Source organism: Oncorhynchus kisutch, linkage group LG12 (genome assembly GCF_002021735.2).
Source record: "Oncorhynchus kisutch isolate 150728-3 linkage group LG12, Okis_V2, whole genome shotgun sequence".
Lineage (NCBI taxonomy): Eukaryota > Metazoa > Chordata > Actinopteri > Salmoniformes > Salmonidae > Oncorhynchus > Oncorhynchus kisutch.
In genome coordinates, this window is record NC_034185.2 from 30,944,342 (window position 1) to 31,016,430 (window position 72,089).

The 72,089-nt window shown below is 42.9% G+C and overlaps 2 protein-coding genes and 1 non-coding gene across 3 annotated transcripts; 1 reads left to right on the forward strand and 2 right to left on the reverse strand.

Moving 5' to 3' along the window:
• Positions 1–9,799: 9,799 nt before the first annotated feature.
• On the forward strand, positions 9,800–9,871 carry trnat-ugu (transfer RNA threonine (anticodon UGU)). The gene has a single exon. It is a non-coding gene; the product is annotated as a tRNA-Thr (tRNA).
• Positions 9,872–19,506: 9,635 nt separating this feature from the next.
• Positions 19,507–34,995, reverse strand: LOC109901391 (isthmin-2). Its single transcript, XM_020497409.2, has 6 exons — positions 33,879–34,995; positions 30,376–30,630; positions 26,534–26,855; positions 23,845–23,982; positions 23,565–23,633; positions 19,507–22,388 (listed from the first exon to the last, which is right to left on the reverse strand). Exons 1-6 carry the CDS (start codon positions 34,227–34,229, stop codon positions 21,871–21,873), a joined length of 1,653 nt encoding a protein of 550 aa, XP_020352998.2. The 5' UTR covers positions 34,230–34,995; the 3' UTR covers positions 19,507–21,870.
• A 289-nt stretch (positions 34,996–35,284) lies between these two features.
• Positions 35,285–59,897, reverse strand: sptlc2b (serine palmitoyltransferase, long chain base subunit 2b). The gene is made up of 12 exons (XM_020496744.2): positions 59,627–59,897; positions 56,948–57,142; positions 55,962–56,116; positions 55,056–55,204; positions 53,689–53,813; positions 48,252–48,345; positions 47,702–47,807; positions 46,036–46,255; positions 45,373–45,499; positions 40,463–40,598; positions 40,048–40,177; positions 35,285–38,599 (listed from the first exon to the last, which is right to left on the reverse strand). The coding sequence occupies exons 1-12, from the start codon at positions 59,789–59,791 to the stop codon at positions 38,447–38,449; spliced, it is 1,755 nt and encodes a 584-aa protein (XP_020352333.1). The 5' UTR covers positions 59,792–59,897; the 3' UTR covers positions 35,285–38,446.
• Between the last annotated feature and the right edge of the window lie 12,192 nt (positions 59,898–72,089).

Below are 72,089 nucleotides of genomic sequence, written 5' to 3' on the forward strand. Positions count from 1 at the left end.
TGTTGTTTTGTTAATTCTTTCCAATGTGTCAAGTAATTATCTTTTTGTTTTCTCATGATTTGGTTGGGTCTAATTGTCCTGTTTGTGAACAGAGCCCCAGGACCAGCTTGCTTAGGGGACTCTTCTCCAGGTTCATCTCTCTGTAGGTGATGGCTTTGTTATGGAAGGTTTGGGAATTGCTTCCTTTTAGGTGGTTGTAGTTGGTTATAGTTTTTTGTGTGCTCTATGGCAGTGGTTCTCAATCCTGGTCCTACACAGCTGATTCAAATCATCAAATCCTGATGAGTTAATCATTTAAATCAGCTGTGTAGTGTTAGGGCAAAACCAAAAATGTGCACCCCTTTGGGTCCCCAGGACCAGGATTTAGAACCACTGCTCTCGGGCAATGGTGTCTAGATGGAATTTGTATTTGTGGTCCTGGCGACTGCACCTTTTTTGGAACACCATTATTTTGATTTACAGTCAGGGCCCAGGTCTGCCAAAATCTGTGCAGAAGATCTAGGTGCTGCTGTAGGCCCTCCTTGGTTGGTGACAGAAGCACCAGATCATCAGCAAACAGTAGACATTTGACTTCAGATTCTAGTACGGTGAGACCGGGTGCTGCAGACTGTTCTAGCGCTCTCGCTAATCCGTTTATACATAAGTTGAAGAGGGTGGATCTTAAGCTGCATCCCTGTCTCACCCCACAGCCCTGTGGGAAGAAATGTGTGTGTTTTTTTGCTCATTTTAACCGCACACTTGTTGTTTGTGTGCATGGATTTTATAATGTTGTATGTTTTTCCCCCAACACCACTTTCCATTCATTCTTACAGCAGACCCTCATGCCAAATTAAGTTGAAGGCTTTATTGAAATCAACAAAGCATGAGAAGACTTTGCCTTTGTTTTGGTTTGTTTGTTTGCCAATTAGGGTGTGCAGGGTGAATATGTGGTCTGTCGTACGATAATTTGGTAAAAAGCCAATTTGACATTTGCTCAGTACATTGTAGATCTAAGGATGATGTTAAAGAGTTTTAGTATAGCCAATTGGAATTTTTTGTCTGTATATTCTATCATTTCATTGAGGATATCATCAACACCACAGGCCTTTTTGGGTTGGAGGGTTTTTCTTTGTCCTGTATTTCATTCATGGTAATTGGAGAATCCAGTGGGTTCTGGTCTTTAATAGTTGATTCGTATTTGTATTTGATCATGTATATGTTTTTGCTGTTTGTTCTTTGTTATAGACCCCAAAAGATTGGAGAAGTGGTTTATCCATACATCTCAGTTTTGGATAGATAATTCTTTGTGTTGTTTGTTTAGTGTTTTCCAATTTTCCCAGAAGTGGTTGGAATCTATGGATTCTTCAATTACATTGAGCTGATTTCTGACGTGCAGTTCCTTCTTTTTCCGTAGTGTATTTCTGTATTGTTTTAGTGATTCACCATAGTGAAGGCGTAGACTCAGGTTTTCTGGGTCTCTATATTTTTGGTTGGATAGGTTTCTCAATTTCTTTCTTAGGTTTTTGCATTCTTCATCAAACCATTTGTCATTGTTGTTCATTGTCTTCGGTTTTCTGTTAGAATTTTTTTCATTTGATAGGGAAGCTGAGAGGTCAAATATACTGTTTAGATTTTCTACTGCCACGTTTGCACCTTCACTATTACAGTGGAACCTTTTGTCCAGGTAGTTGTCTATAAGGGATTGAATTTGATGTTGCCTAATTGTTTTTTGGTAGGTTTCCATACTACATTCCTTCCATCTATAGCATTTCTTAATATTACTCAGTTCCTTTGGCTGTAATGCCTCATGATTGAGTATTACACTGTTCAAGTAGACTGATTTTGCTGTGATCTGATAGTGGTGTCAGTGGGCTGACTGTGACCGCTCTGAGAGACTCTGGGTTGAGGTCAGTGATAAAGTTGTCTACAGTACTACAGCCAATAGATGAGCTATAGGTGTACCTACCATAGGAGTCCTCTTGAAGCCTACCAATTACTATGTACATACCCAGCGTGCGACAGAGCTGCACGAGTTGTGACCCATTTTGTTGGTTATGTTGTCATAGTTGTGCCTAGGGGGGCATATGGGGGAGCGAATGCTGTCACCTCCAGGCAGGTGTTTGTCCCCCTGTGTGCTGAGGGTGTCAGGTTTTTGTCCAGTTCTGGCATTTAGGTCGCCAGACTAGTACATGTCCCTGGGCCTCGAAATGATTGATTTTCCCCCTCTAGGATGGAGAAGCTGTCATCGTTAAAGTATGAGGATTCTAGTGGGGGGGGATATAGGTAGCACACAGGAAGACATGTTTCTCTGTTAAGATCATTTCCTTTTGAATTTCTAGCCAAATGTAAAATGTTCCTGTTTTGACTAATCTAATTTAATTTACAGTGAGTTAGGTCTGGTCTATACCAAATGAGTATACCCCCTGTCCCTTCCCTGTTTCACACCTGGTAGTTTTGTGAATGGGAATACCAGCTCTCTGTAACCTACAGGGCAACCAGTGGGTCCGTCTCCTCTATACCATGTTTCTTGTAGGATGACAATGTCTGTATTTCCGATTTCTTTGATGAAGTCCAGGTTCCTGCTCTTTAGGCCAAAGGCAGATGACCTCAGGCCTTGGATATTCCAGGATGAGATAGATGAAGGCTTTGTGTTCCATAAAGTGTCCAATGTTGTTGGTTGTGTGGTTTGGCCTCAGGCAAGTAAGTGTGAGCAGAGCCTGCTGAGCATCTGGTACATTCCATTGGCTTGGGCTAGTGTAAGAGTGGGGGTTGGGCCTGCTGAGCATCTGGTACATACCATTGGCTTGGGTTAGTGTAAGAGTGGGGGTTGGGCCTGCTGAGCATCTGGTACATACCATTGGCTTGGGTTAGTGTAAGAGTGGGGGTTGGGCCTGCTGAGCATCTGGTACATACCATTGGCTTGGGTTAGTGTAAGAGTGGGGGTTGGGCCTGCTGAGCATCTGGTACATTCCATTGGCTTGGGCGGTTGTAAGAGTGGGGGTTGGGCCTGCTGAGCATCTGGTACATTCCATTGGCTTGGGCGGTTGTAAGAGTGGGGGTTGGGCCTGCTGAGCATCTGGTACATTCCATTGGCTTGGGCGGTTGTAAGAGTGGGGGTTGGGCCTGCTGAGCATCTGGTACATACCATTGGCTTGGGTTAGTGTAAGAGTGGGTGTTGGGCCTGCTGAGCATCTGGTACATACCATTGGCTTGGGTTAGTGTAAGAGTGGGGGTTGGGCCTGTTTGTCCGCTCACGGCCTGGGCATATGTGTGACTTCAATATTGAGGCCCTCTTTGCGGGAGTGGGGGACATGGGGTGGGCAGGAGGGGCATAAGTCTGATCTGAGGGGGCCTAAATGGGGTGTGGGAATGGTTGACTTGGGGGGGTGTTGATTGGTTGGGGTGTGGATGTAGGTCCTCTCAGCGTGGGTCCTCTATGTGTAGGTCCAGGGGAGGGTCCCGCAAGTCTGGGAGAGTCTCGCTGGTCTGGGTAGGGTGTCTAATGATCTGTTGCTCCTGTGTGAGTGTTGGGGCTGCGTTTGAGAGCGATATCTTTTAGGGTTTGGGCGAAGATGGGCACTGCTGCCTGGTAAAGATGGACCTGGTCGTAAAGTCCAGGGTGGAGTGGTGGGCCAGGAAAATATTTGGTTTTGAGGCAAAGTCAAGGGAAATACTTGGGTTTACCCGCTGTATGGTAGCAGGGTGGAAGTGCTGTGAGTGCTGTGGCCACCCTTTCCTGCTGTGTTCTCAGGTTGTTTGTGCCTGTGTGTATTATTTTGTGGCTAGGTGACCCTAGTTGGTCCTCAGACAGAAGGTCTAGGGCGCGCTGGGTCTTTGGACACCAGAGTTTAGACACTCTGTGTTTGGGAAAAAGTTGTTTTTCTTATATATATTTCCCGTTTTCCCGGTGTGTGTGTGTGGGGGGGGGGGGGGGTCTCCTGCTCCTGCTCTTTCTCCTGATTTATGTTGTTTCACTACAGTCCAGGGTGTAGATATGTCTCTCTCCACCTCCAGCTTTCCAGGTCTAGATAAAGGGGATGTTGTTGTGCTGGACTGTTGTCTGGGTCTGTGCTGACTGGAATGTAATCACCTGCTGTTCCAGCTCCACCTGCCTTACCTCCAGCTGGGGGAATTTATCCTTCATTTCAATGAGGGAGTTGACTTTCCGCTTGTTGTTGCTCGTCTGTGGGGTCATATAATGAAGAGGTCTGGTCTGACCCGCTCAGGGTAGGGGTATCTTTCTCACGGGAGAGCTTCTCCTGCTGAGCTAATTCTTTGAATAGGTGAAAGTCCAGCTGAATCTGTTTGGGGTTGCCCTGTACCAATACTGTTTCAGACTTATAGAGATTTATATTAGCTGACTCTGAGTCCTCATTGTCTAATATCCTGAGTTTCCACCCCTCGTTAACACCCCTCCCCTCTTAACAGAGTGGTAGTGTGTTAATACAGCACTGTGCCATGCCAGGGGATGGTCTGTGTGGAAGATTAAGTTGCTTATGTTCCCATTTTTATAACAGTCAGCAAAAATTGTCTCTTGATTTTCCACAACGAGCTCCATCTTGTACATTTTTCTTACCTTATCATTTTTTTCATACAGAGGGTACTGTTTTTTATTTACCTCTGAACATTGGGAGACAGCTTCAAAGCTAGTAGCCTGTTTGATTTTCCTGCCATTGTTGGGCTAAAGGGCTCTGACTCCTCTCACTTGACACGTCAGTATTAATTGAAGCTGTATCTCCTTGCCCTAGCAGACTTGGTAGTCCAACTCTTTGTCCTAGCAGGCTTGCTAGTCCAACTCCTTGTCCTAGCAGGCTTGCTAGTCCAACTCCTTGTCCTAGCAGGCTTGGTAGTCCAACTCCTTGTCCTAGCAGGCTTGCTAGTCCAACTCCTTGTCCTAGCAGGCTTGGTAGTCCAACTCCTTGTCCTAGCAGGCTTGCTAGTCCAACTCCTTGTCCTAGCAGGCTTGCTAGTCCAACTTCTTGTCCTAGCAGGCTTGCTAGTCCAACTTCTTGTCCTAGCAGGCTTGCTAGTCCAACTCAGCATTCAGTCCTCATAATGTAAAATATATCATTGTAAGGTATTTTTCTTTGCTGTTGCTTTCGCCTTGCCACTCAAACGCGCCCAATGTCTTCTGTCAAATGGGAATAGGGAGCTTGGCGGAAAATCTCTATTCCTCCAGTGGGTGGTAATTTTTCGTTGTTTCGCCCACCAAGCAAGTTTCTGTGTCGAGGCAAATTAGTGTCAAATGTATGGCTTATTTGCTATGTGAGGTTTACTTGATCGAATAGAAGTTTCGTAATGCATACGTTGTTATGTCTGTACTGATATAAGTAGGACACTTGACATCCCATTAACTTTGAGAAAAAAAACATTTATATAGTCGTTATCTCGAGATGGCTATGTGTAACGGTGTAAATAAATAGTTACATTTCTGCATAAAATGGATATTATGCCACCTCGTGGTGGATTAGTGTGTTTACATTGTCTAATACGCTCAGTGATAAAGGTATGGGATTCTGGGTGATCCACAGAAGATTTATGGTGAATTGTTGTGTGTGAGTTGAAAATTGAATGGTCCCGGGATAGAAATGTATAAAGTTGACATTACATCATAAAATACACCTTTTACGTCGTACATTATCAATTTATGTTATTAGTAATTACTATTGTTGGTTTGGTGTCAAATAAACCACTCTATATGTTATTTGCCAAATCTCAGTTTGCCGTGTGGGTTTTACGGCTAACTAAATGTCACTCTTTGAAGTTGGTAGCTAACTCAAAAATGCATCTTCTTTAGGAGTGCTATTTATATTCCATCATTCATCCATACTGTGTGTGTCCCACGATTGCAGGTAATTTATGACAAATGTATAAAGTATATGTTTTATAAATTCATGAGCACCAGCTAGCAGCATATTCTCCCGGTTTTGTTAGCTTAGGAAAATATGTGGTACATTCTATGTGTAATATATTTATTCGCCACAAGAGTGCAACTTTGAGTAATGTTTCAGGGTCATTTGATATATTTTGAATACTAAAATGGATGATAGTTTATTCTGATGTTGTGAATATAAGATTACACATGGAAACAATATATTTTTATTATAGTAAATTAGGAATTATTAGAAATGGTTAAATCCACCATAGGATCACAATGACTTTGATAGACATTTCGATTGTTATTTTGTTAGTATATTGTACAGCAGATTTATGGAGAATTGCTGTGGAAGTGCTATTTATATCCCTTTCGACAACTCATCATCCATCCATACTGTGTGTGTCCCACGATTAAATCTTTGGAAATAAATTAACTATCCATCCATTACTCCTTCCTGTGTTGACTCACTATGACCAGGAAGGTCACATATGCATATTCTTGGCAAGAAGCTAGTAGCATAGTGTCTCATTGAATACAGGCAAACAACCTTCATACAATATTTAAAAAAAGATTACAACAATGAGATGTATCCACCAATTCAAAGAAAGGATAGAAGAGCCTCATTGTGGACAAAGACTTACATTGTTAGGGCGGAGAGACACGTGTCTTGTCTGGTATTCATAATATTTACCTTCACGCTATCTGATGGTCATGTCTAGATGGGATACAGCTTTTGTCAAATTGACGTCAAAAGTATATATTTTGTCTGTGTAATTTAGCTATCCCTAACCCTTTTCCGAACCTTAACCTTATTCGCTAAAACTGCAACGAAACCCTGTATCCATTTAGACCCTTTCTGACATGAGACAAATGCGGGGTTGACCACTGAGGTATAGGACCAGGTAGACGAGAAAGGTTTTTTCGGACACGCCTGGTGCCCTGAATGACGAAGTATGTCACGAAGCGAGTCGAGATGAACGGATTCGGCTAACAATGTCAGACTAGTATTAGACGTACTTGACTACTCAGACCTAATAACTGAGGATAGCTTCATATTATTTTTAGATTTTTATAAAGCATTTGACACAGTAGAGCATCAGTTTCTCTTCCACTCCCTTGAGAGACTTGGCTTTGGGGATTTTTTCTGTAAGGCTATTAAGACTCTCTATGCAAATGGTAACAGCTCTATCAAATTGAAATATGGCACCTCACCTAGATTTGAGTTAAAGAGAGGAATTAGGCAAGGTTGTCCTATCTCTCCGTACCTGTTTTTATTAATCACCCAACTTCTTGCAAATTCTTTAAATAATAGTCCTGTACAAGGTATTTCCATAGCTGGTAAAGAAATTATTATAAGCCAGCTGGCTGACGATACTACACTTTTTCTGAAAGACGCTAACCAAATTCCCATATCGATCAATGTGATACAATCCTTTTCCAAAGCGTCTGGTCTATATCTTAACATTAAGAAATGTGAACTCATGGCTGTCAAAGATTGTGTGACACCTTCATATTATGGTATTCCAGTAAAAGAAGAACTTACATATTTAGGCATAACCATTACAAAGGATCAGAAGTCTAGAGGCTTACTAAATTTGAACCCTCTTATTAAAAAACCCCAGAAGAAACTAAATCAATGGCTACAGAGGGACTTATCTTTAAAAGGTAGAGTCCTGAAAACCAAGGCTGAAGGTATCTCTAGACTAACATATGGTGCTCTATCTTTATATCTTGACCGTAAAATAAGCAAGGAGATAGACCAGATGCTTTTCAACTTTCTTTGGAGAAACCGTACCCATTACATTAGGAAAACTGTTGTAATTAACACTTATGAGAATGGTGGACTGAATTTTCTGGATTTTACTACTTTAAATAATACTTTCAAGATCATTTGGATAAAACAATTCCTAAGAAGACCCACTTCTATCTGGAATTTTATTCCTCATCATGTCTTCTCTACTTTTGGTGGCCTTAACTTCATGTTGTTTTGCAATTATAATATTGACAAAGTTCCAGTGAAACTTTCTGCTTTTCATCGGCAGGTTTTCTTGTCATGGTCCTTAATTTATAAACACAATTTTTCTCCACACAGATATTATATATGGAATAATCGTGATATATTGTATAAAAATACCTCTCTGTTTTTAGAATATTGGTTCAGAAATAATATCCTATTGGTGAGCCAACTGGTAAATGCAGAGGGTTTTTTACTCAGTTATAAAGAATTCTTATCACTTTACAAGGTCCCTGTAACACCTAAAGATTTTGCAATTGTTTTAGATGCCATTCCCTCAGGTGTTGCTATGTTATTCAGGAACATGTCAAGACCTGACCCTCAGAGCCTACCTTCTGTTGACCCTGTTGACTCATCAGTAGGAAAGATTTGTTTCTCTTTTGGTCCATTCAACAACAGAGCGATACGATCCTTGTTTCAGCAGGATGTTGTATCTATACCTTATGTCATGCCTTATTGGAATGGATTTATTGATAATATCTGTTGGAAAAAAGTTTGGATGTTGCCACAAACATACCTACTTGTTAACAAAATTAAGGAAATTTCCTTTAAAATTATTCATAAATATTATCCTGCCAACCACTATATGAAGAAGTTTAAGGAAAACATCAACTCAAATTGCTCCTTTTGTAATGACCACCCAGAAACAGTTGTGCATCTTTTTTGGCATTGTATGCATGTAAGAAAACTGTGGCAAGACATCAGTAGGTTTATAATTGAACACATTTATGAAGATTTTACACTATTGTGGAGAGATGTACTGTTTGGATTCTTTACATACAATAGAAATAAGCGGAATCATTTTTATGTAATTAATTTCATTATTCTTTTGGCCAAATTTCATATACACAAATGTAAATTTACAAACAGAAAACCACATTTTCGTACCCTACAAAAAGAAATTGAACTGTATTTTAAGACGGTTAAATGCTCTACTAACAAAAAAGCTGTTAGAATTGTAAGTATATGCATGTCCCTTAAGGTCCTTGTGTAATTGTAATGTGATATTGTACCCCCTAGCTCGATTGTCCATTGTTTGTAATCTATGTATGCTTGTGTTCCCTCGTGTGCTTTATGTATTGATTTGTTGTTAATAAAAAAATATATATATAAAAAAAAGAACGGATTCGGCTCAGTCATCCTACTGCCCTTCTCAGCTAGCGAGTTTATGCTTGTGCCAAGAAACTTCAGCGAGAATGTGAAACTTGTCAGCCAAAGTTGGGACTTGGGAGTATTCAGAATAATTGGTTGCATTATTATTATTTATTTTTGGTTACCACCAATATTACAAGTTATTTTTATCGTGTAGGCTGCAATCCTACTCGAAATAAAATCAGGTGGGATGGAACAAATTGACCACGTTAGCTACAGCCATCGATACGTGCTAGCCTACATCTCACTGAGGTAACGCTAGCTCACTGAGGTAACGCTAGCTAATTGGCATGTCACGGTGACATCCAGATGGTGACCAATACTACAAGTTATTTCTACCTCGCCCATCGAAAAAAAAAAAAACAGCATAAACTAGCTAGCTGAGTAAGGGCTCATCAGGCCGACGGCCGAATCCATTCGTCTCCACATTCTACTCTCAGCTGCGAGACATACATCATCAATTTGAGCACCATGCCACAGACAAGGGGGTTAGTTATAAATATCTTTGAAACGACGTTTCCTTATAGGCCCTCGCTGTGTGGACTCTTGGTGCTTTCATGACAACTGGGAACTCTGATTAAAACGAGGTCAAATCATTACGTCAGTGATCTTCATGTCGGAAAGTTTACGATTTGATATTTGGTCGTTCAAAAGATTTTTCCGACTCTGAGCTAGTCTTTTTTCCGAGTTTCCAGCTGTCTTGAATGCTCGGAAGACGGAGATTTCAGAGTTTTCAGTTGTTTTGTCTACCAATGTTGTTTCTACTTGCTGAAACCGGCTCTATAGCTCAGTGGCAGAGCACTGGTCTTGTAAACTAGGGGTCGCGAGTTCGATCCTCGCTGGAGCCTAAAATAAAAAAGAATCTCCCTCGCACGGTCGCTGAGTTCTTGCAGAAGATAACCAATAAAATTACTATGGCATTTATCTGATGTATTTTGCACTCACTTTGGGTGTCCTTTTAGATGGATGTCGTTTTAGACACGTGTGGACTGAATTGCAAGTGTAAGAATGATACTCAGATTCGTATGATGCTCACATTGTTTATACTCAGCCAAGTGTGAAATGTCTTCTCTGTTCAGCTATGATGTTACTATAGGCCTGTCAAACGTTTATAAACAATGTATCCATTGTTTGAATTGGGTCAATATGCAAGTGTATGGATGAGTATAGCTATCATAATTTTCACATGGTAGTGAAGAGGATTTAGTCAACATTTTAGTTGACTAAAAGCAAGCGAGTGCTTTATTATGGCGCAATAATAACATGTTTATAGCCCTATGTATGCTATGACATGTATATAAGACGGTAATGACAGGTCACAGAGATAGAAATGATAATGTGATCATGATGGAGTTTTGAGTCTTTTGTGAGAGGAGTTCAGAGGAGTTCCAAGGAGACACAAAACTGCACTACTGATCAAAAAAAGGCCTTTTAAAAGCTTTGTTCCAACTTCCAGCTTAATCAATTGAGAGAAGAGAGTATGACTCATGTGAATGTACTGGGTGCTCAAATATAACCTAGGCCTAACTGATGTGTCATAGATACGTGACATGCACTTGTTGCATTGTAAAAATCTGCTCATGCATTTCCCTCTAATAGAGTGTTAAGAGAGGTGAATTATAATGTTCCATGTCTCTGAACTTCTCATTGAGTTAGACCTCCATATCCTCTCATCTACAGTTAGGCGTGTGGGTGTGCGTGGGTGTGCGTGTGTGTGTGTGTGTTTGCACGTGCGCAGAGGTGTGTGTGGGTATCTTTTCTCTGCCCATACATTGCGTTGAAATCTCATCTGCTCCAATGAAGAGGCAAGGAATTCCTTCTTTGGCTCAAAATAGGAGCATTGTTATGATAGCCAGGCGTAGAATGGTGTATGTAGAGCTAACTAATCCCACACTTCACTGCCTAAGAACACCTATCCCTCTCGGTTGCAGAGCAGAGCGGGCATCCCTTAGAAATACAATTACACCCTGATGATGGGGTAATTGTGGGAGTCATTTGTGGGAGTCAACGGATATCAAAGTGAGTTCAAAAGTGAATTCAAAATAGCAATTCACTGTGGAGGAGGAAGCATTGATGCACATGAACATTGTCAATGTGAAGGTTGAATAGTTCTGTACGTTGCTCTGACTATGTTTATATCTCCTTGTTGAATGCATTATGAAGTGCTGTCTCAATGTGTGGTTGTGGGGAGAAGAGAGGCAGGGGCACAGACAGTGGATGACTATGGATCTGTTGGCTAAACATGAAGTTTCATGGTCATGATTTATTTTGACAGGATATCAGGAGAGTTCTTGCTGTTTGTGATTCTTCAAGGGAATGAAGTTGATCACTTCTAATGTCTTCGCGCATCAGATTAAGAAAGTCATTGTTCCACAAGAGAGGCTCTCTGTTTCATAATAAAACCTGTAGCCTACCTACGACAAGTCATGATTGGTCATGGAAATAGAATTATCATCCTTGCTTAGGATGAACTCTATTTTAATTTGTCAGCCACACACCAGGCAGAACAGTCAATTCAGGTGAAAAAGAAGCGCAGTGTTTTCAGTTCAGATCACTATTAATAAAGGAGAGGAGAGGAGGAATCCTCTCTAGACTATTGAGATGCTCCTGAGTGGCGCAGCAGTCTAAGGCACTGCATCTCAGTGCTAGAGGCATCACTACAGACCTTGGTTCGATTCCAGGCTGTATCACAACCGGCCGTGATTGGGAGTCCCATAGGGCGGTGCAAACCCTAACCATTGTCGTCTAGGTTAGGGTTTGGCTGGGGTTGGCTGTCATTGTAAATAAGAATTTGTTCTTAACGGACTTGCCGTGTTAAATTAAAGTTAAATAAAAAAATAAGTAATAATAATAAAAAAGATGCAGCCCATGGCTCAGTGATGCATTGAGGTATGTCCAACAGAGGACGCCTCACTAGACTATTGAGATGCAGCCCATGGCTCAGTGATGCATTGAGGTATGTCCAACAGAGGACGCCTCACTAGACTATTGAGATGCAGCCCATGGCTCAGTGATGCATTGAGGTATGTCCAACAGAGGACGCCTCACTAGACTATTGAGATGCAGCCCATGGCTCAGTGATGCATTGAGGTATGTCCAACAGAGGACGCCTCACTAGACTATTGAGATGCAGCCCATGGCTCAGTGATGCATTGAGGTATGTCCAACAGAGGACGCCTCACTAGACTATTGAGATGCAGCCCATGGCTCAGTGATGCATTGAGGTATGTCCAACAGAGGACGCCTCACTAGACTATTGAGATGCAGCCCATGGCTCAGTGATGCATTGAGGTATGTCCAACAGAGGACGCCTCACTAGACTATTGAGATGCAGCCCATGGCTCAGTGATGCATTGAGGTATGTCCAACAGAGGACGCCTCACTAGACTATTGAGATGCAGCCCATGGCTCAGTGATGCATTGAGGTATGTCCAACAGAGGATGCCTCACTAGACTATTGAGATTGCAGCCCATGGCTCAGTGATGCATTGAGGTATGTCCAACAGAGGACGCCTCACTAGACTATTGAGATGCAGCCCATGGCTCAGTGATGCATTGAGGTATGTCCAACAGAGGATGCCTCACTAGACTATTGAGATTGCAGCCCATGGCTCAGTGATGCATTGAGGTATGTCCAACAGAGGACGCCTCACTAGACTATTGAGATGCAGCCCATGAGTCAGTGACGTATTGAGGCATGTCCAACAGAGGATGCCTATCTAAACTATTGAGATGCAGCCCATGAGTCAGTGACGTATTGAGGTATGTCCAACAGAGGATGCCTATCTAGACTATTGAGATGCAGCCCATGAGTCAGCGATGTATTGAGGTATGTCCAACAGAGGATGCCTATCTAGACTATTGAGATGCAGCCCATGAGTCAGCGATGTATTGAGGTATGTCCAACAGCAGGGGTCACTCTATGTTAGGTTTTGAAGATCCTTCCTTCCGAGTGTCATGCTGAGGGCCTTTGCACTGCCTCACTTACATACGTTAGTTAAGGCAGTGATTCTCAACAGTACCCTGGGGGGTACTTGGCCTATCCACAGGGGGTACTTGAGAAGACTCATTAGACCATAGGCCTACTGCCAAATTGCACATGAGGGTGGGTACTTCAGGGGTACTTCAAATGTACTTGGTGGTACAGTAACCAAAAAAGGTTGAGAACCACCGAGTTAAGGAATAGGATGAAGCTGCTCCCAGATCTAAGGTCAATTTCTCAATCACACAATTTCAATCAATCAGTAGCCTTGTCCCCAGGCTCAATTGAGTGAGCTGGCTGGTGGATGAGATTAACCAATGAGTTATTACCATATTTATTCATGTTTTATCAATCTTTTACAACCTCCCATAGATTGTATATTTCCCCTCTCTGAAGAACTGTTTGTGTGTTGACGTATCAATGATACGTTATCGGCCATACCCGCCATACAGGCTACTGGCTAGATCAAATGAAATCCAAAATTAACTCAGGCAGTATGTACAGTAGGTTATACTTCACCTTGAACTACTAAATCTCATTCTCCTCTATGCCAACTTCACACCTGTACATATTGTTCCCAATAACTTCAGTGGTACTCCGCTTTCTTTATTCACAGAGGGGGGAAAAGGAGCAATCATATTTTTGAACTGGTCCTTGGCTCAGTGTAAGGCTGTAAGCACCGGAGGCTGTTCAATGTTGTTATTGTTATGGCTGGCTCACTGCCGTCCCAGTAGTATCACTAGGCTGGCTTCTCTTCTCTAGGCAAGGCTGAGGCTCATCATGTTGCAGGGTATTGTCTTGGCTCGTCTTGTGGTTACGTTAACAGCCGACAGAGAGAGGCGGGGAGAGAGAGGAAGAGATACAGAGAGACAGAGCAGATAACACTAAAGAGAGAGAGACACAGAGAGAGAAAATGTATTAATCCTCCTGGAAAACAGCATCAAAACAAAACGTTTCTGTAGTCTGATTCCACAGAGGAATTTGTTGTTCCTTTTTTGGGGGACTTTTTTAAGGAGGATATTGCTGTCTTCTATTGGGATCATCGTGCAGAAAATTGCTCAAACATTGTATTGGAATCACGCCACTGTGGGAAGTAATGCCCCTATGTAGGTATGTCAATGACAACCACAATTGCTTTACCAACTTCTCCAGAACTCATAGAATACATGGAATAGAATACAACTGTATTATCCATTGGTTAGAAAGGACACATGTTGAGAGGCACAGGATCAGCAGCAGTGCAGTGCCCCTGGATGGAGAGCAATTGTGGGGGGTTAAGTGCCTTGCCCAAGAGCACAATGGCAGGAGATGGTACATTGTATCCGAGACCATGTGCAATCATCTACCAACTTTGTCTGTTGGAAATGTGACCACAAGAGAGACCTCACACATACTCAACTACAACATTCTAACAACATGCAGGTTAAAAGGGATGTGAACCATTTTTATTTTAAAAAACAACCCCTGTTTCCTGTCTTTCTGTGTACCTTTGATTGACTGTGTGCATTGCTATGTTTGTTTGTTAAATGCATGTAAATCATAAATCACTGCTCACAAGAAAGTAAGCATGTGACCGCCTCAGAGGCACACAGATGTTTACAGGTCTCCTGGGGTTACATATTAGCTGGAGTAGATCACTTCTGTATGACAGTCTCCAATGGCGCCAGTTCTAGTAATTGATCCGTATTTGTGTCGAAGTGTGTGTGCATGTGTACTACTCTCATATACAGTGCCTTGCGAAAGTATTCGGCCCGCTTGAACTTTGCGACCTTTTGCCACATTTCAGGCTTCAAACATAAAGATATAAAACTGTATTTTTTTGTGGAGAATCAACAACAAGTGGGACACAATCATGAAGTGGAACGACATTTATTGGATATTTCAAACTTTTTTAACAAATCAAAAACTGAAAAATTGGGCGTGCAAAATTATTCAGCCCCCTTAAGTTAATACTTTGTAGCGCCACCTTTTGCTGCGATTACAGCTGTAAGTCGCTTGGGGTATGTCTCTATCAGTTTTGCACATCGAGAGACTGACATTTTTTCCCATTCCTCCTTGCAAAACAGCTCGAGCTCAGTGAGGTTGGATGGAGAGCATTTGTGAACAGCAGTTTTCAGTTCTTTCCACAGATTCTCGATTGGATTCAGGTCTGGACTTTGACTTGGCCATTCTAACACCTGGATATGTTTATTTTTGAACCATTCCATTGTAGATTTTGCTTTATGTTTTGGATCATTGTCTTGTTGGAAGACAAATCTCCGTCCCAGTCTCAGGTCTTTTGCAGACTCTCCATTCTTCCAGAATGGTCCTGTATTTGGCTCCATCCATCTTCCCATCAATTTTAACCATCTTCCCTGTCCCTGCTGAAGAAAAGCAGGCCCAAACCATGATGCTGCCACCACCATGTTTGACAGTGGGGATGGTGTGTTCAGGGTGATGAGCTGTGTTGCTTTTACGCCAAACATAACATTTTGCATTGTTGCCAAAAAGTTCAATTTTGGTTTCATCTGACCAGAGCACCTTCTTCCACATGTTTGGTGTGTCTCCCATGTGGCTTGTGGCAAACTTTAAATAACACTTTTTATGGATATCTTTAAGAAATGGCTTTCTTCTTGCCACTTTTCCATAAAGGCCAGATTTGTGCAATATACGACTGATTGTTGTCCTATGGACAGAGTCTCGCACCTCAGCTGTAGATCTCTGCAGTTCATCCAGAGTGATCATGGGCCTCTTGGCTGCATCTCTGATCAGTCTTCTCCTTGTATGAGCTGAATGTTTAGAGGGACGGCCAGGTCTTGGTAGATTTGCAGTGGTCTGATACTCCTTCCATTTCAATATTATCGCTTGCACAGTGCTCCTTGGGATGTTTAAAGCTTGGGAAATCTTTTTGTATCCAAATCCGGCTTTAAACTTTTTCACAACAGTATCTCGGACCTGCCTGGTGTGTTCCTTGTTCTTCATGATGCTCTCTGCGCTTTTAACGGACCTCTGAGACTATCACAGTGCAGGTGCATTTATATGGAGACTTGATTACACACAGGTGGATTGTATTTATCATCATTAGTCATTTAGGTCAACATTGGATCATTCAGAGATCATCACTGAACTTCTGGAGAGAGTTTGCTGCACTGAAAGTAAAGGGGCTGAATAATTTTGCACGCCCAATTTTTCAGTTTTTGATTTGTTCAAAAAGTTTGAAATATCCAATAAATGTCGTTCCACTTCATGATTGTGTCCCACTTGTTGTTGATTCTTCACAAAAAAATACAGTTTTATATCTTTAAGTTTGAAGCCTGAAATGTGGCAAAAGGTCGCAAAGTTCAAGGGGGCCGAATACTTTCGCAAGGCACTGTAGGCGGGCCACAGTGTGTGTTGGGGGCTGGGGATTCTGTTGGGGATATAGGGAGTGTAGTGGTGGAGAACTTAGTCCACTATATGCCGGTCCTGGTCCACTGCGGTGCACTTAACATGCTGAGGAAATCTGATATTCCTGTCAGCCTAGCAGAGTTAACAGGAGCGTAAGCACCAAGTCCTGGCTCTGGGCCTGGCCAGCCATGACTAAGACTGCATCCATATACTTTCACGTCATCCATCTGCACAGCTTCCTCTCCGATGCCTCACCTACTGTAACGTCGCTTTTACTAGTAGCCTTTTCTATTCCCCCTTATTCTTCGTCCACCCTTTGCTTCACAGGGATTTATCATGCGTGGTATTGTAAGATTGCATTACAGTGTACAGCAACTGCATAGTGAATTGTGTATTCTGAACTCCATAAACGAATGTCTAGTTCTGTTATGAACATCTGTGTTTTGGTGAAATATGGAAATGATAGAACCATGCCGTGAGATGATGTGCGTGTCGCGCTCATGTTGAGTTGAGCAAATATATGCAGCTCATTGAAAAACACCTCTTTCTTGCATGATTCAAGATTTCAGATAACATTTTTAGTCAGTCCCAAAAATGTCTCCAATCCTTTTTATGCTCTTTCCTTGAGCATTTTCTTTCTCCTTCTCTGTAGACCTGGGTTCAAATACTATTCAAAATCGTTCAAATACGTTGTGCGTTTGTTTAAGCCTGCCTAAAGTGCCAGATGGGCAGGGATTACACTTGTGGGACTATTCTATTGGTCCATTAAACCAGGCAACCTCAATCAAGCACAGATCAAGTATTTGAAATGATTTCAAAGAGTATTTGAAGCCATGTCTTCTTCTCTGTTCTGTCTTCACATCTGTGGATATTTATCTATTATTCAGAGAACAAACGTGGTCAGCATCTGTCTGGACGCATTCCACAGACAGCTCATCTTTAGTCAACTTAGAACTAGAACTAACTGTAAAACGCTATCTAACACAGATTTCTTTATAGTTAAATGATTCTACCGGCAACTCAAATATATACAAATCTTCACATACTGCATTTATATGTGTGCAAACTTTCACATACCAATTTTGGGTACAGCCGGAAAGGGACTGGCAACTCTTCGGAGCCTGGTTCCTCTCTAGATTTCTTTCTAGGTTCCTGCTTCTATGGTGTTTTTTCTAGCCACTGTGCTTCAGCCTCTGCATTACTTTCTGTTTAGGGTTTTAAGTTAGGTATTAATACACTTTGTGACAAATGCTGCCATAGAAAGGGCTTTCTAAATTAAAGTTGACTGATTGAATTTAGAAACTTGGAACAATATAACTGTAGAACACACACACACACACACACACACACCATCAACTCCTTATTAACCAGTCCTGCATTTGTGTGAATGAGCAAACCAACACTGGTGTTTCTTCTTTACGCTTTTCCTGCTTTTAATTATACATATCTCAAATCAGTATAGACTCAATTGCCACCCGGACCCATGAGCAACCTAATGTTCCGTTCTAGAAGTATCAGTGTTCCTCTGGTGTTCTCGTTTCTTACAGGGGACAGAGAGGCAGGAAAAAATGTTATACTATGAATTATGGTGAGGACCTATAGGAATTAAGAGAATCTAAAAATGGTTAAAAATAAATAAATAAAATAAATAATGTATAGTTGAGGTACACTAGACGGACAAAAAAGTAGACGTAACAGAAAGTTCAAGACGGTTCCTTCCTTTTGAGAAGGAATGATACGCCTATGGATCTGCACTGCCCTGACCTCTGAATCTCCATTATTTAACCCCCCTGTAAGAGTATACGGAGTTACGGACAGACATGATTATGTACAGATCAGAGAACTGAGAAAAACCCAGAAAACAGATAAGATTGTTGTCTATGTTGCCATCTGTGAGTTATAGAATCCACAATCAATGCGGATGTGATGTGCCTTCCTCACCCTATAGCAAGTGAAACCACATTATCATCCCTGCACTTGATACTTGCTTGTGTCAATAAGAAAGAGAACGGGGTTCCTGTGATTTCTATAGTAATTAATAGGTCATCATGTTTTGGTCTAAGAAGCGTTCGTTCCGTTATTAACTCCGGCTTCTCCAAAATCTGGGTTGGACTTTGAAAACAAATTGATGCCATCTGGAGAACACAGTCGACGAAGCAAATTGAGTGTGATTCTGTTGATGCATGGTGTTTCACTACGGTAATATAATAACGTAACCAGTCCGAGCACTCTTCATCCATATGTGATTGAATCAGGGTGCAAAGTTCAACCCTGCTTCTCATCATTTCAGTATAGAGTCAATAGTCACGACGAACGTGGCACAGAACTAACGTTTCCAAAGAGGATCATTGAACTACATAATAAAGATGCATTTATGAGCCAATGTTGCTTCGTGTCTTGCAGCTCAAGTTCAGGATTTGGAGGTGGAGAATAGAACTCACCTCAATGGTCTACTCAATCATTCTCCAATCCCCCACTTACTGACAAAATCAACAACGACAGACAAAAGCCTCTTTGATCCTGCCTTTTTGTTTGCAGCCAACAGAACATAGACGAGCTCGCTCCGAGAATAACCAACATGTAAAAAACAAAACATTCTGCCTGTCCTAAAATGTATAACGTTTCAGACCGTTTGGTCTCCAAGTGAAAGCAGATTGCTCCACACATGCGGAGGCTGGGGTTCAGCCTTGTAAGATCAGTCAGCAGGCCATGCCTGGACGACCCTGGTTAAGGCACAGCAAGTGGAAAAACAAAGACATCAAAACGCAGTCAGCTTCTCTTCTACTCTGCCTGAGACCCTGGGAGAGAGAGAGGGCATGCTCCACAGATCAGGTTCTTGTGAAAACGTTCAATTTGGAAGTGATACTACTAAGTAAAACACAGGGCCGTTAAAAGTTCACCGATCTCAACTTTTGGGGGGGGGGGGGGGGGTTTGATGAAGACCTTGGGCCAAAACATCAGTAAACTTAAGCACCTCTAGAAAGAAAGATTTGCGGCCAACTTTTTTGAAATCTAGTAGATGAGTTGTGGCTTTGTGTATGATGAGGAAGTCAACTACACAGAGAAACTACGCAGATTTCAAAGACACCTGATAGTATACAGAAGGACAGAACAAGGACAATTATGAGCCAGACAATCAATGCAAACGTCTTTATATTCCTCATTGTATTTGTCACAACATATTTTCATAGCACAGAAGTACAATAAAATGATAAAACGATACAGACACTTGATGGAGTTGCTGTTGGAGTGGTCATATCATGTGAGGCAGGTCGTTTCCCTTCTGACGTCACCATGGAGTCAGAGTGTCTCAGTCCGAAGTAGGTTTTAAAGATTCCAGAACCTTTCCCGAAACAATTCCAGGAGTTTTCCAGAAATCCCAGTTGAAGAACTCCAGGTTGGATGATTCCCTCGCAGGTTATGCCCTGCTGATTCCACAAATATTCCAGCCAGGATTTTCTTTACCTGGGTATTTTGGGAAAGTGAATGTTGTGAATTTTGCAACCCTAGTAGTGCACCATGTGGGTTTTAGTAGAGTCATTTCAAAGCTTTAGCAGACTTAAAAAAACGGACAATAAATACTGTACAAGACAATATGGTACACTCTTAGACAAAAGGGTTACGAAAGGGTTCTTCAGCTGTCCCCATAGGACAACCCTTTTTGGCTCCAGGTAAAACCCTTTTTTGTTCCAGGTAGAACCATTTTGGGTTTCCATGTAGAACCCTTTGTTGAAAAGGTTCTATATGGAACCCAAAACCGTTCAACTTGGAACCAAAAGGATTCTACCTGGAACGAACAAGGGTTATTCTGAGAGTTCTCCTAAGGGGACACCCGAAGAACCCTTTTAGGTTCTAGATGGCACCTTTTTTCTATGAGTATAGTTATACTAGTTTAAGAAATCACAAAATATCAACCATGCTTTTAAACAGAAACTCACATGATAATATACTTTACAAATGAACAATGCAGCATTTCTGGCAAGTTACCCTTTCACAATTATAACATTATAACATATAAACATTTGATTTTCATACATGCCATCGTTTGTATATATATATATATATATATATATATATATATATATATATATATATATATATATACACACACATATATACACATATATATATATATATATATATATACATATATATATACATACCTTAAATAAAGTGCCTTCCTTTAAAAAAACAACATGTGATTTCAAAATGTAATGCATGTTTGCACACATAAAAAAAAACTGAATTCCTGAAAGAGGTTTGGAGCATAAATGTTAAGACTTCAAGCCAACAGTTCCCACTCCTATGAAGTCTTTGCAAAAACAATGCAACATATCGCAATGGAATAGAACAGCTATTCAACTTTAATTACATTGACAGAAAAAATGGCTTGCCAAAAACCGCACAAAGAGCATCATTTCATAACTTTATCTGAATTAATACTGTATTTATCCGCTCTTCATCCATTTACACTGTAGATCCAACTTTTTCATTTCCGTAACAGGTACCATTCTCATCTTTAATGTGCGCTCTGAAGTACAGTCCGAAGTGCACTCTGAAGTGCACTCTGAAGTAGTGGTTCCCAATGCTGCTCCACTGTTGAGGTACATATGGGCTATAATCTCTAACAATATGAGTCCCCCTGAGAAAACTGTAGAAACATCCATGATTGAAGGTTCTCAAACTGTCATTGTTGAAACAGAGGACGAGAAGTTCAGTCCAGACCAGAAGACTGTCTCCACCTCCAAGCTTCTAAGAAGTTGTTCTGTTGGCATGTTATCAAGAATGAGCATGAGGTGCTGGGTGTGGTTGTTCGTGCTTGTAAACTTCTTTCTTTAGACCAAATTCTCTCCTCAGCTTTAGATTATATTTTTTAAGAATAACCTTTCAGCAAATTCATGTTTGTTCAATCATATATCCCCCTCCAGTACCTATTTAACTTCATCTTCTCATAGCAGCATAGTTATGACTATATTCATGTGTTGGGCATGACACATTCCACAATCCCCTTTTCAAAACAAGACTTACTACAGTATCAAACATCTCACACAGCAAAATCAAATCAGGAAGTACATTTGGGATGTTTATGTTGCTTTCGTCAGTCACACAGAGCCACAACACCCACAACAATTCACCAACAGGCTAGACGACAATGTCATGGACAGACAGCGAGAGAGAGAGAGAGAGACAGAGAGCTTGGTACCATGCTGGATGCGAAACACGTCGGCAAGCATTGACAGGACTGCGTCTTTTTAGTTGTTGTTCAGTTCAATGAAGTTCAGTTCTGTTCTGTTGGGTCTGGTCACAGGGTGTTTAATGTGCCAAATCCTAACTTGAAATCAACTTGCACCTCAACCTTGCAACCGCTATACCTCCTTATATGCAAAATGCAAAAAGCTATGCAAAACAGTCCTACACGCGCTCCCTTCTCAAGTTAGGATTGGGCCCCACTGTACGGGTGAATTCTGGGTAGTGTAGTTTTGGCTGCTGTGTGTGTTTTCAGTATTCCCGGGCCTCCTCCAGCTCGTTCATGAACACGTCATGGTGGGGGTTCTCCGGGCAGACCAGGCCGTTGTTGGGCGGCCGCACCGCGTGGAAGCGGCTCCAGTCCCCTTTACACAGGATCCAGGGAAGCACGTCCACCTTGAAGTGGAGCTCCGGGGAGAAATCCGTGCTGATCAGGTTGGGCGTTCCTGCACCCTTACCCCGTGTGATCAGACAGCCACGGTCGTCGTAGCAACAGTGCTGGGCGCCGAGCGTAGCGACATCGCTAGAGAGGGCCGAGCGGATGCAAGTCCTCGCAGAGGGTTTGTAGATGTCCAGGCGTTCTTTAGGGCCACTGGCGTCATGCCAACGGAAGGTCCGGTCGTGTCCCTCGTCGAAAGCGCTGACCACGGTGTAGGCGGCGGCCGAGGGGTAGGCACAGGGGCAGCTGGGTAGTTCTGAAAGGACCTGGTTGAGGTATCTCTGGAGGAAGTCGCTCTTACAGTTCAGCCACTTCTCACATGTGTCCACATCTAGAGGGAGAGGAGAGAGAGAGACCATGTTAGATGTAATTAGATTAGTAGGTGCATTCTAACTGCCCATGTTTGCTAGTTTGACTAACCTATTTGCTTAAAACCAGTTATGCATTAGGGGGCGCTATTAACATTTTTGGATGAAAAACGTTCCCGTTTTAAACAAGATATTTTGTCAGGAAAAGATGCTTGACTATGCATAGAATTGACAGCTTTGGAAAGAAAACACTCTGACGTTTCTAAACCTGCAAAGATATTATCTGTGAGTGCCACAGAACTGATGCTACAGGCGATAAACCAAGATGAAATTTCAAACAGGAAATGCCCCAGATTTTGGAGGCGCTTTGTTCCAATGTCTCCTTATATGGCTGTGAATGCGCAAGGAATGGGCTTACACTTTCTGTCATTTCCCCAAGGTGTCTGCCGCATTGTGACGTATTTGTAAGCATATCATTGGAAGATTGACCATAAGAGACTACATTTACCAGGTGTCCGCTTGGTGTCCCCCGTCGAAATTATTGCGTAATCTCCAGCTGCATGCATTTTCCCATGTGGTTTAGAGGAGAAACCAAACTGCCACGAATGACTTATCATCGAATAGATATGTGAAAAACACCTTGAGGATTGATTCTAAACAACGTTTGCCATGTTTCTGTCGATATTATGGAGTTAATTTGGAAAAAAGTTTGGCGTTTTGATGACTGAATTTTCAGGGTTTTTTCTCAGCCAAATGTGATGAACAAAATGGAGCGATTTCTCCTACACAAATAATCTTTTTGGAAAAACTGAACATTTGCTATCTAACTGAGAGTCTCCTCATTGAAAACATCCGAAGTTCTTCAAAGGTAAATGATTTTGTTTGAATACTTTTCTTGTTTTATGAAAATGTTGCCTGCTGAATGCTAGGCTTAATGCTATGCTAGCTATCAATACTCTTACACAAATGCTTGTGTAGCTATGGTTGAAAAGCATATTTTTAAAATCTGAGATGACAGTGTTGTTAACAAAAGGCTAAGCTTGAGAGCCAATATATTTATTTCATTTCATTTGCGATTTTCATGAATAGTTCACTTTGCGTTATGCTAATGAGCTTGAGGCTATACTTAAGATCCCGGATACGGGATTGCTCGTCGCAACAGGTTAACCATTTGCTTAGTGTACATTGATTCGACATACCTGTGCCAAACGGTTCAGTGCCGTTCTCCATCTCGAAGGGGAAAGGTTCAGCCACTGTGTTGACAGCGTCTGCAGAGACAGGAACGGCACCATTTAGTTAGATCATGTCTCTAGCTCACATTCACAGATGATTCAGCTAATCGACTAGTCGACCAACTAACTTAAATGAGCTGAATTGGGTGTGTAAGTGCTGGGCTGGAGCAAAAGCCTGTACATCCTGTGGCTCAGGACTAGGAGTTGGTGACCGGAATCTAGAATAAGCGTTGTGTGTGAAGTTCACCTGGACAAGGCTCCATGTCACATTTGGTGGCCTCTGTCAGGGTGCAGCTGTAACCACAGGACCGTGTCCTCTTCCTCTCTCCATGACCACAGGTGACTGAGCACAGAGACCAGGCACTCCACTCCTCCGTCCCCTCCTCTGTACGGGGGGAAGACAAAACAACAAAACTGAAACTCATTAAGGATACGGATTTGGATTTACATAATGGTTTCCATGTTCTGGGGTAACTGTAACTCGTTAGCCTGGGACCAGACTAATACTTGTCTTTGTTTCACCTTTGGTTTAGCTAGCAAAACTTCTGTTTGGTCACAGTAAGCTAGTATCTCACGCCTTCCATAACGGATGTGTAGGAACCACAACTACACACCCCTAGAATCCCCCTAATGCTCACTCTCTAATCAGAGAGAGTTGAATTCCTCTCCCAGCTGTAGGGTTCCCTAACTAGGTTCCGTAACTGTGTAGAACTCCCATTAAAAGCATTTGGTTTGTTCACCACATACATTTAACAAGCTATCACGGAAAAGGAAAACAACAACTTGAAAGGATTGATTAGGAGTGGGCACGAAGGAAAACTCTGCATAGTAAATAGTGCTGCTGGGAAAGAATGCTAGATTAGGTTTAGATGCCTTTCCTGAACCGAAGTATAAGCCGGAACATACTGTAGACACTTACACAGGAGTAGCGTTTCCCTCTCAAAGACCCCTTAATTAGCAGTTTTTCTAAAATAATATTATCTGCAAAAAAAATCTATCGACTAAATGTTAATATTTGCTATTATAGCTAAGCCATAACAAGGCCTGTATATACGTTTTCTATCTCAGGCAACAGTATAATTTTCCTCGGGTCTAACCTTCTCCCAGCCCCATAGTCCTGTAATGTAGACTCTGCCAAATTAGAGACAAGTCTCTGCAATGAGGCTGAAGTTCTCCATCTGCTTCTGAGAGGTTTGAGTCTGGTGTTAATGATACCGAAAACATGTCCGCCCTCGATTACAGACAAGATGAGGTGGGCGCAGAAATGGCAGCTTTGTTGGTGGTGCAGCTTGGGCCTTTGTGGCGCTGCCAGCTCACCATGTGGCCAGAACACAGGAATAGACTCTTCTCAGTACAGGAGCATTTTAATTACAGAAGGGAAGCCCCAACGTTACATTACGCTAGTCTGGCATACATACTTTATATTCACTAGAATCTTATTTTATATCTGACCACTTAATAGACATGGTCGCCTTGTTCCTAACCAACATACACCTCATTTAGCAACGTTCAAGCCAGATGCACATGCACATACACATCCTATACTCAGTGAAATTGTTCAACTGACTATGTTATCGGAATGTACTGTGTTTTGGTTCATTGAGGTTTGAGGTTAAGAGCAATTGCCAGAGTTAACAGTCCGTCTCTTTTGTCTGAAACCAATCCCTTTGTCTGATCTGAAGGGTAGAGGCAAAGGGCACACTGGCTAAAATGAGTGACTTAGAATTAAACAGGGAGCTCCTCTGCCTGTGCACTATCAACGTAAACATTCATCAAACTACGAAGTTGTAACCCCTCTCTGCCTATCCTCCGAGGCCGGATTCTCTCATCCCACTGTCTTTTCCATTCCTTTAAAGTTTCCACATCCATACTCTTCCCTTCTCTTTTCATTGGCTCTGCTCTGCGGGGCTGAATAAAGCTATCTGCCTGTGCAACCAGAAGGCATGGTGCTCTTTTCCCACCATGCAGAAGGAGAAAACAGACTGAGGAGAATTAAGAGAAACAAAAAACAATAGAGGAGTAAATGTTCTGCACAGCCCTGAAAGGCCTGCCGCCTAGGGCCCAGGGCAGAGGGCCGAGCCAGGGTCTGGGGGCCTGGGGTCCCAGAGGGGGGATGAAAGACCCAGCCGAATGGCCCCTGTCATCCCCTCTTCCCAATCTGCCCTCTAATTGTTCACAAGCAGTGAGCTGTTTTGTCTGTCAGGGGGAACAGGCTCACGCTGCCATTAGCGAGTGCATCGGGCCCATCTTCAAAAGACAGCAGGCCTCCACAGTGAGCTGCGAGCTGGGACCCAGTGTCCACTTCAAAGGCTTGGGCTCCACAATGGGCCTGACGGTCGAGTGCTCGCAGAGTGGAGAGCTCTCTTGCTCGCATGCTCAGTCAATACTTCGGTCTCTCTATCGCTCTCAATTCTGTGTTCTATCTGTCTATATTGTACCACTTTTCTACATTAACTTCCTATAAATCTCTTTGTTTCTCTTTCTCTCCCACCATTTTATCTCCCATCATTTCAAAACATCCTCAACTTTTGGATGCCATTTTATCAACTAGTCTCAGACAGGCATGCCAAAGACCAGTGGATCAAAGATGAAAGTTTTTCCAATTAGAACGATTTTTGGAAAGACTTTGGTCCAGAACCATTGCCTGGAAGCCAAAATGATTGCCTAGATTATCAGTTGCTACTGGCATGTAGAGAAATGTTGACTCTACTGTACTCAAAGTGATCCCAAGTTAGGTGTTAACTAAGATGGCTGGTGTGACATCTGGACAGACACTGTGCCACTTAGGAGTTTACACAGGCACCCCAATTCTGTTCTTTTCCCCAATTATTGGCAAAAGATCTGATCTGATTGGTAAAAAAAAAACGATTATTGGAAAAAGATCAGAATTTGGCTGCCTGTGTAAACTCAGTCTTAGCGAAGACAAGAAGCCTCACCATAGTAGCTATGAGTGGCGTCCCAACCCTCGTTCCAGCGACTGTCCCAGTCTCCCCCCACTCCACTTGGGAGGGGCTCCTCACTACCATACTCCAACAGGTAATCGTCCTCCTCCTCCTCTTCAGTCTCCTCCAGCCCTGAGCGGCCAGTTCCATCCTCACTGGAGTCAGCATCTGTGTAGCCCCAGAACAGGGGCCAGAACAGCTTCTTACCGCCCAGCCAGTCTACAGTGGAAGGGGAGGAAGGAGGGATCCAGTCCTTGTCCGTTACCAGATCCATCTCCACTTCTATGTTAGGGTCATCCACCACCTCAATGGTCACCTGGGACAGGTTGAGAGGAAAGAGGGTGTTAGTAAATGTTATTACAAAATGTGCAAGCTTGGTATCAAAGGTCTGCGCATGCTAAACTGGCAACCTCTACACACTCTGGTGTATTCGTGCAGACAAAGTCTGTACAAAATAAATAAATAAATAACATTTAAAAAAAGACAAGCTCTTCAAATTATATAAAGCGGGTGTATTCGAAAGCCACAATGAAACCAAGATATGACTGAGCAGACTCCTCGGAAATAATCCCAACCTCCAGAAGTACCAGGGAAACTGACCTGCCTAATTTATAGCTCTGACTTGGCCAGGCAGAAACGAGATATGCATTGAGCACTCAATCAGATGATCCTACTTCCTGAGCATTTGTTATGATTTTAACTCCTCATTAGACTGGTGGGTGACTCCTCATTAGACTGGTGGGTGACTCCTCATTAGACTGGTAGGTGACTCCTCATTAGACTGGTAGGTGACTACTCATTAGACTGGTGGGTGACTCCTCATTAGACTGGTAGGTGACTCCTCATTAGACTGGTAGGTGACTACTCATTAGACTGGGAGGTGACTCCTCATTAGACTGGGAGGTGACTCCTCATTAGACTGGTAGGTGACTCCTCATTAGACTGGTGGGTGACTCCTCATTAGACTGGTAGGTGACTCCTCATTAGACTGGTAGGTGACTCCTCATTAGACTGGTAGGTGACTACTCATTAGACTGGTAGATGACTACTCATTAGACTGGTTGGTGACTACTCATTAGACTAGTAGGTGACTACTCATTAGACTGGTAGGTGACTACTCATTAGACTGGTAGGTGACTCCTCATTAGACTGGTAGGTGACTACTCATTAGACTGGTAGATGACTACTCATTAGACTGGTAGGTGACTCCTCATTAGACTGGTGGGTGACTCATTAGACTGGTAGGTGACTACTCATTAGACTGGTAGGTAACTACTCATTAGACTGGTAGATGACTACTCATTAGACTGGTAGGTGACTACTCATTAGACAGGTAGATGACTACTCATTAGACTGGTAGGTGACTCCTCATTAGACTGGTAGGTGACTCCTCATTAGACTAGTGGGTGACTCATTAGACTGGTAGGTGACTACTCATTAGACTGGGAGGTGACTCCTCATTAGACTGGTAGGTGACTCCTCATTAGACTGGTGGGTGACTCCTCATTAGACTGGTAGGTGACTCCTCATTAGACTGGTAGGTGACTACTCATTAGACTGGTAGATGACTACTCATTAGACTGGTTGGTGACTACTCATTAGACTGGTAGGTGACTCCTCATTAGACTGGTAGGTGACTACTCATTAGACTAGTAGATGACTACTCATTAGACTGGTAGGTGACTCCTCATTAGACTGGTGGGTGACTCATTAGACTGGTAGGTGACTACTCATTAGACTGGTAGGTAACTACTCATTAGACTGGTAGATGACTACTCATTAGACTGGTAGGTGACTACTCATTAGACAGGTAGGTGACTACTCATTAGACTGGTAGGTGACTCCTCATTAGACTGGTAGGTGACTCCTCATTAGACTGGTAGGTGACTCCTCATTAGACTGGTAGGTGACTCCTCATTAGACTAGTGGGTGACTCATTAGACTGGAAGGTGACTACTCATTAGACTGGAAGGTGACTCCTCATTAGACTGGTGGGTGACTCCTCATTAGACTGGTGGGTGACTCCTCATTAGACTGGTGGGTGACTCCTCATTAGACTGGTGGGTGACTCCTCATTAGACTGGTGGGTGACTCCTCATTAGACTGGTGGGTGACTCCTCATTAGACTGGTGGGTGACTCCTCATTAGACTGGTGGGTGACTCCTCATTAGACTGGTGGGTGACTCCTCATTAGACTGGTGGGTGACTCCTCATTAGACTGGTGGGTGACTACTCATTAGACTGGTAGGTGACTACTCATTAGACTGGTAGGTGACTCCTCATTAGACTGGTAGGTGACTACTCAGACTGGTGGGTGACTACTCATTAGACTGGTGGGTGACTCCTCATTAGACTGGTGGGTGACTCCTCATTAGACTGGTGGGTGACTCATTAGACTGGTAGGTGACTACTCATTAGACTGGTGGGTGACTCCTCATTAGACTGGTGGGTGACTCCTCATTAGACTGGTGGGTGACTCCTCATTAGACTGGTGGGTGACTCCTCATTAGACTGGTGGGTGACTCCTCATTAGACTGGTGGGTGACTCCTCATTAGACTGGTAGGTGACTACTCATTAGACTGGTAGATGACTCCTCATTAGACTGGTAGGTGACTCCTCATTAGACTGGTAGGTAACTACTCATTAGACTGGTAGGTGACTACTCATTAGACTGGTAGGTGACTACTCATTAGACTGGTAGATGACTACTCATTAGACTGGCGAGTGACTTCTCATTAGACTGGTAGATGACTACTCATTAGACTGGCGAGTGACTACTCATTAGACTGGTAGATGACTCCTCATTAGACTGGTAGGTGACTCCTCATTAGACTGGTAGGTAACTACTCATTAGACTGGTAGGTGACTACTCATTAGACTGGCGAGTGACTTCTCATTAGACTGGTAGATGACTACTCATTAGACTGGCGAGTGACTACTCATTAGACTGGTAGATGACTACTCATTAGACTGGTAGGTGACTACCCATTAGACTGGTGAGTGACTACTCATTAGACTGGTAGATGACTACTCATTAGACTGGTGGGTGACTACTCATTAGACTGGTAGGTGACTACTCATTAGACTGGTGGGTGACTACTCATTAGACTGGTGGGTGACTACTCATTAGACTGGTGGGTGACTACTCATTAGACTGGTAGGTGACTACTCATTAGACTGGTGGGTGACTACTCATTAGACTGGTGGGTGACTACTATAAGACTCATCCGGTATGTTAAAGCTGCAATTGGCAGCCTAATTCTCTATATAGTGCACTACTTTTGAGCCCCAGGGAATAGGGTGCTATTTGGGCCACAGTCTACATAGTAGAGGATGTCAGGACCAGGCAACTGGGGGGCTATAGTGAGGGACTTCCATCCCCAGTAGAGGGCAGAGCCAGCCTGAGGTCATTACATGCAGCTCCAGCTAACCACATCCTGGAATCAACCAGAAGATGTAACCAACTACTGTGAGATTGAGATGAGTTGAATGGAAGGGCATGCTGAAGACATTGAGGCTAATCGCTTGAGAAATCACAGGAAATGGGAGGAATGAAGCAGATTTTCTACTAGAGGTAGATTTATGTGATGTGGAGCTGAGTTGTCCTTCTTCTGAAATTTTATGAAATATCCCACTCATCATGCCACAGAGAAAATCAACACCATAGAAATGAATGAAGGTAACCGATCTCTATACTGCCTAACCAAGTGGGCACTCTGCCACACATTGGTATAGGATGAGTTTCCCGCCCTACAATGCAAAGAGATCTCTGTAAAGAAATCTCTGAGAGTGAGAATTTTTTTCAAATATCCAATCAATAATCATCACCACTCACCTGGATGTTGGGGTTCTGAGAGCTGATGTCTGCATTGGCGAGCTCAGGGAAGTTCTTGAGGTCCAGAACGAAGGGTTTCATCTCCTCCTCCGGCTCAGGCTGGGGCAGAACCCCTACGGAGCGATGCTGAGAGTGAGACCACCTCCTCTTGTGGCGGTGCTCCGTGTCAGGGGGGAGGAGGCTCTGGACCTGGTTCTGCTGCTCCAGGGCCTCCGGTCCACGATGGACCCCACTGGCGGGCGACTGAGCACGAGCCTGAGTAAAAAGATAGGAGACCTCAATTAAGCATCATGATGAAACACAGTGGACTGGACCATTCTGAAGATTTAGATGAAATGAATAACACACAGTAAGTACATTTGCTACTGGCTGGTTTAAAGCCACATAGGTTAAACTTGCTAGTTTAGTTTAGCAGGTTGTTATATGAAAGCTTAAAAACATTGGGGTTTTCATTGTCAACCCCCCATAGCATTTCCACCGTGTTACTATCCTGTTTCCACTGTCCATGCTGTTAGACCGTTCTGAAAACCATGAGGGCAACAAACCAACCAACAAACCAACCAACCAACAAACCAACCAACCCACCCTAGTCCATCCATTTCTCTTTTTTCCCACAGCAGCCAAAGCCCTGGCATCCAGGCCTTTGACAAAGAGGAGACTGTGCCAGATTCTCTAGTTTTAATGAGAGAGCCTCGGAGTCGTGGGACCCCTGGGACGGTGGGCAGGCTGGCCTTGTGTGTCTCAACCTGCCGTGCCGCCACACAGCTACCCGTTATACACAGACACAAGTTGTAGGGGTCCTCCTCAGTCAGATTCCAACCATCAGACACCTGTCAATGTCTTTTTCTAAATTGAAGCTCATCAGAGAGTAGGATGAAGTTCTCCCCTAATTCTGAGCTAAGATCAGTTTGACGTTTCTCCACTCTTACAGTTAAAGTTCGAATTCAGGGAGGGTGAGCTGATCTAAGGGTAACTTCCACTACTCTAAGCTTTTAATTCAGCCAGCATCTATAAATAAATAGCCCAAACATCTTGACGGGGCCTCAGTGTCTGGAGCCGTGCCAGTTTGCGGTCGAAAATGTGGTGCCATTTAAAACAATGAGGGGGAAAAAAATCTGGAGCCGTGACAAAACGGTTGAGCAATTGTGGTTATGGGGCCGAAAACAGACCATACTTTTTCAGTGGCTGCAATTGTCCCATAAAAAAAGTCCATCAGATCAGATCCAACCATGAGAACACATGGCCACCATTTAGAGGTAACCCCTGTCAAACAGCATGAGGACGGGAGAGGAAGATGGGGAGAGAGAAAGGGGAATGAGAAAGAGTAAACAAAGGATTCTGACGAAGAGAGAGAGGCAGAGGGGGATCAGAAAGGCTTCCCCTGGGGTCTAGGCAGGTCCCTCTGAGGCTTAGCATTAAAAGATCTTCAATGCATAGTTTCTACCACTTGTATCATGGTCTGACTAGAGAAGTATTGTCAGAAGTTAGATCTAGTTAAAGGAGCTCATATAAGATACTCCTGACACACAAAGATATACACCGACAAGACTTTAAGATTGGAGTCATGAAGGGCCACATATTTTCACACCTTCCTCATCTTGTCTTTTTTACACATCTGGATTCTGTATTCAGTCTCCTCCTCCTCTCTCTCTCTCCTCTCTCTCTCTCTGCAGAGGGGCTCCCCTGATGATCAAAGGCCTATTGGTTGATGGTATGCGGTCTGTCTTTACGAGCCACTATGGATGTGCAGCAGTGGGAGCCCTGGCCTTTCCGACACACAACAAAGGAATTACCATTCAATTCCTCTTCCGTCATGAAACAAAGCTTAGTGTCCTTTGTAGGGGGTGGTTGGGGGGACACTGGAGCCATTTAGGCCGGCCGGCCTAGTAGTCGGCGGTGACACACATTCAGCGGGGACAGAAGAGGAAAGGAGGGGAGGTGGATGTACAGTACTGTATGGATGATGAAGCAGAGGAGAGGAAAACAGGCGGGCGGGCAGGCAGGCGGGTGGGCGGGCGGGTGGTGTGGCAGGCAGGCCTGATTTATGTGTCCACAGATATCAAAGGCCTCTGCACTTGGCCATTTTCTAACCATTACAGAAGAACAATAAACTATGGGGTCCTTTGATCGCCTCTTTGAAAATGTGGAAAAGAAAAAACAAGTGCAAGCGCTTGAAAGAGGGAGAGAGGAAAGGAGGGGAGGGGGGTGAAACCGAACAGATAAATAAAGCAAACAGGTCTCAATATTTGGGAATGAGGCCACGCACACTTCACACCCCTCCTCTGCCCCCCATGATGAGGGGGAAACCAAAAACAGGAAATTCCACATTAACTCAGTAAAGAGCCAACATAAACAATCAACCAGCCTGACCTCTGACCTTATTCCAGTGTGAGAGAGAGCTGCTGAGGGTTCCTTTTAACCCACTTGGTTATGTAAGCCTTTGTTATTGTGCCTCTCATTCCTCTACTGTACAAACCAGCCCCTCCTCTATCCGCTTACACTGGCATCTAACAGGTCACCAAGAAAGGTGACATAGGGTCATACTCGCTGGTGCCCAAAACGCACATTCAGCACCACCAGTCACACTCTTCCTCTCTGTCTCTCACTCCCTCCCTCTCAGTTCCTCTCTCCCTAGCTGTTTGACGTCCAACTGACATGAATCATCCATCAGTTATAGGCCATGGGCATCGGGACATCAATAGGGCACCCACTGGAGGAGAGCCAGGGGAGAGAAAGTACAAAGGAACGACTTCATAACACAGATCTGGAATCTGTCTGTTTGCACCTTTCTTTCATTCGTACATCTGATTCTGTTCATGGTGACCTTCAAGCCCTCTATACACACACGTCCATGAGCGGCACAAATACCCCTATTGGATCCGGTTACAGATGTGAGCTGGGTATGTGTGTTCAAAGGGAATACAGCCTTTGAATGTATTGTAGCTGCTGTGTAATGCTATGCTGCTTAGCTCAGGCTGACCTTCTCTGGATGCTCAGATACCTTACTATACATGGAGAAACACAGAACAACACTTTGCCCCAAGGCCCTAGAGCTTCATTGAAACAAGTTTCCTTTGGTTCATGAACAGGGAATGGGCAATGACAGTCTGCTATGAGTGCACAGCATTGTAAGTCTGTCTGTGATGCCGTGATTATGGTTTGCTATCAAGTAAACCTTTGAATGATGTGAATGATAATGCAGAATGTTTTTGGCAGGAGAGCAGTAGTTATTTTCTGGAAACTAATTAAGTTATCACAATTCATTTGACTTAAATAAATAATTGGCATGATGGCATCAAAAGAACTCATACTGTAATTTGCACGTAGACATGTGTTTGTAATATATTCAAATATTGTACTAATTAAGTATTAAATCGTTTACATATGCTCAATTAATTTAAATACAATTTGCATCACATTTCACTCGTTACATTTGGAACGCATTGCACGGAATTGGCCAAATCTTTGTAGATGAAAATAATCAAGAAAATACATTTGCTTACCTCCAAAGACACTCCGTTATGCAGTTTGTTGTGCTGTTTGGTGGGAAAGCCCATCACCAATCCAACGAAAAGTACTAAAAAGATCATCAATATTGAAAGACATCTCCCTCCGACTTGAATCATTTTCTCCATTGAAGTGACAACTAACAAGTAATTTGAAGTCCCCAATCTATCCAATTTATCCCTGACTTGTATGTTCTTTACGTAGCGAGAGAAACGTTGTTTTCTGTCCTCATCCGAGCTTCTCTTTTCCAGAACTTGTTTCCTTACGAGCAGGTCACCTATTCGACCAGCAGCAACAGCTTTAGAGTCTTCCTCTTGATAGAGATGCGCGCTGATGTCCGATGGCATCCGACGCACAATCCATATCCCTCTGCCGCACTTCGACGCAACTCTGACCACTCAGACTCTCAAAGCGACTGATTTCTCATTTCACTGTCTGTCTGCCTATATGTTGCGTCTAGGTCAATGTCTAGGTTCTTCAAGCCTCCCCATTTAACCAGACCAACTTGGGCTATAAGTACAAAAGACACACACAACCACGCACTCTCTCAGTGCGCACCGGTGAACGGTTTATTCAACTAGGTTAAAATAGTTGGGTACACTTCCTTATGGATGGGTGAGTGTTTTCTTCCAATACATTGACATCTGGAGTTGAGAATAGCCTGTTTGCGTTATCTCTGACGCGTTAATCCATTATCCAATTGAAGTCAGTCGATTATCTACAACGCAGGTTTGTCCAAATCAATCAGTGTCTGAGTCGCACTGGTTCGGATACGCACGTCTTCACACCTTCTACACTGTTGAAGAGAGGAGTGATGCTTAAGAGGGGGTGTCTCGCGGATCTAGTTATCCAAATAGAGAGGGAGAGAGCCCTTTGGAGATGTGACCGGGACACAGAAACGACTGATAATTGGCACGCGCATAATGGAAGAGGAGATAAGTGACTTTGTAGACTGGATTAAATGGATTACCAGGGAGCCAACACCTTCATTAGGCACATTATGTGTCAGACGTCAAGAAAACATTCCCCCTGAACAAAGGCGCTGATCATAGGTCTACTTTCACACTACTCTTCATGTAAAAATATGGTGCGTCAATGCAAACTTCACGGCAAGAGGCGTCACTCTCCAGTAACCGATACAGTTTTACATGCCGATATTGGCCCGTTATTCACCTATTTAACTATATGAATATATTTCAGAGGTCGGCTTGTGTGTCCACTCTCTCCCTACCGCTCTTTGCTGCGTGTGTACTTTTATATAAACAGGATAAATCATATGCTTTCTTTAAGATAGAAAGTTGGAAATCATTTTATGCTATTCATTGTGTAAAGTCTTCCCGATAGATTATGTTACACATTGTATGCATATAGACCTGCGTAGAAGACAAATCTAACCAAGAGCTTGAAACAAACAAAAATTGATTTAATCTCAGCACTGTTTAACAGCAGTCAACACAAACCATTGAACTTGCCAAGAGTAAAAGCCTACTGATAACATACAGGTGTACATGCATTTACAGAGTAGGTCAGATCACAGCTCTCTTTCCATTGCAAGTTAAACGATGTAATGTTACATCAAAGGGCTTTTAAATCTTTTAATTTAAAAAACATTTACTTTGAGTTAGATAATGATTAATCACATATGTTTATAGTATTATTGAAATCTAAACAGCCTTCCTGAGATAAATGGTCATGTTACTGGATGTCAGCAATCACATCATGCCTCAATAGAAAGGAGATGGGAACAGGATACAGAGGGTAATCCCAAATAGCACCCTATTCCCTATATAGTGCACCATTTTGACAAGGGCTCTGGTCAAGAGTAGTGCACTATAGGGACTATGGTGCCATTTGGAATGAAGACAGACTACATGGGCCCACCCAGATTTAACTAAACACAACAGAAAAGTAGCAAGTTTAAAATGTTACGTCTGGACAAATTATAGACACTTTAAATCTCAGCCATAGTTTAATAAGGAGTTTGTAGTAGTGGAATGATCACAGTGCTAACCGCAGCTCTCTTCCACATATTTCTACTTCCAATACAAATAAAAATGATGTACACTCACACACACTACAAACTGGATATGTGACTAAAGACAATATTATACTTGAACTGACCCATAAATTGAGCCATGGAAAGTCAAACATAACATTTAAACAAAACAAACTAAAATTAAAACACAAATCAGCCAATTCTGGAATGCCATATTAGAGAAGAATCATTGTGGAAGACCGCTGGCGGGAAAAGATACTTTGTTTAAACCAAGCGTCAGTTAGCCAGCCGTAAAGCCTGTCATTTCAGTGAGGCTACATCATCTGTATATTACCAATGCCTGTCAGTAGTACTAGCACTGTCATTAAGACACACATACTCCATCAAAAGTGTTCCTAAAAGGTTTCTTTTGCTGTCCCTGTAGAACCGTTTTGCTTCCAGGCAGAACTATTTCACCCAACAAAGAACCCTCAAAAGAACCTTTTGGTTAAAGGTTCTGGAACCCCCCCCCCCCCCAAAAAAAAGGGTTCTACCTGGAACCAAAAAAGGATTATACAGAAATAACCAAAGAACCCTTTAGGTGTCTTTATTTGGAGCTGCCACAGAGACATTATATTAGAAACATCTTCCACAAAATAGAGCAGATTGAAAAAAATGACATTTGTAATAAATAAAGGCGTAACACTTCCTGTATGTCTATGTTGTGCATTATATATAGCTCATAAGGCACTATAAATGCACTTATAATGCACTGTGAAGAAGGTATCAATAGGACGTTTTATCAAATAAGGACATATCTGTACATCAGAGAAGCATGGCTAGGATGCATCATCTTCATACATACAGATAAACAGGTGGGTCATATTATGGCCAGCGTGTCATAGTTTACTAAGACATCAACGCTGGTTATTAAGATAAGCACTTAGAAGATATACAGTTAGAGACTCAAACCACGTGGTTCTTCGGTAACGGTCAGTTTCCCGGACACAGATTAAGCCAAGAATCTCCATTCAAATCGTTTTTCAGTCCAGGACTAGCCTAAAAATCGGTGTCCGTGATACCAACCCCAAGAGAAACACTTCACACGACATGGCTCTTATCAAGCTTATAGAAATATTAAAGACTCTTCAGCGATAGACATGTTAAATACGCTAGAGCGTATAGACATGTTTAAGACATTTGGGCTTAAGTCATTCGAGTGCAGGCATAAACGCTAAATATTAAAGGCTGAAGAATGATAGAAAAAAAGCTGTAATATATATATATGAAATATTCACAACATGGCAGCTCTTCAAAAGGGTTCTTACCCTATTCTTCTAAACCGGTGAAATATGTAGCTTACACAGACAGAGAGACAGAGAGAGACAGAGAGAGACAGAGAGAGACAGAGAGACAGAGAGACAGAGAGAGAGAGAGAGAGAGAGAGAGAGAGAGAGAGAGAGAGGATTAGCTCTGATAATAGGTCCAAGACATTGAGATTTTACCTGTTCATTTACTGTGTAAACAGCAGATAATATCAACATTGGTCAGGGAAAGAACCCCCGTGACAATATTAAAGCCTAACACACCGATCAGAGTGGAAAGTTCAATATATAATAAGCTACACTTGACGGTGTACCTCATTTGATATGAAGCCTATATGTTGCCCTATTAGTCATGAATGCTATATATTATTTATGTACTTCTTTCTTGCATTATATTATTATATTATTGCTTGTTATCCTAGAAATATAATCCCTAGAACAAAATGTAGATCCTGGTTCTAGGGATTCCATTTCTCTGATTCGTTAACTTCATTGGTGCAACCAAACAAATTGTATATTTTAATGGCAATAGAAATCCATGTCTTGTTCTACTCTTCCTCCCCATCTTGTTATTATTGCACTAGAAGCCCCCATAATGCAGTTGGAACACGGAAATAAGATTCAACATTTAGGTCCAACACAAAAAAAATGAATTCACAATAAGTTAAGATACATTAAGACAACGATAGGGGCTTTAAACACTTCGAAACGAACATTAAGACAACGATAGGGGCTTTACACACTTCGAAACGAACATTAAGACAACGATAGGGGCTTACACACTTCGAAACGAACATTAAGACAACGATAGGGGCTTTACACACTTCGAAACGAACATTAAGACAACGATAGGGGCATACACACTTCGAAACGAACATTAAGACAACAATAGGGTCTTTACACACTTCGAAACGAACATTAAGACAACGATAGGGGCTTACACACTTCAAAACGAACATTAAGACAACGATGGGGGCTTTACACACTTCGAAACGAACATTAAGACAACGATAGGGGCTTTACACACTTCGAAACGAACATTAAGACAACGATAGGGGCTTACACACTTTGAAACGAACACACACGATGGGACCTTGGTGACTTTCTTTTATCCCTACCCCACTGTAGTGTAGGTCAAGAGATACTCAAATCCCCTAAGTTCCACTTCTACATTTTCATTCCTTAGTCAGGGACTGATTTAGAGCCGGTGCACCAGGTAAGTGCAAAAACAAACAAAGGTGCAAGTATGCCTGGTGTAGCTGGTTCAGTTAGTTATATGACAAGAAGGCTTGACGTGGCTGGGCTCCAGGAGCAGACTCTCCGCAGAGGACCATGGACCCAGGGAGGAGGGGAAATCATGATGTCTGGAGTACTTCAGCTGCAACACATCCCCAACCTCACCGATGGCCTCCAATGCCTGGGGGGGGGAAGAAAGGAGAGATAACAGAAGACCTTATGTTTACTACACATGCAGTCAGAAGTGGGATTCTATACTGAGGAAAGAGGGGAGAGTTGAGTAGCTCACAACAGCAGCATATTGTGAGTATTAAGAACCATGAGTAATTCCTGCTGATCATAGAGACTGAATGGGGAGAGGTGTGCTTCTTACACCATTGTGAGGGTTGCTGAACCATGACATTCACCTGACGAAATTGTTAGTGAAGAAAAATGGAGTCTACTTGCGTAAAGCTAAAACACAACTGAGCACAAAAAAATAAAAATAAATTGGCCTACACCACTTTCCACAAGAGACTTTCTGTGTTGCGATACCGTCGGTCCGCAACCCACCTGGAAACAATTTACCTTCCTTGATTTTCTCTTTTTTACAACACCTTCTCTGAACTTTGAGTAAAGAGGGAGAAAAGATTTCCAAAGAAGAAAAAAAGTGGCTTCATGCATTTTAACAAAGTGAAGCTGATGTGCTTTAAAAATGGAGCATTAAAAACAGTGTTGACATGCTCTTCCAAAAGATAAATGACTGTCCTTGGACAAACAACGCTAAATCTGAGCTTGCTGCTCCACCATAGTTATGGCACTGTGCGGTCGTCCTTCCAAGACTCCCACACCAGAGTTCAAATAGTATTTGTGTTCTTCCAAATACTTTGAACACATAATTGAGCCTCCCTGGGATTGCCAGATGGGTGGGGTTAGCACTTCTGGGATGATTTTGTTGGTTCTGTTGCGCCAGGCGAGCTCAGCTTAGGTATTTGAAGAAAACAAACACTTGCTGAACCCAGGTGTTCTCTCACACCCCCGTCCCTCTCATAAAGCATGTATTGAAATGCCTTTCCTGTCCTCCATGCCTGCAACACATCAGCCCTGACAGTCAGAAGCCAGGCATGACTGACTCACTGCTGGGAGACAGTCAGTCAGTCACTGTAACTACTTTGAGGAGACGAAGAGATGTGGAGGAATTCCATCAGCTATCAAAGGATGATGGTGATGTCTCAAGGGAAAAATAAAGTCTTCACCATACATTCTAACAATGCACCTACTATTGTAACTAACCATAACCATTCACATCAATTGGACTGGACCCGATTCTAGGACCACATAGAAACTTTGGGTATATCTCAATACATAAATGTTGTCTCCTCACTCAGTATCCTTCCTCCTCCTTTCATCCTATACGAAGATAAAAGAGAGTTGAATAGAATATAAATAATTCTGAACACAAATCCTATTGAGTGAGACAGACTGACAAAACGAGGCTACACGTTTGAAAAAGTACCAGCGAGAGCCAGATAGAGATGGCTCCATGGAGAGAGGGAGGAGTCCTTTGACTACTCTGTACTGTGATTAATTGACTCACTGTGTCAAGCATGTCTGGTGCATGTGTGTGTGCGTCTCTGATCGGTGACTCACCGTGTCCAGCATGTCCCTGGTGTGTGCGGCAGACACACAGAACCTGGCCCTGGACTCTATGATGGGTGTGGCAGGGAAGCCAACCACCACCGTCCCAATGTTCCTCTTCAGCATCTCCCTGCCAAACGCCCTGAGAGCGAACCAATCAGAGATCAGGATTATGGACCACGTGACCAATGTGTTAACAATCTGCTTATTCTATGGCTGGCTGGCTGACTGAGCAATGTCATGTTGATCGTGTGAGAGAAAAGTGAATACAACATAAACAATCTGATCATGTTCACTGTGGTTATTTACTCAACAACTGGTGTTAGTTGACCAAGATGTGTGACTTGGCTGACTGATCAAACCTACTCCATCTTAGCTGAGGTTTGTGTTTTTGTAAACATCACGAACTAGCGGTTACCAGACCTACCCTATTTTGGCGGGCATGTAGAGCATCATGGGTACGACAGGAGAGTCATTGTTTCCGTAGATGATGAATCCCATCTCTCGGAGTTTCCTTCGGAAGTATGTGGTATTTTCTGACAACTGCTTTAGACGCTCCGCCCCTGAAACCATTAACAACCTGTTAAACCATTAGCTAATTCATCTATTAACCTGTTAAACCATTAGCTAATTCATCTATTAACCTGTTAAACCATTAGCCAATTCATCTATTAACCTGTTAAACCACTAGCCAATTCATCTATTAACCTGTTAAACCATTAGTGATTACAACCATTAACTAGTAAGAACATGAACAGGTAAACCACAACCATTGAAAGGACTGTGGCATTTACACACCACTTTAGGCCTAACTTCCTTGTTGACTGAAAGGAAGGGATACATCTAGGTGCTCAAACTCAGAAAAAAGCTTCTGCCATTTCATTTTGAAACACATAGCTGAAAACGTAAAGCATTCCAGGCTTAAGTCTGAAATGAAATTAATTTCACAGTCGTTTCCCCTGGGCCCTGGCTTTGGAATTCAAAGCCATTCTGAGAGAATGATAAACGTATAGGCTGAAAAAAAAAGTGGTGCTTTCAGGAGAAGGAATTGCGTTCCACTTGTTTGAAATTCCTTTCATATCGAGGGGCTCCCTGGTAGGAATGTCCTGTCTGTCTCCGGTCTCATCCACATATTTGATTTGAGCTTCAAACCAGAGAAAGTAATTCTGGTTGTGTTAGGGAGGTGGTTCCCTGAACCACACTCGATATGATGAGCAACCTTGCCTGAGACACTCAAGACGTATTACTCTCCAAGCGCCGAACCCCAGTCAGTCATTCTGGCACATGACACACCGGCCAAAACGTTAGCAGCCTCGATGCCACTACTAGTTATGCAGCTATTGGCAGTGAGTACACTTCAAAGGCTTGAATCTCAAACCCACATGGAGCTGGGAACCATCGAACTGTCAATGTTACTCTTTCCTGAGAAAACTGTCAAGTGATTCAGACAAGGCCGTGAGATCAGCCATTTCCATCCATCTGCTTGTCAGAGAATGGTATGGAGCATTGTGATGGTTTGAACATATCTGCTAGATCAGGCTCATATTCATTGAGGACCAAACAGAAGTAAGTGGACTGAAGCTGAGGCCCTACTTGGACTTGATCCAATAAGAATGCTTCATTTTCCGTTGTAAAACGTTTCCCATTGCATGCCCTAATGAATACAACCTTGCTGTTCTGTGGCCCACCTGGGAGGGACCTATCCACTGATACCGGGCGAGATATATATGTTTTCATCCCCCAATGGGTAATGTTGGGCTATAGAGTAATCTGATCCTAGATCTGTGGTTAAACGCAACTTCTACCTTGGTGGGAGACGGGAGGAACCTCCCTGTTAGAGTAACAACCCTGGAGTGACCCGGACCCCTGCTGGGCTGTGTGTGCGTTTGTTTGAATCTGTTTTACCACAGCTCGTTCTCTGAAGCCCTGAAGGTCAGGGGAGACACCTAGAACTCTAACCCCCCCCCAGCGGCAGGCCGCTTTGTACCCAGCTAGAAGGTGCAAAGACAAACACTCCAACACACAGACATCTGAAACCTATAAAAGCTCTATGTGGGGAAAGTCCATGCTACCACTTCACAGGCTTCAATCACCCAGAGCCCTCTGAGGGATGCAGGGGACTGTCCGGAGGTTTTAACCCAGCCTGGTGCTACTGAGAGGGGGATGTGCTCTGCTGTGTGTGTAGGAGTGACTGTCAACACAGTTGATCTCCTTAACTCCACTCCTTTTAACATGCATTGCCTTTAGTTTTTGAGTGATAGTTGGTGGTCGTAGCCCTTTACACTCGTACCTGTATACATACGGGTTGAAAATGGCAGATTTGGACACTGATAAGCGCCTAAATTGGAATGCAGTGGCTTCACAGTAACATGCTATACATGACGTCAGACCTCAGGCTCCACGCTTCACAGCGCTTGAGCACCGCGCGTGACAAGAAATAGCCCAAATCCCTCCCGCTAATTGGGCAACTTTTGCTAATGTTTTGTTGTCTGAGTCAGGGAAATGCTGTACATTGAGGACTCGATGTACAGTATTTCGAAAGATGACATGTTGAGGATTATAATAAAAACTGCTTTGACGTCATACAAGCAAGCAATGAGTCCAAAAGTGCACTTCACATTTCCATATCACAAAACACATGTCATATACCGTGTCAACGTTTATGATCACCATGTTTACATGCCCTGTTACAAGACAACATGGCGTTATACACTGGGTTGTGTTGACAGTTGTCCTGAACAGAAAGAATCTGTTTATTGTATTGTGAAAAAAATTGTTGCAGCAGAAACAGGCATCTGAATGCAATCACGACTCCATTCTATACGCACCAACATTAAACTGAACAAAATGATAAAACGCAACATGTAAAGTGTCGTTTCATGAGCTGAAATAAAAGATCCTAGAAATGTTTCATACGCACAAAAAAGCTCATTTCAAAATTGAGCACAAATTTGTTTACATCCCTGATCATTACACAGGTGCACCTTGTGCTGGCGACCAAAGGCCTCTAAAATGTGGAATTTTGTCACACAATACCACAGATGTCTCAAGTTGAGGGAGCGTGCAACTGGCACGCGGACTGCAGGAATGTCCACCAGAGCTGTTGCCAGAGAATTGATTGTTCATTTCTCTACTGTAAGCCTCAACAGCAGACCACATGTAACCATGCCAGCAGAGGACCTCCCCAGTGGGTAGGCCTGGCTTCCAAGTGGGTGGGCCTATGTCCTCCAAGGCCCACCCATAGCTGCGCCCTTGTCCAGTCATGTGAAATCTACAGATTAGGTCCTAATGAATTCATTTCAATTGACTGATTTCCTTATATGAACTATAACTTAGTAAAATCTTTGAAATAGTTGCATGTTGCATTTATATTTTTGTTCAGTATACAATTTGGTACTCTGAATTGTCTAGTGAAAGCCTAACACTAAGACTGTATTTGAAAATGTAGCTTGTCATGTTGGCAATAGAACAAACTTTCAAATTATGCCCACCCTGACCCAGACTGCGATTTATAATGGACAGTTTTTGGATTGCGTAAACAACGGTAATTGTGTTAAGGCGGGGATGCAGGGCTGTGTTCCAAACAAAACAACTACAAGTGTGCTTGATCTACTTCCTTAACGACAGAGCTAGGAGAGCTAAAAAAATGTAAGTAAAAAAAAGTACCTTATAGTTAAACTTCTTTGAGTCATAAAAGTGTATTTGAATGACTTAGGAACTGCGCACACTTTGGAGAGGTGGGTGGCCACTTGGAGACACCAGTTCGACCTCTCACTCAAACCCATTTTTACCTTGTGTGACACCTACCCCAAAATTCTCCAAGAATACTCTTATCATTTTACTGAACGCATCTTCAGTATTTTCAGATTCCGTTATCAAATGAGGCAAAAAGTACAGTAAATGTCAAATGTGCATCAAATCAATAGTGTAATGTTTGGATTCAGTCTTGTGACAGGTGGACTGGTGGGTCCTCACCTTTAGTGTAATCATTTTCCAAAGAGTTCCCTTTTAATTGCTACCATGTAATCTTATTAAAATCTGTTCCTATACACACACACCCCAGGGATAAAAAAAATCCTAGAATGTTTGGGAATGATGCATAGTCAGGCATTTGGGAAAATTTTACAGCAATATGGAGTGGGAAAGCGGCGTTGCGTTTGGACAATTAATAGACACTGCAGTAAATTAAACCAAATGAAAAAAATCTGTCTTGTCCAGGACCAGCACGTCATAACCAATCAGAGCTACAGTAGGCCTATATGCAAATCATCCGTTTGCCTGACATTTTACAGGCAGCAGCAAGAGCACGACTTTAAATCATTAGAAAGCAATCGCCAAAATACACCCGAATGGATTTCTGAAAATATGAAAATACCAATACAGTCCTCTTACATTAGGGAGCTTCACAATCCCATGGATCAAACAACAATGAACAGGTCGGCGCTCTCTCCCTCAGTTGCCTATGCACATAAACAACAACAAGATCAACAACTAATGCCTGCCTGAGTGAGATGAGCTAAAAATCTGCTGTTGTTGAACAGGGAAAAGGATTCTTACAAGTCAGCCACTTTACTTTTAGTCACCAATAAGGCTGTGTGTGTGTCGGGGAGTCCAAACAGGAATAGTGTCATGGCAACTATATGTGCCATAGTAGAATGATTATTATCCAGACTCTCCTTTGTTTACCTTTCTCTGTTCGCCACTTAGAAATGTATTATACAGCCTTCCTCGCTTGGCTGTAGGTGAGTAATTGCCACTCCTTGAGTCAAAGTACAGATCAGACCAGTTCAAAGCTGGTGAGGAAAATCTATACAAACCCTACATGACATTAAGCTCCCACCTCTGAGCTGTCATCTGTTGGAGAGGGCAATGACTTCGCGTGACAAGATTAACCAAGCAGCAGGGTTTAGGTCAACTCAACAGTGGGCAAAACAGCTCCTAAGCTTTCCAGGTCTTTACTGCCATCTTGTGGCTACTGATGGTAATGACACTGTGGTGTCAGTTACTGCCTAATGCAAACAAAATACTTTTTGTACTGTATAGCAGTCATCAACCCTTTGGCTTAGATTCAACACATCAAACGTTTGATGATTGAATCATGTTTTTCAGTGCCAGGCAAGAACACGAGCCTATAATACAAATAAAAGTTGTCACACCCGTGGTATACCATGGCCGTCAGCCAATCAGCATTCAATGTTCGAACTACCCAGTTTATAACACCCTGTAGCTCTCCAGGACCAGAGATGAAAAGAACTACCTAAACAGACACTAAACTAGTTTTCAATCAACAACACAGTGTGGTACCAGCTGAAGTGGAGGCTTGCTGTGTAAACTCACCCAGAGTGGTGTTGTCCTCTCCCATGATGATCTTCATAGAGGTGATGATCTGTTGTGACACGGGAGGGGACATGGCCGTGGCATAGATTGAACTGTGGGAGTGGGACCGCAGGTAGTCTATCAACTCCTATGGGGGAGAGATACAATAAAACACCATTGTCAATATAAATGGGTTTTATAGTTATAATAATACTACATAAAGGTTGAACTTCAGATCGTGAAAGTCTCCTATTGATGTGAAAGCATGATATGTGACAATCTGAGTTAGGATCTCAAGACAGAATTTAGCCCTTAGATAATTTCCCACATCATGGGGCAATGATAAAACCAGTTTGTCTTGTTGATGACTAAACCTCCACACCTAAACTGTCCTAGTAAACTGTATCAGAAACCACCCCGGAAATCTTAAATCTTATCATTATAAATATGATCTCCCATGTCAGTGCCTGTTATCTATACACACACACACACCTAGCTTTGTTATAATGGAATGTTTTAGAACATTTACTGCCCTGAACATAGCTTTGGGGACCTTGGTACCCTGCCAAGAACATTTCTCCTAACCCGTGACCCTTTGGAGAGAGTCACAGGCTGCCCTACTTCCTAGTCTCGTATTCACTCCGTTACCAATCAAGGTTGCTTTAGAGCAGACAACAAACTCACCCTCTTCCCTCCGATGTATCCTCCAGCAGCACCAAAGCTCTTCGTGAAGGTTCCCATCATGATGTCAACGTCTTTGGGGTCCAGACCAAAGTAGTCCACCACCCCTCCACCTCGTGGTCCGAGAGCTCCGATGCTATGGGCCTCATCCAGGTACAGATAGGCCTTATAATGCTTCTTCAGGGCTATCACCTCAGGCAGACGTACTATAGAGCCCTCCATACTGGGGAGGAGAGGAGAATGGTGAGAGGTGGAGGGAGGAGAGAGAGACACATACACGTTCAAGACTGGCACACTAAAACGATGGGTCAGTTGACTGTACTTTTCACCTTATGTTACTTCACCTAGAAATACAGATGATTAGTTCACCCTAGGTATAATCTCTGCCCACTGAGTGTACACTGCATTGTTTAGTTTATTAGATATACCCATCTAGTACTGGGTCAGACCCCCCTTTGACTCCAGAACAGCCTGAATTATGTTCCTAATGTGTGGCAGGATGTTTATTCCCCACACCGTTACACCACCGCTACGAGGCTGTACCGTTGACCTCAGGCAGGATGGGGCCATTGACTCATGCTGCTTACGCCAAATCCTGACTGCCATCAGCATGACACAACAGGAACGGGGATTTGTTGGACCAGGCAATGTTTTTCCACTCCTCAATTGTCCAGTGTTGGTGATTGCGTGCCCACTGGAGCCCCGCTTCTTGTTTTTAGCTGATAGGAGTGAAACCTGGTGTGGTCATCTGCTGCAATAGTCCATCCGTGACAAGGACCGACGAGTTCTGCATTCCGAGATGTTGTACTGTACACCACTGTTGTACTGCCCCGTTATTTGTCTGTTTGTAGCCCGTCTGTTAGCTTGCACGATTCTTGCCATTCTGATTCGACCGCTCATCAACAAGCTGTTTTCAGGTACAGGACTGCCACTGACAGGATGTGTTTTGGTTTGTCGCACCATTCTCGGTAAACCCTAGACACTGTCGTGCGTGAAAAGCCCAGGAGGCCGTTTCTGAGATACTGGAACCGACGCGCCTGGCACAGACTATCATACCACGGTTAAAGTCACTTGTTCCAACGAACAGTAACTGAATGCCTCCATGCCTGTTTGCCTGCTTTATATACCAAGCCTCGGCCACAATGACTCCTTCTGTAGGAACGGCGTGGTGTACCAAATAAATTAGCCACCGAGAGCATCTTATTTGCAGCTCCTTGATCTTTGTTTGCAGTGGGAAGACAATGACTGTTTATCTTAGGTTCCCTAAGGGTGTGTCAGACCATTTTAACTACACATTAGTGAATTATATTGATTAGGGAGAGGCAGCTTTACTAACAACCATATTGATCATTATGGATTGGTTGACCTTTTACGGTAAGTACCTTACGAAGAACTCAAGCCAGACACTTTTTATGTCCACTTCTATGCGAAGTCTGAATGCACCGCAGTAGGATTCACTCTACATCAATCCATTCAGGGTGCTAGAAAGAGCGTATCCGCATAAAATCGGTTTGATTCATTTCATCTGGATTACATTTGAATTTTTTTTTTTTTTTTTAAATAACATGCCTCCACAGAATCCATCTTTCCCTACATATGAGAGTTCAAAGGGTTAGAATCTGTTAGTCTTTCTAAACAAAAAACAAAAACAAAAAAAAAGGTAGACTACCTGTAGATTCCCTCGACCAGAATGAGCATCTTCTTCCAGGGCCTGTGTGTTCTGGGCTGGCCGTGAACAATGGCATCTCTCAACAGCTTCTCTAGACTCACCATATCTGGGAGCGGAGACCGACAGAACTGTGTTAGAGAAGACTAGGACATAGACAGGGTGTGAATAATGCAGCCGGAATACCTGAACGGTTTTCTGACGTTCAACAATGCTACATTGCATCTGTGATAAGACAACCAGCTGACAAACACAGACTGACACCCAGTCTCAGAGGAGTCTAAAACAAAAACCTTGGCAGGAACAAGGAGCAGACTATTGGTAATGCTTCTATTACGTGACACACCGAACTGATTACAAAGGGAGGAACAGTAGATTATGTAACGGTAAACGTGTGTGACGGGTGTCGCCGACGGGCACACCCACTACTGGTGCCAGGTAAAAACACACCAAAAACACAGAGCCTTTGTGGAATTCTGATTGTCCAGTTTCCCCCCCAGTGTGTAGTGGCCTTGGGGGTAGTTGAGTGGAACTAGTTTTAAAGGGTACTCACTGTTGTGTTTGAAGACGCGGATGGTGGCGCCAGAGAGCCGCGCCCCCAGCGCCAGAGAGGCGTGGTTCAACTCATCACTCAGAATCAAACAGCCCTGGAAATAGAAAATCAATTTACAGAAAGTATTTTCATACAACATATTCAAACTTGCCCCTTACAGAGCGATGGAGGACATTCAATGGCGTAGAATCCTTATAGGAGCCATCGTCTTAAATCAAGTAACTCATACAGTATATTACATCAAACAGCCCTAGAATGACTTAATATTCATCAAATGTATTTTACATAGCAATACAATATACTGAAGAACTAAAGTGGTATACAGGACAGCTTCCCTGAAGGGGAGGGCTTTACAGACAGTCTCACAGTCAGTGACACCTCGGCCATCACATGACACCACACACCGTTGCATAGTTACCGCAGGACAGGTTACACAATTTAATCATCGAGTGAATGAATGATTGAGCAGAATGAGCTCATTATTCAATGACACAATTTACAAGAAGAAGCGAGGAAAGGAGGAAGAACGAGAGAGAGAGACCGACTGGGTTTAAGAATTCTGGACCTTTACCTCCTCTCTAACCAGTGGTTCCGATGTCCGTCAGGACAGGAAATGTGTGTTCTTACTCTCACGAGGACGACCGCGTGTGTGTAAGAGAGGGTACAACACATGCTATTTACACGCTCAAATGCCCACATGGGCTTGTTCACATTGGTCAGACAAAACGCGCACTCGAAGAGTAGCTGAACACAAAACAGCTATCCGCACCAAAAATATGGACTGCGCGATCCCATGCCTGGATGGGAGACCAGATGCTGCTGGAAATGGTGTTGGAGGGCCAGTAGGAGTCACTTTTTCCTCTGGTCCAAAAATAAATAATAATATCCCAATGCCCCAGGGCAGTGATTGGGGACATTGCCTTATGTAGGTTGTGGTCTTTTAGATGGGACGTTAAACAGGTGTCCGGACTCTCTGTGGTCACTAAAAATCCCATGACACTTATCATAAGAATAGGGGTGTTAACACCGGGGTCCTGGCTAAATTCCCAAACTGGCCCTCACACCATCACGGCCACCTAACCATCCCCAGCTTCCCTTCCAATTGGCTCATTCTTCCCCCCCTCCTCTCCCCTGTAACTATTCCCCAAGTCGTTGCTATAAAATGTGTTCTCAGTCAACTTATCCGGTAAAATAAAAAAATTACCAATACATTCGTGAATGCCAATCACGGTGCAGTTTCAACCCTGAAATTCTGGGTAATTGAGAAGGTTTCGCTTTCCTCCAGAGGAGGCAATATTGTGAGGCAATTGTTACAGCGAGCAGCACTTTGGATCGACTGCTTAGATTGTGTCGAGCCAAAGGGTCTGAATGAACAGCTCTCCCTCTTCTTTTTTTGTAAAGACGTTTTCTTTGTTTATTTCTCGGTCTTTTGTTACTCACGTGGAATGCATGTGTAGGAATCTTGAATCAATCATACTACTGTTTGAATAACTTGTGTAGTTGCAGTTACTACTGACATGTTTGATTGACATGACGAGCGGGACATTCCCCTGCGAGGTGATACAGGTGCCTCCCAATATCCTTTTCCCACTCAAAGCTCTGGTGAAGGCGATTCATGGCAAAACGTAAGCTTATTGTTTGTTTGTCCCGTTCATACATCTATCAGCTTTACCCAGAAACAGAGTGCTCATTTTTTCTTTAGTCTCCCGAAAAGTCGACAGTTAAAGTACCCTGGGGTAATTTCATTTTACTTTCTGTCAACACACACACACACACACACACACACACACACACACACACACACACACACACACACACACACACACACACACACACACACACACACAGAGAGAGAGAGAGAGAATGTGTCTGACACAGAGCGCTTCCTACTTTTCACATTGTAGTCATTTTGCACACTCTTATCCAGAGACTTACAATTAGTGTATTCATCTTAAGATAGCTAGGTGGGACAACCACTTATCACAGGCATATAAAGTACATTTTTCCTCAATAACGTAGCTATCAGTAGTCAGAGCAAGGAGGTAGGGTTCAGCGATGTCAACCTTTGTCCTATGATGATTTATGTACCAGATCATGGCGAAAGATGTTGTTGAAAGCCTGGGAAGAGGCTAAGTGCAGGCAATAGCAAATGTTTTCGAACAGGTGTGTGTGTGCGTGGCACGCACATGATGGAGCAGTGACTGTCTGATGAGGAACAGTCTTACCGTAGCGAGTTAAGTTATATATCATGGCCTTTAATTTTTTGTGCCATCTCTCATAAAGCTGTGATTGAGAAGCCTATGCTTAGGCTATAGACCTTCATTCTTGAAAGCCACAACAACTCTAGGGCAACACCTTCGTAGCCTAGAACATTTGGGAAATGAGCTACTGTTCATAACTTTAAGTTGTCTTAAGGCTTTTATGATAGGCCTAGTAGGAGATACAGTTGAAGCCGGAAGTTTACGTACACCTTAGCCAAATACATTTAAAAACTCTGTTTTTCACAATTCCTAACATTTAAATTCCGTCTTAATCCTATAGAACATTTGTGTGCAGAACTGAAAAAGCGTGTGCGAGCAAGGAGGCCTACAAACCTGACTCGGTTACACCAGCTCTGTCAGGAGGAATGGGCCAACATTCACCCAACATTTTGTGGGAAGCTTGTGGAAGGCTACCCGAAACGTTTGACCCAAGCAAACAATTTATAGACAATGCTACCAATTACTAATTGAGTGTATGTAAACTTCTGACCCACTGGGAATGTGATGAAAGAAATAAAAGCTGAAAGAAATCATTCTCTACTATTATTCTGACTAGAGGTCGACAATCGGAAATCGGTATTTTTGGGCGCCAATTAAAAAAACAACAACCTTTATTTAACTAGTAAGTCAGTTAATAACACATTCTTATTTTCAATGACGGCCTAGGAACGGTGGGTTAACTGCCTCGTTCAGGGGCAGAACAACAGATTTTCACCTTGTCAGCTCGGGGGATCCAATCTTGCAACCTTACAGTTAACTAGTCCAACGCAATAACGACCTGCCTCTCTCTCGCTGCACTCCACAAGTAGACTGCCTGCTACACGAATGCAGTAAGCCAAGGTAAGTTGCTAGCTAGAATTAAACTTATCTTATAAAAAACAATCAATCATAATCACTAGTTAACTACACATGGTTGATGATATTACTAGATATTATCTAGCGTATCCTGCGTTGCATATAATCTGACTGAGCATACAAGCATACAAGTATCTAAGTATCTGACTGAGCGGTGGTAGGCAGAAGCAGGCGCGTAAACATTCATTCAAACAGCACTTTCGTGCGTTTTGCCAGCAGCTCTTCGTTGTGCGTCAAGCATTGCACTGTTTATGACTTCAAGCCTATCAATTCCCGAGATGAGGCTGGTGTAACCGAAGTGAAATGGCTAGCTAGTTAGCGTGCGCTAATAGCGTTTCAAACGTCACTCGCTCTGAGCCTTCTAGTAGTTGTTCCCCTTGCTCTGCATGGGTAACGCTGCTTCGAGGGTGGCTGTTGTCGTTGTGTTGCTGGTTCGAGCTCAGGGAGGAGCAAGGAGAGGGACGGAAGCTATACTGTTACACTGGCAATACTAAAGTGCCTATAAGAACATCCAATAGTCAAAGGTTAATGAAATACAAATGGTATAGAGGGAAATAGTCCTATAATTCCTATAATAACTACAACCTAAAACTTCTTACCTGGGAATATTGAAGACTCATGTTAAAAGGAACCACCAGCTTTCATATGTTCTCATGTTCTGAGCAAGGAACTGAAACGTTAGCTTTCTTACATAGCACATATTGCACTTTTAATTTCAGTATTGTTGTAATTGTCATTATTACAAATAAATAAATAAAATAAAAAACTTCCGATTAATCGGCATTGAAAAATCATAATCAGTCGACCTCTAATTCTGACATTTCACATTCTTAAAATAAAGTGGTGATCCTAACTGACCTAAAACAGGGAATTTTTACTAGGATTAAATGTCAGGAATTGTGAAAAACTGAGATTAAATATATTTGGCTAAGGTGTATGTAAACTTCGACTTCAACTGTATCTTGTGTACTGCCCTGCTGTGCAATCCGAGACTCCGTTTTTTACTGAGCAGCGCCAGTCAAGTTCAAATAGGCTAAACTATTGTCTGTCACATCACAAAGTCGTCACAATCGACAATGGCTGTCAATCATCGTTGATCGACGATGCTATCATAAAGTCTCCCGACACTACTTCATATGCTACTACCCTCAGGGCCATTGGTGTCGTCAGGCATTATGACAATTGACTACCCCGTATCTCAATGTTTTGAGAACACATGGAGGAAACTAGATTGTTTTGGAATGGCGTTAACCCTTTAAGACCAATGTACAACTGGTGAATGAAAACATAACATGTTTTCACCACCAAAAGGAAATACGCTGTGTGCCCAACAGCGATCATTTCAGGGAAGGAAAGGTTACTTTAATACATTGACTTACAGAAAGTGAGAGGAAAGAGGGGAGAGAGAAAGTGAGATCGAGAGAAAGGCACACACACACACACACACACACACACACACACACACACACACACACACACACACACACACACACACACACACACAGAGAGACAGATAAAAGTGATATACATAAGCTAAGTTTACATCCAATTGGCGACAGATTTTCATGCAAATATCCTACAATCCGCATAAAGAAATATATGCACGTTTCAACCCTACTGATAGATTTGTCACAAAAACTGTGGCGTTAATTAGCAACTGTGTCTACTCCGGCCTTGGTAACGTCACTCGAGCCAACAGCTTGCAGTTACAGTGTGGATAGGCTGTGGGCGGATAGGCTGTGGGCGGATAGGCTGTGGGCGGATAGGCTGTGGGCGGATAGGCTGTGGGCGGATAGGCTGTGGGCGGATAGGCTGTGGGCGGATAGGCTGTGGGCGGATAGGCTGTGGGCGGATAGGCTGTGGGCGGATAGGCTGTGGGCGGATAGGCTGTGGGCGCAGTCTATATGATGAGATTATTATGGAAAAGCATCGATCATCATGTCACCAGAATAAAACCCTCGATATTTATTGGAAAGGAGCATCAAGCGCATCACCTTGCACTTTCACCCCCCCGCGAAGTTCATCCAAATGTATTTAATGTGTAGCCTAATAAACTGCATGCTTTCCTGAATCGCAGTAAGCGTACTACACACCAGCCCACGTGACTCAGTTTACTTCGATATGGTCATTAAATAAATATTTGAGCATAAAGGCGCTTACGTCGCTATTTCTCGCATAATTAATGTTACCGACATAAAAAGAGTGTACCAAAACTTCCATCACAGCTTTCGTGTTTTTAAAAGTTGTTTTATATGGTAGTACTTTACTTGCATTAAAACTGTGGATGGAAATATGGCGAGGCATTCCTGCACAATTCCTACCTTCCCAGCGAGAGCAGGAATGTTCATGGAGTTGGTAGCGAAGCCCATCCCAAACGCCATGGATGACTCCACCCCCAGGAACCTAGCAACCAGCTGCTCCAACTCCTCATGGATGTCCAGGTTACCTGGAGACAGCAGAACATGCCAATACAATAAGGCCTTACTGTAAAAAGGTCAACTCAGCTAAATGACATTGCCACCAGCAGCACCGCAGATATTGAGATAAGTGAGATGCAAGATTTCTCTCTCACACAGTATCTACGCACGTGCACAGGTTCACAGTGTGGTAGCCAGGGCACCAAAACGGAGGAGAAGTTGAGCCTCACACATTGAAATTGACCCACCATGCTGTTTACTTACTGCATCTACATCCTATCGCTGAGTCTATGAACAAGTGTTCATGTCAATGTAAAGTGCATGACGTCAATAAAGATGCACGAACATAACTATCCATATCAGTAACAGTGATGCTCTGTGGGTGTTTTCACACTTGGACCCTTTCAGACAATTTTTGTGCAGTGTTTACACTTCAAAATGAACTCGGATCACTCAAAAGAGCCATTGAACCAAACAGAGACCATCTCGGAGGTGGTCGGATTTCAGTTTGCGGTCCGGTTCCCTTTTTAGGGCAATGTGAACACAAAGCTCTCAGTCGCTTGTCATTATTCCCACACCACACACTAGACTAACGCAACACCGTTTCCCCTGCCGTTTCCCCTGCCAAAAAGAGAGAAGATGAGGTGCAAATTTTTTATTTTTTTTATTGATTAGCAATTGTCAAGGATGCACAGAAATTCCAAAATACGTGTGGTTTTCAGTTCAGATTATTGGTCTCCTCCCCTTCATCTACACTGATTGAAGTAGATTTTAAAAAATGACATCAATAAGGGATCATAGCTTTCCCCTGGTCAGACACGCATGGAAAGAGCAGGTGTTCCTAATGTTTTGTACACTCAGTGTATGTCCAACATGTCATTATATTCGGTGCTCTGTCATTGTGTGGTACATAATAACAGAGGACGTGCATTTTGTTTCCTTGTTTCTTTAAAAATGACAAAACCAAAGAATACGGGAGAAACAAGACCAACAACAAATTGAGCGGAGCAGCTTGTCTGTACTAGTGCAGGCTTCATATCTGTGCTTCGTTTTAGATAGCATATGCCATTCATCCAAAGCGACTTACAGACATGCGTGAATAGACTGTGTTCGGGCGGTATCGGGAATCGAACCCACCATACAGCCATTGCAAGGGCCATGCTATACCGGAGCTACAGAGGTCCACAGATATGAGTGTATCAAAGCAAATGCCGCCCCGCCCCCCCCCCCCCCCCCCCCCCCACAAGAAGGTTATTATAACCAGGTCTTACCCATCTCAGAGCGGGTGCTGCCCACTCCCACACCGTACTTGTGTGTTGACCCTGTGGCATTGTCAGCACACCTCCCAGTGTTCTCAGCAAAGCCCAGGTAGTTATAAGAACCCATGTTGATCACGTCTTTCACCACCTTGCCTGTGTGTCTGGCAGACAAAGACACAACTTTGAGCAACTCTGACAAGACATTAAACAAGACGTATTAAACAAACCAGTGTCAAAAAGAGAACATACCCATGACAATATTGAAGGTGTTTCCTTTATTTTTATACAGTACTTCTCATTTTTGAGAAGTGTTTGAAGTGTGTTTGAAAAGGTTTTGTTTTTAACGGCATCTTGACGTGATGGGTTCCCTAACACTTACATTTGGTTGTGGAAAATAAGCTAATAAAATCAAATAGGGCCTAGCTAAGTGAAAGAGGTCAACCATTAACACACAATAGCATGTGATAAATACAGTTGGTGGTTTCTATCCAGCACATTTGTCCCGACAGTCTCCCCTCACAAAAAGCAGAAATTTAAGTTAAAATAGTGTCACCAGTGAAACTTACCAAAAAATCTATTTTTTGAGTGGATTTGTCCTTTAAGTAGGGCAACGACCTGAAGGGTGATAGAGGGGGCATGATAGCGCCATGCCTTCCATGACGTAGGTAGGTAAGGACACACACATTTTGGTATTCTATCCTTGTGAGGACCTAAAATGTATTTCCATTCAAAATCCTATTTTCCCCAACTCTAAACTTTAACCAGTAACCCAACCTCTCACCCTGACCTTAATTCTAACCCTAATTGTAATCCTAATTGTAAACCTAAACCTAACCTAAGGCCAAACAAATGGCCTCGTAGGAGCCCCCCACACACTATAAGTAAGCCCTGTTAGGGTTGTTAGGGTGCACGACTCACTCGAACGTCCAGTTGTAGTCTTTGGAGGTTCTCTCCACCAGGTCCATCTTGGCTCCAGGGACACTGCAGATAGGCCTGTTCCAGTTGTCACGGATACGCATGTATAGATTCCTGGTGTAGAAGTTCTCAAAGTCCTGGTACAGCGGAACAAAGTCCTACAACACAGACAGAGAGAGATATCACTGTCATACGTTAGAATGATTAGCTAGGTCTGGATCAATCCAAGCGCACAGGTGTGTCTTTCTTTCAAGCTTTCAGAGAGCTCGTTTGACATAGTTTACGCTTGCACTGAGCATTGCTGTTTACAAATAACAGGTTTGGGAAACGCTTACTCTGTTCTGCAACCTTCCTTGAGTAATTGTTAGGACATAACGGTTGCACTGAGCATAATGGTTGTGAAACACATTCCTGTGTTACATGGCAACATTTCCTTTCGTAGGAAAGCCGGAAGAAAAGCCATTATCCATCGGGTGATTGAGAATTCTTGGGTGTGTGACATCACTCAGAGCCCTTACCAGAACACAAAACATGGCAGACAATTTCTCTCGGGTTGAGATCTGACACCAGTAGTAATCACCAACTTCAATGAAGTTCAAATTGAAAGACGTCTAATATTCCTACATCCGAATAAGATTGTCGCCAAGGAGACGCACCTTATTCACACAGCGCTTGAGTAAATATTAGAATTGTAATAGTTGGGTCTACATCAAAGCAACGAATCCAGTAAAAGTCAGTTAGGGTGGGAGCAGAGTGAGAGTGGTGAGCATGGAGTCTGTAGAAGTTATCCCTAACCACTGATACAGGGTCAGATCTTAATGATTAGGTTAGGATTGGGAAGGTGGGCCGGTGAGGTGGTTAGTGGCAAATACCTTATTCTTTAGAAAAATACAGACAAACAAAATGTATAGACACTCTGGATACGAGTGTCTGCTAAATGACCAAAACGCAACAGTAAATATAACAAAAGTACTGTCTGCATCTCTTACCTTCTGTTCGTCCCTCTCTCTGGCCACGTGGCAGTTCTCGACGCCCCAGTTGCGGAGGAAGTCTCTGAGGTACCCGAAGATGGTGAGGATGCCGTAGCCCACGTAGGTGAGAACCGCCACAAGCAGAGGAGTCTCCTCAAACTGCTCCACAAACGGCCTGTTGTACAGGCTGGTGCTACGCACAACATGGTTGTTCTGGAGAAGAAGAAATACACGGACAACAGAAGACGGTGGTGTTACTTACTCAAAGTGATTTTGTGTTGACCTTTGCATGAAATTCCGTTAACGCCAAACAAGGTGACACGGAACCGCCATTGTTTTTGGGGTAGGCCTAGTCGTTGCTTAGCAAAGCGTACCCTAACGGCAGTTGAAGTTACTTCTGTCCCATGGGTGACAGCCAAGGTGAGAAAAATATTAACGAGTGACATTTGAGTGAACTTATTATCTCTGATTACATAGGCCAGGGATAGAATCTAGGGTGATTTGTGAGAGTGAACATTTAAAAAAAGGTGTTTAGTTTGGCTTCCAGATTAAGAGAGTCTAACAACTACATTTAAGAGGCTTGCCGAGCCTTTCTATGGACATTAAAACAACTCAGAGGGAAACATGAGGAAAAATAGGCCCAGGTCTTCTTTATTCAGAGATCGTTTGTTAAAAACACAGAGGAACAAAAACAGACCCAAGACCATTTCAAGTTATACAATAAAACATTTTTTTTAAACATAAAAACATAAGTGCAGTTGTTCCCCCCCATAAAAAGCCAGATCACATAGCCCCTAGGCTCAGAGGGTTATCCATAGGTTTCCAATTGAGGCTGAACTGTGGTTTATTGTCCTGAAAACTATACTCTGAAATCAAATGACCTGAAGTCAGTCAGCCTCGTCCCCCATTAAACCCCTGGCTGCTTAGCAACCACACGTGACCCAGTCATGCCCCTCTCTGAAATACCTTTGTGGTGTATGTGTTTGCACGCATACAGGCTGTTCTGAACTGAGCTCAGAACTGGTCAAACCGGCTACCAGGGTCTGTCTCCCACGGGGAACAAACATGAGGAAATAGCCCTCTAACTAGTCCACTAACCAACATACACCCTGAGGTCTGACTGCTAACAACTAGACCTTTAGGCTAACTGAAATGCACAGAGAGAGAGAGTTGCTTCATGTTTAAAGTGAAAAATGCCTTTCAGAGAAAGCAGTTAGTGTCCTAGGCCCTACATCCACTACCACAGACTATTAAAAACAGACAGATCTTATTTGAGCACCATTTATAGCTGTGCATTAGAAACAGTCCTAAGACCAACTGTCATGTGAGAAGAGACTGCTGTGAACCTGGGGTGGAAACTGGAAATGTAGCCTACAGTACAGTATGTTAGAAACAGATAAGATTAGCATTCCTGAAACATTACTTTGTCTCTGAGAAATTAAGCTAATTGACTGCACCCAAATTGGACATTTTAATTTAGAGGATTCATATAATATTCAATAACTATTCTCCATAGCAGTGTCAGTGTAAACAGAGACCAGCCCTTCTACAACCTGACGTACAATTTGATGTTTTTTTAAACAATGAGTTAGAAACAAGGAATCCAAAGACACGGTCAAAAGAAATCGACTTGCATTGGATTTGTGCCACACATGCTTAAAAGTTAGCTTTTTAAACAGTGTCCAGGTAAACAAAACCAAAGCATAGGTTGCTGTCATACCTTGTCCATAAACTGCTTACAGGGTAAGGAAACCAATGTCATTTTGTAATTTGGGTGAACTATACTGATAACAAATATCACCTAAAAGTAGGAACAGCACCATTTAGTGGTCAGAACCTGGTAATATCAGGATATAGGATGGGACACAAACCAAACAACTTCAATGACTAATTTGTCTCAACTGCCACCTTGTCCCTCTCTTCCATATCTTTCTCCTCAAAGACATTCCTGCACTGCCAGGGCCCACTCCCATAGCCATCAGCCATTCTCCCCAGGTGCAGGCTTGTGTGCTGCCCGGGGAGGGGAGTGTGTGTGTTTCTGGGAGACAAAGTACTCCTGTCTAGTTGTTACACAACAAAAGCTCTGCCTCCCCATGCTGACGGGTATTCTCCATAGTAGTGTCAGTGTAAACAGAGACCAGCCCTTCTACAATCTCTCTCTCACACACACACACACACACACACACACACACACACACAGTTATTGCTAAATGCTGTTCTACTACACACATACCAGCATTATTACGTCATCAGAAAAAGAAAAAAAACATTATAGGTGTTTTGAGTTCAAAAGAGTGAATTTATGATGTCAATGATTAGTTTAAAAGTGTCTTTTGGGAAAACTAAATAAAACCAATGTTCAAAATGAGTCAAGGATGTGGTCGATTGTGTACTGTAAACTTTCCTATTCACTTTCACCAATGAAACATAGCCTAATCATAGGCTGCTATCTGACAACACCCATAACCTATCCCTCAGTACACAAATTATGAGGCTTGATCATTTAGTAAGAAAACATCCACCCTGTCAAACTTATAATAATACAACTACGACTAGGTAATAAAAGCTACACAATGAAGCGAATTATTCAACTGTTTGATACTTCGTCGGGCTGTGGTTATTCAATCTACTTGTGAACAAAGGCAAGTGTTTCTTCCCTATTCCTATGTAGCGGTAGCGTTGACGGGTGGGCCTCACCTTCTCACTCGGGCGCCGATACTTCTTCTGTTGCGGTTGTTGGAACAAACAATGATTCTTCACGAAACCGTTCCTTCCCGTAGATTTTTTACCGTTTGCGGTCCGGTGGCAAACATCTCCATTTACCAACTTATTCGCCGAGCTCTCAGTCATACTTGGTGGCATTTATTCGCTTGAATATCCCGGTTGTATACTTGTTCACCAAGGGACTCTTCTCTTCTCAGTTAATGCCGGAACTAGCATTCTGCCAGCAGCACAAACAACGACGTCACATTCGTATGGTAATGAAGAAGCCTTCAAAATAAAAGGCCGCATTTCAAAACATTGCAAAGTGGATAACTCATTCAAAATCCAAGAAGTAATTTATGAAGAAAAAAAATTATTAACACCAATAATGAAAAAATACAATGTTGACACTGGTATGTTGAGAATATTGGGCTATAGAGAGAACGTTTTTACCTGTCTCAGCTAAAGTGCAGTGGAAAATACTCAGAAGTTTCTACTAACTAAATACAGTGGGGCAAAAAAGTATTTAGTCAGCCACCAATTGTGCAAGTTCTCCCACTTAAAAAGATGAGAGAGGCCTGTAATTTTCATCATAGGTACACTTCAACTATGACAGACAAAATGAGAAAAAAATTCCAGAAAATCACATTGTAGGATTTTTTATGAATTTATTTGCAATATGGTGGAAAATAAGTATTTACAACAGTCCCCCTCCAAAACGACACATATTTGGTTAGTAGAGACCCTACTGAGTATTTCCCACCTGACTTTAGCTGAGACAGGTAGAAAAGTTCTCTCTCTCCAACCAGTATGTATCCCATTCCCATGTACATTCTATTAAAGTGGATTGCTTTGGGGGCTATGGAGGCGGCTGGGTGAAAAACTAGCAGCAGCCCATGCGATGCAGTCTCCCTAAAAAATTAACCATATTTGGTTTTCGGAGACCCTACTGAGTATTTCCCTCCCAACTTTAGCTGAAATAAGCAGAAAAGTTCTCTCTACAACCAAATATGTATCCCATATTATAGTGTATTGCATTGTAGGCTATGGAGGGGGTGGTAATTGAATGCTGAGTGCTGCTGGATATGCACGACACAGTCCCTCTTAAAAAACTAACCATATGAGTATTTTTAATCCCACTTTAGCTGAGACAGGTTTAAAAGTTCTACAAGCTAATATGTATCCCATATACAGTCTTAAAACAGTGAATTGCATTGTGGGTTATGGAGGGGGCGGAGCGAAAAGCCAGCAGTGGGCCGTGCGACACAATCCCCCTCAAAAACTAAACGTATTTGGTTAGTGGAGACCCGACTGAGTGTTTCCCAACCCAGTTTATATGAGGTAGTAGTTTCTTTACAACTCAATAAATTTCCCATATAGAGTGTATTGTATTTCAGTGAATGAATGGGTTGAGTAAGGAGTCACCAGCACTCTCTATTAAACCCGTTGCCCAGCACAAGACAGCAATTTAAGTTTTGCAGACTATTGAGTAGGTTAATTCCAAGAACATATATTTGTATTGTATTAAAAGCTCATTTCTTTAAATGTAGCCTACACAATAGTTTTCAACATACTGTACCATTATTTGTGTAAACTTTCAAAAGAAAGTAATACAATATAAAAAAATGTTGCTAGGAGAAGGGTAATCTCGAGTCTGGGGAAACTAATCTAAACTTGATCCTCTCAATCTCACACAAATGATCAATGAACCCACCAGGTACAACCCCAAATCCATAAACAGGGCCACCCTCATAGATATCATCCTAACCAACCTGCCCTCCAAATACAGCTCTGCTGTCTTCAACCAGGACCTCAGCGATCACTGTCTCATTGCCTGCGTCCATAATGGGTCTGCGGTCAAGCGACTTCCCCCTCATCACTGTCAAACGCTCCCTAAAACACTTCAGCGAGCAGGCCTTTCTAATCGACATCGGTATCGGTATCCTAGAAGGATATTGACCTCATTCCGTCAGTAGAGGATCCCTGTTTATTCTTTAAAAGTGCTTTCCTCACCATCTTAAATAAGCATGCACCATTCAAAAAAATGTAGAACCAGGAACAGATTTAGCCCTTGGTTCACTCCAGACCTGACTGCCCTTGACCAGCACAAATCATACTGGGGCGTACTGCATTAGCATCGAATAGCCCCCGCAACTTTTCAGGGAAGTTAGGACCCATTATACACAAGCAGTTAGGAAAGCTAAGGCTAGCTTTTTCAAACAGAAATTTGCATCCTGTCGCACTAACTCCAAAAAGTTCTGGGACACTGTAAAGTCCATGGACACTGTAAAGACCATTTCGAATCCCTCCGTACCTTCTCCACTATGCATTCTGGTTTCTGAGCTGGTCATGGGTGCACCTCAGCCACGCTTAAGGTCCTAAACAATATCATAACCGCTATCGATAATAGACAATACTGTGCAGCTGTATTCATCGACCTGGCCAAGGCTTTCGACTCTGTCAATCACCACATTCTTATCGGGCAGACTCAACAGCCTTGGTTTCTCAAATGACTGCCTCAACTACTTCCATGACAGAGTTCAGTGTGTCAAATAGGAGGGCCTGTTGTCCGGACCTCTGGCAGTCTCTATGGGTGTGCCACAGGTTTCAATCCTCGGGCAGACTCTTTTCTCGGTATACATCAATGATGTCGCTCTTGCTGCTGGTGATTCTCTGATCCACCTCTACGCAGACGACACCATTCTGTATACTTCTGGCCCTTCTTTGGACACTGTTAACAAACCTCCAGATGAGATTCAATGCCATACAACTCTCCTTCTGCTCTTAAATGCAAGCAAAGCTAAATGCATGCTCTTCAACCGATCGCTGCCCACACCTACCCATCCATCGAGCATCACTACTCTGGAGGGTTCTGACTTAGAATATGTGGACTACTGCAAATACCTAGGTGTCTGGTTAGACTGTAAACTCTCCTTCCAGACTCACATTAAGCATCTCCAATCCAAAATTAAATATAGAATTGGCTTCCTATTTCGCAACAAAGCATCCTTCACTCATGCTGCCAAACATACCCTCGTAAAACTGACTGTCCTACTGATCCTTGACTTCGGCGATGTCATTTACAAAATAGCCTCCAACACTCTACTCAGCAAATTGGATGCAGTCTATCACTGCGCCATCCGATTTGTCACCAAAGCCCCATATACTACCCGCCACTGCGACCTGTATGCTCTTGTTGGCTGGCCCTCGCTTCATATCCATCGCCAAACCCACTGGCTCCAGGTCATCTATAAGTCGTTGCTAGGTAAAGCCCCGCCTTATCTCAGCTCACTGGTCACCATAGCAGCACCCACCCGTAGCACGCGCTCCAGCAGGTATATTTCACTGGTCACCCCCAGAGCCAATTCCTCCTTCGGTCGCCTTTCCTTACAGTTCTCTGCTGCCAATGACTGGAACGAACTGCAAAAATCACTGAAGCTGGAGACTAATATCTCCCTCACTAGCTTTAAGCACCAGCTGTCAGAGCAGCTCACAGATCACTGCACCTGTACATAGCCCATCTGTAAATAGCCCATCCAACTTCCCTCATCACCATATTGTTATTTATTTTGCTCCTTTGCACCCCAGTACCGATACTTGCACACTCATCTTCTGTACATCTACCACCCCAGTGTTTAATTTGCCATACTGTAATAATTTCGCCACTATGGCCTATTTATTGCCTTACCTCCCTTATCCTACCTCATTTGCACACACTGTATATAGACGTTCTCTATTGTATTATTGACTGTATGTTTGTTTATTCCATGTGTAACTGTGTTGTTGTTTGTGTCACACTGCTATGCTTTATCTTGGCCAGTTCGCAGTTGTAAATGACAACTTGTTCTCAACTAGCCTACCTGGTTAAATAAAGGTGAAATATATATATATATTATTTTTTTATGTGTCCCACTGCAAATGATGCAATATGAGATTACCATAGAGAATGATACAGGTCATCTTGTGGCAAAACAATCGTTTTAGTATGGTCAGCATCATTGACAGCTTCCAGTCATTTTAAAGTATTCAAAGTAGTCAACTGGTTGGGGATTTAGTTGGGTTGTAGCCTCAATGGCGCTACCCATGCTGTCATTGACGCTGTAAGGAGTGACTACTCTAACAATGGAAATGCATTTCCTCACAGATAAAAGGAGGCGAGATCAGGTGGGACCATTATAGCCAATGAGAGGGCAGATACCCACGTCAACAACAGGCACAACTTTGATGGCATTTTTTTGTTGTTGACAAAATGCCACGTGCTTCCACTTACAGTGTATCACTGCATTCGTAACAACCTAACCATTACCAAACTACTATTCGATCAAATAAGCCTCATGTAGCAAATTAGCAATTACATTTTTTGTTGACCAGATTTGACACTCTCATACAAAAATCCCTCAATTCGTGGTTTTATTTTCATGGACAGATTATGGGTGGAATAAACCCTCTTGCTTCTCCTCTTCCTCTCTCCCTGTAGTGGGTGAAACCGTGACGACTTCTTTCCCCATGACCTATTATTACCTCACCTGTGTGTAGAGGACTTTGGCCTTGAGCAATTAGCAAAAGGGAAAAGTGTCAAGGATTTTTCCAAGAAGACTCATACAGGCAGTTCCTATTTGAATTAGAAAAAAAGATTCCCTTACATCCACTCACTGAGCTAGTTGTCCCTGAATAGGATGCTTGTGTAAAGAGTATTTTGGGGAAACTGAATAGAAATACATGAATAAAATACATAGGGAGTACTGTTCTAATGAATGACTCACATTGGGTGTGTTCGAGTAGTAAGGCTAACAAAGCTGACTTTAGACTAAAGTCGACCAGGGAAGTCGGGGGAGGTGCATCTGCAGATAGCTGAAAGGCGGACCCTGTAGTGGTTTTCCAACAGCAAAACTCAGATCAACATTGCAGTGTTAACAGCGAAAATATTGTTTTTGACTTTGTTGTTATAATTCCAATGGGCAGATTCTGGATGTAGATCGAGAGAATCTGCCTGGACTGAATGGGAATATGTGAGATCTGAGCATTATTAGTTCTGTTTTTTGGAGTTTTCATCACTGTTATTTGGATGTATTAGGATTGGGCAAAGGTGGTACTCAAACTTCTTCGCCTGGAGTGCTTCCTGCCTTTACCCACATGGATCATAAGGGGGGACGGGGAATTTCCTCTTGCCAGGGTGGAACTCTCAAATTCTAACACATATGAACACAGAAATTCATCACACATTTTGGCATGGAATTATTTATGTTAACAACAATTCAGTGACCGCACACACAATCCAGCTGCATATTGAACGTTGAGAATACCGAAAGGTCAGTCTCTTGGGCACATGACATGCAGTACAAGGAGTGGAATGTTAACGAAACAGACTGGCAACCAGTTCAACAAGGAGTGGAATGTTACAGAGACTGGCAACCAGGGCTAAATTAGCTAGGTAGTTTGCTAGCAAACATAACTAAACACAATAATACCAAAGTCAATATCAGCATGTGTAGTAGCCAGCTAGCTGTAAATTCTCTTAAACAAACTGCACTATCAATTTACGAGTCTACCATCTCACCATGTTCAATCTGCAGATTGTCTGCCTGAGTGTGGAGTTAAGTATTCCTTGAGTGGAGTCTCTGACATTGTTGTGGCAACAGCACTTTGGCCATACCACAGAGATTCTGTTTGGGCCACACACAATACACACCAGGGGAGAACGACTGCCCTCGGTCATTGAAGCCACGTAAATTTAAGGCCGATCGCGGTACCGCATTGTTAGCAGGAAACAGAATCCTCCATTATATGGAATGGCAAAGTAGCCATCTTCGTGGTCAATCTTCATGTAAATAAATACAAATTCAGAAGACAATGGTGTATTAGACGCAATAATTGGTACCACATGTATGGGCTTGAACCGATGATTTTACTTAAATCGCACACAGAAGTTGGAAGGCTAATGTAGTTGCTAATTGCAGGTTGTAATACCCTATTTGGCATTCAACTTGAGTTACTCAATGAGAGGTGGCAGCACTGAGCTAGCCTGCAACGTCACTTCCTGAAGTAGCTCAAACTGAGCATGTTATGTTGATTCCGCTAGTTACCACAGTCACAAAGTGGCTATATTAGCTTTTTGGTCTTCATTTAACGTTAGGGTTATGCATAAGGTTAGCAGTGTGGTTAAAGTTAGGGATAGGGTTAGGTTTAAACTGCAGAAATAGGCAGGGTTTATGACTTTGCGGCTGTAGTAACTAGTGACGACCATGTTGTGTCTCCATGTTACGCCAGCTTAACCGACCTCATTAGGCTTCAATGCACTGTTGAATCTTCACATAGGAATGACTGGTGTCACATGATCAATTGCTTTGTCCATTCATATACTGTACACTGAGTATACAAAGCATTAGGAACACCTGTTCTTTCCATGACATACACTGACTAGGGGAAAGCTATGATCCGTTATTGATGTCACTTGTAAAATCCACTTCAATCAGTGTAGATGAAGAGGAGAAGACATGTTGATTAAAATGGTATTTGTAAGCCTTGAGACAATTGAGACATGGATTGTGTATATGTGCCATTCAGAGGGTGAATTGGCAAGACAAAATATTTAAGTGCCTTTGAACAGGGTGTGGCAGTAGGTTTGAGTGTGTCAAGAACTGCAATGCTACTCGGCTTTTCATGCACAACAGTATTCCGTTTGTTTCAAAAATGGTCCACCACCCAAAGGACATCCAGCCAACTTGACACAACTGTGAGAAGCATTGGAGTCAACATTGGCCAACATCACTGTGGAATGCTTCAAACACTTTGTAGAGCCACGAATTGAGGCTTTTCTAAGGGCAAAAGGAGGTGCAACCCTAAAGTAGGAGGTTGTTCCTAATGTTTTGTCCACTCAATGTATACAGTCATTGGCACACACACACACAGAGCGAGAAGGGAGAGGAGAAAATCGTGTTGCGTGATGGTAGTTGAATAAAAAATTAAACATTTGAATAATTTGGTCCACTGTTTAGTTTGAGCACATCCAGGGCCGTAGCCAGGGTCTGAGATTTGATGAGGTCCCTGGCTATTTGGAGAACAGCAAAAAGCAAGCAAAAATGACTACAGCCAGTATCACACTGGTTCCTGTAGCTTCCTTCACCTCAGTCAATCTACCGCAAAACCTGAACCTATAGGGGAGGGTCTGGGTGGGCATCTCTCCGCGGTGGCGGCTCAGGTGCGGGATGCAGACCCCGCTCCATCTCTGGCTCACCCCACTTTGGTGACGCCTTTGGTGTGGGGAACCTCGCCGCCGCCCCCGGACTGGGCACCCTCGTTGCGGGCCCCGGACTGGGCACCATCGTTGCTGCCGGCCCCGGGCTGGGCACCCTCGTTGCTGCCAGCCCCGGGCTGGGCACCCTCGTTGCTGCCGGCCCCGGGCTGGAGGACATCTCTGGAGGCTCCGGGCTGGAGGCCGTCTCTGGGAGCAGGCACAGGACTCACCAGGCTGGGGAGACATACAGGAGGCCTCTTCCTTGGCTGAGGCACCGGATACACTGGGCAGTGGAGGCGCACTGGCGGACTCGAGCGCAGAGCTGGCACCACCCGTTCTGGCTGGATGCCCACTTCCACCCGACAAATGCGGGACGCTGGCACTGAGCACACCGGCCTGTGAATGCTCAGCCGAGACACAGTGCGCATCACCCCACGGGGCCTGACTAGTCACATGCTCTCCACGGTAAGCACGGGGAGTTGGCTCAGGTCTCCAACCTGACTCAGCCAAACTCCCCGTGCTCCCCCCAAATATTTTGTTGGGGGCTGCCTTTCGGGCTTCCTCGCTAGCCGTGTTCCCTCGTAATGCTGCCGCTCTGCTTTCGCTGCCTCCAGTTCCTCCCGTGGACGGCGATACTCCCCAGCCTGTCTCCAGGGTCCCTTACCCTCCAGGATCTCCTCCCATATCCAGTAGTCCATTACACCACGTTGCTTGGTCCCTTGGTGGTGGGACGATCTGTCATAGAAATACAAAATCATAGATAACAAAACATAGAATGCCCACCCCAAATCACACCATGACCAAACCAAATAGGGACATTAAAAGGCTCTCTAAGGTCAGGGCGTGACACAAACATATAGCCTATTACCAATACAATTAGCCACTACACATTAACTCAGCACAGGGATTGAAAACAGAGGGATCCTCAGAAAAACGATTTAATTCACAAAAGGTAAAAATGGTTTGGTTTACATAATTTTGTTGTTGTTGCAGTTTTACAGCTAATTTCCTGCAATTTTACACATTTTCCCATGACTTATACAATGTTAAAAGAACAATGCAGCCATTTCAAATAATTTATTGGTAATAATTAAGAACCGTACTGTGATTCTTTTCAATTAAAATGTAAAAAAAAAAAGCTTCTTAGCAAATAGCAATTTCTCAAGCAATACTTTTGCTTGAGTGTCTACATACATACTAGGGGTGTCTACATACTTTTGCATATATAGTGTAGCTAGCATTTGGAACAACATGCTGTTTTTGGAGTAACATGAGTTTACTGTATGCCTACGCATGTATCAATTGAAATGTCACCTGAATCTTTAAGGGGAACTGCACCCACTGATTTGGCCCAATTTTCTGGCTTGCTCCTCCAGAAAAGCTGGCGACCATGACAGAAGCCAAACGTGAGTTGGCTTGATGTGGATATTTCTTGGATATGTTCTTACCACGAACAAGTCACACCCATCTGTCAGAACCTTTCCCCTCACTCAATCACAACAAACAATTCTCCTGCAGGTTGGGTTCAATAACTACAGGCAGATGTATGGTGAGATGCCAGAGGAAGCTTTGAATATGTCAGTAGCCTACAGTGTAATGAGAGGAATGCAATTGTTGAATTTATGTAGATATTCTAAAGTGTTTTCAAATGTACACTACCGTTCAAAAGTTTGAAGTCACCTAGAAATGTCCTTGTCTTTGAAAGAAAAGCATATTTTTTTCTATTAAAATAATTGCTCAGAAATACAGTGTAGACATTGTTCATGATGTAAATTACTATTGTAGCTGGAAATGGCAGATTTTTAATGGAATATCTACATAGGCGTACAGAGGCCCATTTATCAGCAATCATCACTCCTGTGTTCCAATGGCACATTGTGTTAGCTAATCCAAATGTATCATTTTAAAAGGCTAATTGATCATTAGAAAACCCTTTTGCAATTATGTTAGCACAGCTAAAAACAGTTGTTGTGATTAAAAGAAGCAATAAAACTGGCTTTCTTTAGACTAGTTGAGTATCTGGAGCATCTTCATTTGTGGGTTCGACTACAGGCTCAAAATGGCCAGAAACGAAGACCTTTCTTCTGAAACTTGTCAGTCTATTCTTGTTCTGAGAAATTAAGGATATTCCATGCGAGAAATTGCCAAGAAACTGAAGATCTTGTACAACTGTGTACTACTCCCTTCGCAGAACAGCGCAAACGGACTCTAACCAGAATAGAAAGAGGAGTGGGAGGCCCCGGTACACAACTGAGCAAGAGGACAAGTACATTAGATTGTCTAGTTTAAGAAACAGACGCCTCACAAGTCCTCAACAGGCAGCTTCATTAAATAGTACACACAAAACACCAGTCTCAACGTTAACAGTGAAGAGGCGACTCTGGGATGCTGGCTTTCTAAGCAGAGTTGCAAAGTAAAAGCAATATCTCAGACTGGCCAATAAAAAGGAAAGATTAAGATGGGCTAAATAACACAGACACTGGACAGTGTTATGGACAGACAAATCTAAGTTTGAGGTGTTCGAAACATTCATGAGACGTAGAAAAAATGAAAATATGCTGGAGTGCTTGACGCTATCTGTCAAGCATGGTCGTTTGTTTCAGGTCTAGTGTGATTGAGGCAAAATAATAGCAACATTTTGTGAGCTAGCTAGCGTTAACCAACTTAGCTCTGCTAGCGAATGGTACATCATCACATTTACTTCTGTTGAATTAAGACAAAACAAAGGCAACAAAACATTTCCATACACACAACAGCTGTTAGATACCGCTACCTGACAGATAGCTAGAGGCTAACTAGAGCTGAACTGGCTGTGGTAGCTACTAGCTAGCTGCTAGTAGTTCATTCACTTCAGTCGAGAGGTGATAAAACATTAGTTAACGTTGTAACATGTCAGTTACACTACTTATTTGATACTCTGCCGATTTTGCAGGTTTTCCTACTTACAAAGCATGCAGAGGTCTGTAATTTTTATCATAGGTACACTTCAACTGTGAGAGACGGAATCTAAAACAAAAATCCAGAAAATCACATTGTATGTGATTGTATTTTAAGTAATTTAAGTAATTAATTTGCACTACATGCTTTGTAAGTAGGAAAACCTGCAAAATCGGCAGTGTATCAAATACTTGTTCTCCCCACTGTACTTTGGGAATGACAGAAGTCATTTCTCACTATGTTGACTGTGCCTTTAAACAGCTTGGAAAATTCCAGAAAATGATGTCATGGCTGTAGAAGCTTCTCATAGGCTAATTGACATAATTTTAGTCAATTGGAGGTGTACTTGTGGATGTATTTCAATGCCTACTTTCAAACTCAGTGCCTCTTTGCTTGAAAATCAAAAGAAATCAGCCAAGACCTCAGAAAAACAATTGTAGACCTCCACAAGTCTGGTTCATTCTTGGGAACAATTTCCAAACGCCTGAAGGTACTACATTCATCTGTACACACAATAGTACGCAAGTATAAACCTCATGGGACCATACAGCCGTCATACCGCTCAGGAAAGAGACGCTTTCTGTCTCCTGGAGATTAAAGTACCTTGGTGCGAAAAGTGCAAATCAATCCCAGAACAACAGCAAAGGACCTTGTGAATATGCTAGAGGAAACAGGTACAAAAGTATCTATATCCACAGTAAAACGAGTCCTATATCGACATAACCTGAAAGGCCGTTCAGCAAGGAAGAAGCCTCTGCTCCAAAACCACCATAAAAAAGCCAGACTATGGTTTCAACTGCACATGGGGACAAAGATCGTACTTAATGTCCTCTGGTCTGATGGAACAAAAATAGAACTGTTTGGCCATAATGACCATCGTTAATTTTGGAGGAAAAAAGGGGAGGCTTGCAAGCCGAAGAATACCATCCCAACCGTGAAGCACGGGGGTGGCAGAATCATGTTGTGGGGGTGCTTTGCTGCAGAAGGGACTGGTGCACTTCACCTAATAGATGGCATCATGAGAAAGGGAAATTATGTGGATATATTGAAGCAACATCTCAAGACATCAGTCAGGAAGTTAAAGCTTGGTCGTAAATGGGTCTTCCAAATGGACAATGACTTCCAAAGTTGCGGAAAAATGGCTTAAGGACAACAAAGTCAATGTATTGGAGTGGCCATCACAAAGCCCTGACCTCAACCCTATAGAACATTTGTGGCAGAACTGAAAAAGCGTGTGCGAGCAAGAAGGCCTATAAACCTGACTCAGTTACACCAGCTCTGTCAGGAGGAACGGGCCAAAATTCACCCAACTTATTGTGGGAAGCTTGTGGAAGGCTACCCGAAATGTTTGACCCAAGTTAAACAATTTAAAGGCAATGCTGTATGATGAAAAAAATAAAAGCTGAAAAAAATTATTCTCTCTACTATTATTCTGACATTTCACATTCTTAAAATAAAGTGGTGATCCTAACTTACCTAAAACAGGGATTTTTTTTTAGGATTAAATGAGTTTAAAACTGAGTTTAAATGTATTTGGCTAAGGTGTATGTAAACTTCCGACTTCAACTGTATATATATTTTTCTGTCAAACAGCAGTTACTGTGTCAGCTAGATCAGTCAACTAAAGAGTAGCCAGTTTCTGCTCTGCTTGCTTTTACAACTCAAACAAAAGTGCACCACAGACAGCAGCTGCCTTTATTCATCTTTCCCGTGCTGGTCCTATACGCCAGCCTTTCAGAAGCTTTGTCATCACACAGCCTCTCCGCAAGCTCAGTAGTGTCTGTGTGGTCCTAAATCCAGCCTGCTCAAACCAGCAAATAACCTACCTGACCGCTCTGAGGAGTCTGCATGGTCCTAAAGCTCACTGGTGCTGCGTTTTATATCATAGTGCAATTATAAAACTGTTGGGGACAAAAATGCTATTTCAGAATGTGGGGGGGTCCTTGTCGTGATGATGCAGCACAACATGATTTCCAGGGGTGCATTCAGTTCCATTCAATATTTGCTACATTGCGTGATAGTTTGTACCGAACGACATGTTTCCCCATAACGGTGCGCACTGTTCTTCAACAGCCTTTGAGGTACGTTTGCTCGTGTCTGGTGGGGCGAGGTGTGGCTTATCAATATCATGGGTGTGACCTTTTGAAATCGCAAAACTCGTGCAGCAGACACCTTACACAATGTCCCTCAGGGCCACTATAATCTCCCTGTTCTTCAACTGCTCGTTCAGTACAGTACCGTTTCTGTTTAATTCAATGTTGCACACTGTTTATTTCATACTGAATG

Excerpts from the sequence above, each read along its gene's own strand:
- LOC109901391 (XM_020497409.2), bottom strand. The coding sequence starts at position 34,229 with ATGCCATCGGACATCAGCGCGCATCTCTATCAAGAGGAAGACTCTAAA. Across the intron at positions 30,631-33,878 it reads ATAACGGAGTGTCTTTGGAG|GCTCGTGCTCAGTCGCCCGC; the intron begins GTAAGCAAATGT and ends CTTTTTACTCAG. Across the intron at positions 26,856-30,375 it reads CTCAGAACCCCAACATCCAG|GTGACCATTGAGGTGGTGGA; the intron begins GTGAGTGGTGAT and ends AACCTGTCCCAG.
- sptlc2b (XM_020496744.2), bottom strand. The coding sequence starts at position 59,791 with ATGCCACCAAGTATGACTGAGAGCTCGGCGAATAAGTTGGTAAATGGA. Across the intron at positions 53,814-55,055 it reads CAGCACCCGCTCTGAGATGG|GTAACCTGGACATCCATGAG; the intron begins GTAAGACCTGGT and ends TGCTGTCTCCAG. Across the intron at positions 40,178-40,462 it reads TACATGCCCGCCAAAATAGG|GGCGTTTGGCAGGGAGATGC; the intron begins GTAGGTCTGGTA and ends GTTCGCTCTCAG.